The sequence below is a fragment of the Nycticebus coucang genome, chromosome 1 (assembly GCF_027406575.1).
Source record: "Nycticebus coucang isolate mNycCou1 chromosome 1, mNycCou1.pri, whole genome shotgun sequence".
Lineage (NCBI taxonomy): Eukaryota > Metazoa > Chordata > Mammalia > Primates > Lorisidae > Nycticebus > Nycticebus coucang.
In genome coordinates, this window is record NC_069780.1 from 80,176,285 (window position 1) to 80,248,373 (window position 72,089).

The window sequence follows — 72,089 nt, forward strand, 5'->3', positions numbered from 1 at the left end:
GCGTCTCTGTGTGCGCATGTAAGGAGAGTGTAATAAGAGGGGCATGAAAGGAGAGTGATTCTTTCCACTTTAGTGCAGCCCTTGGTCATGCTGAGTGTGTTTGGCAGCTCCAGGAAACCCAAAGGAGCTGGGGCCCCGTGAGAAGATGTGGCACCTGGTGTGGCGCCCAGGCTGCCACCTTAATAAGCCCCTAGAGCAGAAAAGACAGTATCTTCTTCCACCCACAGGTGACTCAACAGCTCTATCTACCTCTCTCTCTCTTTTATTTTGAGACAGAGTCTTATTATGTCACCCTCATTAGAGTGCTGTGGTGTCACAGCTCACAGCAACCTCAAATTCTTGGGCTTAGGTGATTCTCTTGCCTCAGCCTCCTAAGTAGCTGGGACTACAGGCACCCACCAGAACGCCCAGCTTTTTTTTTGTTGTTGTTGTTGCAGTTGTCATTGTTTTTTGGCAGGCCTGGGCCGGGTTTGAACCCACCAGCCCCAGTGCATGTGGCCGGCACCCCAACCACTGAGCTATGAGCGCCAAGCCTCTACCTACCTCTTTAAAGATGTTGAACTGATGAGAAGATATTATTTATGACTAAGTGTCGCATGTGAGAAGTCCTTTACAAACCTCAGAAACACTTACAGATGAGATCATTATCAGACTGGAGGGGACTGTCCATACATAGTGGGGTCTAACAAATGTGTGCATGGGTTAGAAAACGATTGCAATGGGAAAGATGAGAAATGTACTTTTTTTATACCGTTGCTCAGTTTCTTCAAATTCTTTTCACATAGGCAAATTGCTTTAAGTATGACACCAAATTTTATTTAGTTTTATAAACTCTTGGGATCATCTCTAAAATTAAAAAAAAAATCAATGTTAAATAGAGGACCAAGGATTTAATAATATTTCAGCCTTGCATTATATCACTTCTGGGGTAAGTCTGCCATACTATTCCAGCCCTAGTGAATAGTTAATGCCTTGAACTATTCCTATCACCACAGGTTGCCAGGCCACCAAATATTGGAGCCAGTCCAGGATCTGTCCGTACAAAATATGTGTGTGCTCCCAGCTAAATCTCAGTTAAGGAGATTGTTCTTTATACAGCCAGAGAAGTAGCATAAATATTCATAAATATCATTTGCGGGTGGCGCCTGTGGCTCAAGGAGTAGGGCACCAGTCCCATATGCCGGAGGTGGTGGGTTCAAACCCAGCCCCAGCCAAAAAAAACAAAACAAAAAAAACAAACATAAATATCATTTGCAAATATAGTAAACAATGTAATGAGTGGTGATTTCCTTTCTTGTTAACTCTACGTGCTCAATTGAAAGCCCTTTCCATGATTTTTTTTCTTTCCATGATTTTTATAGCATTATGGTTATCATTGTTATTTAAATCACAGTCAATTTCCAAAAATAATTTGAAACTGCTTTACAATAAAATCCCAAACTGTAACACAAGAATAAAAATCAAGGGCATATGCTCACAGAAGGAGGAAGAGAAGAATTGGTATATGAGAAAACTAAGGATAGGAGAAGCCGCTTTACCTAAGGAAGAGCTTAGAACTCCGTTTCCTGGTAGTTAGCGCATCAGAGGGAACCCATGGTATGTTGAAAGGAACAACACTAAATCATCAGGTAAGACAGACCTTTTGTTGATATCCTTGATAAATTCTGCTGAGGGAGCCTAATTAACGCATAGCATGTCTGATAGCAATATTACAAACAAAATAGCAGCTTTTTCACATGTAGCTTTTTCTTATACTGAGTCTCAATAAAAAGAGTACATCTGACGTTCAGCAGTTTATTTTCTCAAGACTATATGAAAAAAGATGCCTTTTATCAATTAAACTATTTGAAGTGACGTTTATGAACATAATATTTTTTATTTTATTACTCTAACAAAGATTACTCTAACAAAGATTCATGTACTGCAGTCTTACAAGTTATTAACCAAAATGACTGGGTCTCCCCCCATTAGAAGGGGATGGGGGTGGGGGTGGTGATGAACGGGGGGAGGGAGCAGCATTGCACACCTTCAGCCCGGAGCCTGTGTGAGTGGTGGGTGTCTCTGTTGCCATGGCCTGTCCCTGAGACTCCATGGCCTGCTGGCACTGCCTCCTTCTCTAATGCCCTCCTTGAAAGTCCCTTCCTGATTTGCAGTGCCCAGAGACAGGGCATTGCTGTAGCAGCTGTAAACCAATCGTGAAGAGCAGGGGAACAGGGATTAAGGAAGGTGTTTCCTTTAACACTGTAAAAATGTAAGTGTTACTCAGCAAGTCTGCAAAGGCCATCTCTCATGTGAAGAGAGGATACTAGGCATGTTGATGCCAATCTTTCAGTGTCCTTCTGCTCCCAGGTAGGATAGGTTTTCATCTCATTCCCACAACCCTTCCTGGAAGAGATGCCTTAAGGTCTTGGGACAGTGAGGCTGAGGACTAAGTAATTCTAGTCAGCTCTTGATGGGGGTCTTTACCTTCCCATGACCTTACTGAGACTTGCATTTATTCTGCTGGGCATCCTGATGTCTATGAAAATCCTAATTGCTATCAGAACCTGATCAACTCTTAAGGTCTTTGTTTCTTTTCAATATTGTTACCACTAGAAGAAGATGTGAGGCATAGCAAGGAATTTAGAAAGCCAAAATCCAAGGAGGGAAAAGCCTACTTATTTCTGGGACTGATAACATTTGGCACACCCTGAAAATACTTTTTTTTTTTTTTTTTCCCGGTTCACATTTGGAGCTTTTACAATTTCAATTCCAATTTTTCTATTTATCCACTTACCCCCATCCAGTTCACCCACTTATCTGTGCGTCCATCCGTCTCAATTGTTCTCTCATAGCTATGTCGTTTGCAACGTCCCATCACATTTCCATTAAAGCCCTTAACGTGGAAAATATGGAGCATGAAGAGTGGAATGTTTTCAGGCACTTAACTTCCTAATCAGAATAGTAATATAGGCACAGAGGAGAAATGAGATCATGCGTCATTTTGAAATAGCTGGCTAGGGGAGACAAAGTTTTCTGCTGTAACCACACACAGATAAGGGAAGTTTAGATCGAAGAATACCTTCCTAGTAACCTTTAAAATAAAATTTGGTAACTTCTTTTTAAAGGATACGGATTACTGATCATCCTCTTCAAATCAACCTTCTCTTTGCAATAGGGACAAGTCTGCTTTTTACCAACAATACACCAACCTCGGATGCAGAATTCATGAAAGCTGAAGCGTCTTGTTAGGGAAGCTTCTAGATACAAAAGGGCGATGTCTGGTTCATGATGACATGGAAATGGAAATGATCCTGTCTTTAGGGTCTTGTAGCAGAGGGTGAGAAGGGCTGTCAGTCATGACCTGACTGGACACATCGCTTCTTTAGGGAGGTTCTGTAGGACAATAGAGCCTCCAGTGACCGTGAGCTTGGAGTCAGAACTGCATTAGCTCTGAGGCTCTGAGTCCCTTTGCCTGAGTTATTCTTGGCTCACTTGAATCTCTCTTTTTTCAGTAATGTCTTACATACATGCATCATGCTATTTCCCTACCTCATTTCTTGTGCATTTCTCGTGAACTTACCACAGCATTTCCTGATTCGACGTCTTGAGCACTATTCATTACCTTCTACGTAATCGGACCTGTCTTAGGCACTTCAACAAGTTTAAATTATTTGTGGTCATAAACTCACAAATATTTCTATTAACTTCATAAATTTTTTTCCTTGACATTTTTATGACTGATGAGGAGCCAATTATTTTTAATAGAATATAAACCTAATAAAGGTAACTTCTCAAACTCTAGGCAATTACAAATTCATTTGTATACATTTCCTCGTCCACAGAGCCTGACCCTTTGCCCCCAAGTTGAGAGCGAACCCTGCATTCTCTTACAGCACCAGGGACTCATGGTAAAGTATCCTGACTTTCTGCACACTGACTTATCTCTCCTGGGCCATGAATTATCTGTAGGACTATGTCTCGTTCATCTCTGTCTTCAGCACCTAAGGTGTGTCTAAGAAATACTTATTAAATGAGTGCTTGAATGAATCATTTCAAACTGATTATTTTTGGAAATATAGTAGGACCTCTTACCCATGGGTCTGCAACAAACTGGTCAACATACAGAAATCGTCAACATGAACTAGGCCTACCATACTGATACATACATGTGGTGCATGTCCAGTCTATGAAAATTAGGTCAACTCAAGGGGATGGTCAATGTAGGGAGGTGGCCAACTAGGGAGGTTCTACTGTGCATATCTCCAGGTTGCCCAATATTGTAGATTTGGGCAAAATGATTGACTATAATGAGACCCATCCTATTTATTTACTTATTTCTATAATCACAACTCCCAGTGTGGTTTTCTGGGCCAAGCTCACATGCACTTCTGACTGGCCTGCTCCACACCCACCCACAGGAACAGCCGTGATGCAGAAGTTCCCTCCCTGACAAGTAGAGAACCGTGGAGATGTGGCCAAGACGAGGCTACTGACATAATTCCTCGGTATTAGATCTCCGTGCAGCTAAGAGTTTCCACTGTTTTATGTTCTTGGAATTGGGGTCATTTTTGCAATATGCTTGGATTAACATGTAGCGGTGTTGTTATAACAAAGATTTTGAACCAAAACCCATAGAGCCCTTCATTTGAAAGGGCTGGAATACAGCCTTGCCTTCCCCATAGGTAGAGAATTCAGGGTCATTGAGCCAGCACTGAAGTGTCCGTATTCTCTTTAATGTTCTCTTTAATCTTCAAAATCTCAGTGCTAAAGAACTTGCACGCCGGCAGAACTACTGCTGAGAAATACCCTGATAACCGCTTCCTGTTAGTGTGCCTCACGTCTGCCCACTCCTCGCTAATATGACTCATGCTAAAATGGGCCATTAATAATACTTGCTGCAAAGCAAATTTAAAGGTGACTACATTTTGGATTACATAAGCACACATGTACGACAACCCCTAAGGGCTTTTAAAGGTGGGGAGAGAAAATATTTCCACTTGCAAATGGCAGAAGGGGCTTTGTTCCAACATTTGAAAAGTAAATCATACTTAAAACCAGGGCTAGACTTGGAACATTTCTATGAAGAATGATAGTTTTTTGGGAGAGGTATCACATTAAAAAAAACCCCTATAGAATCCCATATGGTCTATCTTTGTGTTGTGTTTCTTCCCTTAAAATTTTAAGGCTTAAATGTTGGAGTAAAGGCTCCTATTACTTTTGAGATAGATTTGGTCCAGGTTTTCCTCTTGGGATTGAATGCATGGAAACTGTCCAGATAAAACAGAATTGAATCACAGGCGTTACACGTGGAGGGATGACTGACTAAGTGGGCTTCAGAGGCAAAAGACAGATGGTTTAACCATCCATGCTGCCAGAGCTTTGAACTTACTGGGTACGTAGCGATAATATTAAGTTGATACAGTACTATAAAACAAAGATAAATGATGCCTCTTTTTTGTACTTAGGAAAGAATTAAAATACTGATTCTTGGCCAACCCAAACATAACTTTGGTTTCTGCAGTTACGTGCTCAGGCAGCACAGGCTGCTTTGTTCAGGAGTCTCGAGGCCAGGGGTTTTCAGCACATTGAGGCTTTCCTTAATGGTCCCTGGAGTGACTAGAGAATGGTGGCTTCTAGGCTCATGTCATCGGGTACCTGCCACCTGAAGACCCCTCAGCCAACAGGCAGCTATGTGGGATGGAGCCCACTGGCAGAGGAACCGTGTGTTCCCAGGACTAGATGCTCACATTTTGATCACTCCTTTTGATGGGGCTTTAAGATGTCCCACTGTCTGTGGTCTTATCCTCTTCTCAATAGCTAAACTAGGAAGGTGGCTTGGTTTTCTCCTGTGGCTGTCCCCAATACTACTGTTGCCACCTAGAATTATTTCTAAGTAACACACACTTTGTATTTCTCTGTCCACTGAGATTCAGACCCCGGTACCTCCCTGCACTTGGGATATCACTCATTTTCTCAATCCCAACCCCCCTCTCCTCCTTGACCTTCTGGGCTATCTGCTCACTTAAGACTTCAGTCAACATCCCCAGCAAGTGCCCCACTCAGATGCTGCTGCCTTAAGTCCTCCTTAAAGAGGAAATTACATTGCTTCTCAGCCTTTTGGCTAAGATCGTGTGTAAAGAGGAAATTACTGGAGGAAGAGGTTCACCTTAATTAGCAGGTGATTGTTCTGCAGTGATTATTAGAAAGTCTCAAAGAGAAACACGGAGCTGGAGGATAAAGGTTTGGGGTTTGGGGACAGGTACTAGGCAAGACAGAGGAAATGGGGACAGAGGAGAGGAAGGGAAGGAAGCTTGAGGAAGACGAGACGGCTTCCTGTGAGAAGGATACACATGGTCACAGGAAAGCTGGTAGGTGTCCTCGATGAGACCTTCTTCATCGAGCTCCACGATGATCTTCTGGCCACAGATGGCACAGATATCACCTGACAAGCTCCTTGTGGGCATTCCAGTGATGCTGTAGAACTGTCGGAGGAAACGAACAGAGCGCTGTCGGAGAGGAGAGCACAAGCCTTTCTCTGAATGCAGGGAAGCCACTGCCAGGCACTGAGGCAGGCAGCGAGACTCTTCCCTGCTTCTGAGTTGGTTTAGAGCTCCAGATACCTTTCCCTCTAGGAACAATGCTAACCTCTCCGCCCCTCAACCAAACTACAACAACAACAAAAAACTACTGAAGCCCAAATGGACTCAAAGCACATGGCCAACTCTAACCTCCCACCTCACGGCCACATCCAGGAATTCTTTTATCCAGGGCTGTAGTTAGAATCACATCAGAATCTTTTATGCTTATCCATAGACTGGCCCTTCCCTTTATTCTCTTGGAGATTCTGATTAAGAGATCTAGAGAAAATCCAGTCATCTCTATTTTGTTTCAGTTCACCCACTTTGTTTTTTTTTTTTTTTGAGAGACAGGGTCCCCACTCTGTTGCCTGGACAAGTATAGTGGTATCATCGCAGCTCACAGCAACCTCCAATTCCTGGGCTCAAGTAACCCTCCTGCCTCAGTCTCCCAAGTAGCTGGGACCTGGCCAGTGCCTGGCTAATTTTTTTATTTTTTGAGACAGAGTCTCATTACATCACCCTCAGTAGAGTGCTATGGCATCACAGCTGACAGCAACCTCAAACTCTTGGGCTTAAGCAATTCTCTTGTCTCAGCCTCCCAAGTAACTGGGACTACAGGTGCCTGCTACAACGCCTGGCTATTTTGTTGTTGTTGTTGTTGTTGTAGTTGTCATTGTTTGGCAGGTCCAGGCCAGGTTCGAACCTGTCAGCCTCGGTGTATGTGGCTGGCACCCTAACTACTAAGCTATGGGCGCCGAGCCACCACTCATTTATTTATTCCATTTATTTGTATCACTGTAGATTCATGGATATTTATTTTATAATTCCATCTATAACCCATTATTAACACTACTATTACTATTTTGTTGTTCAAATTGCAGCTTTGACCTCTGGGAACTCTTTCAGTTGCCTCCTGTGTCTCTTTGTCTTGTATGATGGCAGCTCTAATGGCCACTCCAGAAAGACTTCCACAATTGCTGTGAAGGGTGAACTAGGCGCTGGTGTCAGTGCGTATCTTCCCAAGGGGAGTCCTTCGAAGATGACCGTAGCGATAGTCAGCAATGAGGTATGTAGCACTTGTTCTAGGATGAGTTTGTGAACTTAATTGTCAGACCTTGTATTCCCATCATTGTGGGATTCTTTTGTTTTGATTTTAGCACTTTCTTACTTTCTGGCACTTCAAGATGTGCCAGGCTTATACTGTATATTCAGTATATTTATTGTAGAAACCAAGACCTGGGCACTAGGCATGCTCATTGCTACTGGGCCTCACTGCCTTTAGCTGACAGAGCAAGTTAATATAGCTGGATACTCTAACCCATATGTATGTATATATACACACATAGATCTACAAATGTGTCTATAGTATCCATGCATATCTATATTAAGCTAAACATGAGTTTATACTGAGTCTGCAAGTATTACTACAGGGATCATTCTAGCCTTTTCCCCTTAATTATCTGTAATCCCCTACTCCAGGAGCAGAAACCCAGTTTTCGTAATCATCCATTTACTTAGTTGTTCAATTCCAGCATACGTGCATAGTGGTATTGGAATTATTAACCCACAGCCCTGAGGGCAACATTTTCAGCTAGAGTCCAGTGATTATGTACAGTTCCTATTGATGATAATTCTATACTCCTCATTCATTTAAAAGCTACTTAATTTCCTCCCTTCCCTTTCAGTGAGGTTATTTCATACACCTGTATTACAGTTAGATTCTTTTCTCACAGTCTGCATTCTGTACTATTCATCATTTAAGGGTTATCTGTCCCTTAAATGATTTTTAAAATTTACATACATTAAAGTTCACCCTTTCTGCTACAAAGTTCTATGCATTTTGATAAATGCACAGTGTCACGTATCCACCAGTATAGTACCATGCAGAATAGTTTCACCGCTCCAAGAAATTCCCTGTGCTTCACCCATTAACCCACGCTCCTCCCCTAAACGGATCTATTAAGCACTGCTGTCGTTGTGCCTTTTCAAAAACATATCATATAAATGGAATCATACAGGACGTAGCGTTTTCAGACTTAGCCACATGCATTTAAGATTCATCCATGTTGTTGGATGGCTTAATAGTTCATTCCTTTTCCTGAAGTACTTTTTTAAAACCAAGGAGATGCAATGGCCCCACTCCCAGAGCTTCTGACTTAATTGGTCTGGTGTGGGGCTTAGACACCACACCAGACCAATTACGGGGAATGGAAATTGCAGCTCCTCTGCTTCCTCCGCATCTCAGCCACAAGCACACGCACAAGTGTGTCTGTGCACACACCTGCACACACACCATCAGTGCAAGCCACTGGGTGCTGTGCCAATGGCTTGAGGCAGTGCTTTTTAAAGATTCCATCTTTAGGTGGAATAAAGATGACAGGACGGCAAGATGTTAAGGACCAGTGGGGTGGAACCGGTGGGAAACCTCCAGAAAGCTGGTGCTTAAAGACTTGGTTGTCTTGCCAGGTGAAATCTCCTCTTCCTGGTGCCCTGGAGAATCTGGACACATACAATTCTCCTTTTCCTCTTCTATTCATAAACAAACATAAGAGTCTCTGAGAATTTTCTAAGGGGATACGACTTGTGGTTTTTGTTGGATGAACTGGGAGTGAAAATATTTCTTGTGCTCACCTAAACTCTAAGAAGGGCAGTTGTCCCACAGATAATATGTGACAGAGGAATTCCAAAGGTATGTTGTTCCAATATTTCACCAGAGAAAAATGGTTTGTAGGCTCTAGGAGAAGAGTAAGATAGAGCCTATTGTGGAGGGGAAGGACACAGGTCCACTTAGGTCCTGCCTCATAAATGGATAGAGAAGAACCATCCAGAAGGTCACCCTTCTCTTATTACTTATACTAGTTTTTCCACTTAATATCTAGCTGTGCACCAAGAAGTAGGTAGAGGGACAGAGGTTCGGAATTCCTGAAACTATGGGGGGGATCCCTGAAGTTTTAAAGAAATGTGCATATGTCAGACACAGATAAATGTTCCTGATAGCAGAATTGGGAATCCACTTAACCAGAAAGTATGTCCATTGTGAATTTTAATTTTAAGAGAATTTTTAAAAAAGCAGTTATTAGGTATTTAAAAAAATGATAGGCAACAATGCACAGTCAGTGTATCTCCTACTTCTTCAGATCTTATATAATGATAACTGGTCTTTATGATAAGTAATACCTTGAAGCACTGTTGATTCTAAAGTGGTTTTATTTATTTATTTATTTATTTATTTATTTATTTTGAGACAGAGTCTCACTATGTCACCCTCAATAGAGTGCTGTGGGGTCACAGCTCACAGAAAACTCAAACTCCTGGGCTTAAGCGATTCTCTTGCCTCAGCCTCCCAAGTAGCTGGGACTACAGGCACCTGCCACAATACCCAGCTATTTTTTGTTGTTGTTGTTGTTGCAGTTGTCATTGTTGTTTAGCAGGCCCGGGCTGGGTATGAACCTGCCTGCCTCAGTGTATGTGGCCGGCACCCTAACTACTGTGCTACGGGCACTGAGCCTTATTCTAAAGTGTTTTATGTAGCAATGGATATGATTTTTATTTGTATTAGGCAGAGTTTTAGGCAGAGGTAAATGGTTTTAGTTATTGCTGATCTTTTACTAATCCTTAAAGGTTGGCAATTAGGGTATGCTGGATAGGATAACACAAATATATGCCTCATTCCCAGATTATTCTTTACAAATAAGAAATGTATTTCTAATTAATTAACAAAGAAAAATTTTTGATGCAAGGAGAATCCAGGGAGCAACTGGGCTGGGTGAACCAAAATAGCACCATAGGAAATGATAATCAGTACAGTGGGGAGACTTACCTATGTCTGAAAATGGATGCGAATATGTAAAATGAGAACATTTTTCTATGTGTCATAAGTGGTTTTAAAGATGGAAAGCAAGTCTTAACCCTATGGTAGAAGCCATGTAATCTGAGCAGATCTCTGCGAAGTCTCTCCCCATCACTCCGTAGTAGAGGCCATAGAACAGGGATACGATGCCAAAGTCCATGGAGTCTCTGGCTTTGATTCTGTAGGAAACAGCAGCATAAGAACACAAGAATGGAGCATTTGGGTGGCAGGGAAGCATTGGGGCTTAGAAAAGATTTCCTGTCACTAAGAGAACTTTATATAAATATATTTTTTCATTTGTTTACTTTTTCTTTTCTTAAATGAAAGAAGGAAAAATTCTCAGAATTTCCCTCAAATTTTACCACTCAGTTCCAAGTGGACAAAGGAATTAAGATGGTCTTCACAGTTTCCTAGGACTGCACAGTGCGCAGACAAGCTGACTCACACAGCTGTTTTCAAGTGAGGCTGCTGCGTAGAAAAAGACCTCAGCAGCTTGTAAAACCCGCCCTCTCCCGGCCACACCCCAGGCCCATTGCATCAGAATCTCTGGGGATGGGGCCTGTGTAGCAATATTTTATTTTTTACAATGAAATATTTTTTTTATTAAATCATAGCTGTATACATTAATATATTTATGGGGTACAATGTGCTGGTTTTATATACAAGTTGGAATGCTTACATCAAACTGGTTAACATAGCTTTCAACTCACTTTCTTAATTATTGTGTTAAGACATTTATACTCTATACATAATAGATTTGCCATGTACCCTTGCAAAATGCACTATAGGTGTGGTCCCGCTGATTGTCCTCCCTCTACCATCCTCTCCCTCCCCTTTCCCTCTTCTTCCCCCATTCATTTTGGGCTGTAGTTGTGTTATATCTTTTATATGGAAGTGTGGGTGATTATATATTGATTTCATAGTAGAACTGAGTACACTGGGTACTTTTTCTTTCATTCTTGAGATACTTTTCTAAGAAGAATATGTTCTAGCTCCATCCATGTAAACATGAAAGAGGTAAAGTCTCCATCTTTCTTTAAGGCTGCATAATATTCCATGGCATACGTATGCCACAATTTATTAATCCATTCATGGGTAGATGGCTACTTGGGCTGCTTCCATGACTTGGCAATTATGAATTGGGCTGTAATAAACAGTCTGGTGCAAATATCTTTGTTAAAAAGTAATTTTTGGTCTTCTGGATATATAACTAGTAGAGGAATTGTAGGATCGAATGGCAGGTCTATTTTGAGATCCCTAAGTAATCTCCAAACTTCTTTCCAAAAGGAACATATTAATTTGCATTCCCACCAGTAGTGTAGAAGTGTTCCCTTTTCTCCACATCCACGCCAACATCGATAGTTTTGGGATTTTGTTATGTGGGCTACTCTTACTGGAATTAGATGATATCTTAAAGTGGTTTTGCTTTGCATTTCTCTGATGATTAAAGATGATGAGCATTTTTTCATGTGTCTATAGGCCGTGCACCTGTCTTCTTCAGAGAAGCTTCTATTCAAATCTCTTGCCCACAATGAGATGGGATCACTTGTTCTTTTCTTGTTGCTCTAAGAAAGTACTTGGAGTCTTAATTGGAGATACTTACTTGAAAAATAAGTTGAATCCACACACTGTAAACATGATAGCCAAATAACCCACAACACCAAATGTGTAGCTGAGTTTGTAGATGAGAAGAAACCATTTGTAGACCAATCTGTGGAGTGAAAAATGGGGGAAAACACAGAACATGGTAATAGTACGTATTCTGTCTTTTTCAAACATTGTTATAAACCAGTTTTTAATTCCTAAAATCCATTTATTATGTAATGTACAGAACATAAACATATATATCTATTAAACTTAATAGTAATCCACAGTTTTAATGTAATAGCAGGAGTCTATAAACAGTATTATCACGTGTTTCTGTGCATGCCCATATGTCCCTTCATTTTATCTACATCCCTCACTCCCTGGGATCCCTCCCTCCCTCCCTCCCTCCCAGCCTCCCCTCACTCCACTGCCCCCTTTTCATTTGGCCTTAGGGGTCAGCCCGGAGTGGCTGGCAGGAGAGCCTTGTAGGAAGGCCGTACATGGGGACAGAGGTCAAGCAGCAGACCAGCCCTCCCCGCAGTTCTTCTTCCCTCCTGCTGCACTGCCCCTCTCCCCAGCCCCAGTGCAGATATCACGAGGGGTGCCCAGCCCTCACCGCATGTCCTCTCCACCCAGAGCCCTGCCCTAGCTCTGGGGGTGGAAGGACAAATGAACCTCAGCCTTGGTTTCTTCTGCTGCATGTCCTGTGTGTATCCTACTCCCTGGGACGGCTCCTGAGGCCCTTCCTCCTTCCCACAGGGTCTGAGTGGAGAACAGGACGAGGCTGGAGGGGAGTGGAAAGGATCTAGAAGGAAGCCTACGGGAAAGATCAGAACCCTGACAGGAGCGCAGCCATTCTGGGAGACAGCTGCTGGAAGGAGCAGGCCAAAACCAAACTGCGTGATCACAGCAGCCCCCTGCCCACCCCTGGAAGGCTTCAGACCAGTGTTCTGGGAAACAACAGACTAGTCACTGTTAGTCTGGCCCCTGCTGGCAGCCAATTAAGGGAGTAACTCCTAGATTTTCCCTGAGTGCAAAAATTAGACTCTCTGCAGAAGGGATACCTCCATCCGGAGCCCCTCCCACATTCAGCCCTCTGGAGAAGGGATAAGAAAAGCCTCTTGAAACTGTGTGAAAGCTGAGCTGGTCGGACTCCACTCAGATCTTTTTCTCTCCTTTCTCTGCTAATAAAGCCTTTCCAATCTCTGGACTGGCCTCCTCTTCCTTCCCTACCTCTACTCAACCTCTGGTCCCTCTCTATCCCACTGGTTTCCTTCTTCCCTGGCAGTCAGGGTCTTGGAAAAACAACCACAAGGGCCACGTGACTGCTTCAGGCCTGGGAGCAGGAAGAGGCTGGGAGCCCAGCTTTTCTCTGTGGGTGTCTGGCTGGAACAAGAGGTGGTGGGAAGAGAGGCAGCTGGGGGCTTAACCCTGGTGCCCAAAGCAAACGGAGGGTGGCAGGAATGTTGCTCAGGAGGACATGCAGTGGCGAGAGGCCCTGTTTGCCTCTCAGCCCTTTCCCTCCACATCCTCTTGAAGCCTTTTTTCAGCCTTGCACCCCAAAGTTCAGAGTCTCAATCCAGAAATTTGGCCCCACCTCTCACCCCTAACCCCTGAGCCGGTCCCCAACTTTCCCCTGCTGGCTCCTTGTCGCTGCAGCCTTGGCACCAATCTTACTGATGTAGGGTTTTTTTTTGTTTTTTTTTTTGTAGAGCCAGAGTCTCACTTTATGGCCCTCGGTAGAGTGCTGTGGCCTCACACAGCTCACAGCAACTTTCAACTCCTGGGCTTAAGCGATTCTCTTGCCTCAGCCTCCCAAGTAGCTGGGACTACAGGCGCCCGCCACAACGCCCCGCTATTTTTTGTTGCACTTTGGCCGGGGCCGGGTTTGAACCCACCACCCTCGGTATATGGGGCCGGCGCCTTACCGACTGAGCTACAGGCGCCGCCCCTGATGTAAGGTTTTAATATCACTTTACAACATGCTCTGTTTCACTGAATTCCAGTCTGAAGGGACCTTCTGAAACATGATGGTTTAAATGTGGTTGTGGGCCAGCCTAAGAAGTGAGTGGTGGTTCACATCACTTTTATGGTGGCACGCTTTCTCCACTGCAAGCTGTTGACATCAAGGGCCATCTGCCCCAGCCCCGCCTGCACGTAGGTTTAATCCTGCCCGAGGCTGCTGTGTGCAGGACTCACATGTGCTGCAGTCGTGCCACCTCTGAAGGGGTCGGGGAAGGCTATAGGGTCTTTCTGCCATGGCTCCCCTTTTATCATTGGTTCTTCTGATTTGCCAGTGCTGAGCAGGTGGGATCAATGTAGGCAGGTCAAGGTGGAAGTTTATTTTGCTAAAAGGGTAATACGGGGCACTAGGCAAGCTCTGGAGGGCATACCAGGGAGCCCCAGAGTGTGGGTTCCTTGAGCTGCACACATGCTGGGCATACTATCCCCCTGCCTTAAAGGGACTCTCTCAGTTTCGTGCCAGCATTAGCTATGTACTAGGCCCAATGACATTTTAAACTGCATAGTTTCTCTGTGCAAAATGGTTTGTTGATTTAATTAAGCCACAGCATGCTGTTGGGAGCAAGGGCTTTGCAGTCTGATGGCCTTTGGTCTGACTCAGCCATTTGCGGTGTATTGCCTATGGGACCTTGGCGTTTCTTCCTGTGATTGGCTCATTTATAACACAAAGGTGGTAACGTTAGTTTCTAAAGTTGCTCTGAAGATTATGTGAGCTAGTGTATTCGTGTTTAAAAGACTTGACACATTAAATGCTCAAGATGTCACATTATTTAAATGGATGTATTAGATTTTCCACATCTCAACACCCTCCACCCAGATTTTCTTGCTGATTGGGGGCACAAGTTTCTGGAGGCAGTAGAGTTCAGAACTTCCTTGCTACTCAGACTCACTGTAAGGCAGATAGACCAGATAAGAGACTGTTTTAGAGCAGCATCCAAAAGGAAAGCTTTGGCCTTGGGTTGGAGGTGATGTGGGCAAGCCCAGCTCTTGGGAATAGCACGTGGCCTATTTTTGAGCCTAAACTTCAGCTGACTGACAGACAACCTAACTGTAGCACAGAGGAAGTTCACTTCCCCTTTTCTGGGAGTGAGTCCCTTCCCCTTTTCTGGAAGTGGATCCCTTCCCCTTTTCTGGAAGTGGGTCCCTCCCCAGTGGGTTTTAAACTGTAGTTGGAGATGACTCCTCTGGAGCCTGCCTGCTGCCCCAGTGCAGCTGAGCTTTGTTAGCCCTCTTTCCTAGCCTGTAGTGAATGAAATTCTCTGCTTCCAAATGGAAGACAGCTAAGATGTGATTCACCTATGACACAAGGATGAAGCACAGATCCATAAAGATCCTGGGGTCTATTCTACCTCTTATGTACAGGAACCCTTTTATCTTGACTGCTATCTAGAAGAGGCCCTACTTAGTCTCTCCCATTGTGGTCTCTTCAAATGGCAGCTGGATTTTGCTTTATGAGGTCAATGGAGGGCTGAGCGCGGTGACTCACGCTTGTAATCCCAGAATTTGGGAGGGCAAGGAGAGTGGATTGCAAGACCTCGTCTCTAAAACTAGCCAGGAGTTGTGGCTGGCACCTGTAGTCCTAGCCACTTGGGAGGCTGAGGCAAGAAAATTGCTTGAGCCCAGGAGTTTGAATTTGCTGTGAGCTGTGATGCCACAGCACTCTACCAAGGGTGACAAAGTGAGACTCTGTCTCAAAAAAAAAAAAAAAAAAAGGTCAGTGGAGCCTCCTGGCTCTCAGAATGGACTCCAGGGCTCAGAGCTGGACAGGCAGGAACATGCAGTGGGCATGAGAAAGAGAGGGCGTGGAACCCTGGCCAGCTGACTTCTATGAGCCACAAAAGGCAATGAGGCAGCATTTAGGTATTTCTTATAATAACATTTCTCTGCATTGAGCAAGCAGGTATGCATAGAAACATTGCCTTTAGCTAGGGTAATTCATTATACCGTGGGAAAGTGAAACATTCTTACTGAAATACAATACAGATTATGTATACATATATATATATCATGTATATGAAAACAATACATTTTGATTCATTCAAAACTCAGAGAACTTTTACTAATCCTAAATAACTTGGAATATTTTGTAAGAAGGAGAAAGGGTCTGTAATCTAAGAATAGGGGGAAGGGGGAAAGGGAGGGAGGGGGGAGGTGGGCATAGGGAGGGTGATTGGTGGGATTACACCTGTGGTGCATCTTATAAGGGTATATATGAAACTTAGTAAATGTAGAATGTAAATGTCTTAACACAATAACTAAGAAAATGCCAGGAAGGCTATGTTAACCAGTATGATGAAAATGTATCAAACAGTCTATAAAACCAGTGTATGGTGCCCCATGATCACATTAATGTACACAGCTATGATTTAATAATAAAAAAAAGGAGAAAGGGTCCATTTTCCTGAGGGACAAATTCAGACTCTACAAAGACTATCCAAGACCCCAAATCAGCCAGCTTAGAAGGTCTCTTAAAACCATTCCAAAGATCTTCCCATAGTGGAATCAAATTAAAATACTCATAAACCTGAATTCATTTATTTGTATTTCAATTTTCATTATCCCATTTATTTATATTTCTCTCCTCATATATTTTTTCCTTCTCCAAACTAGAAGAAAAAGTTGATATTTTTCTCTCCTGCTTTTTTAGAGGATAAAAACAAAAATTTTAATGGCTAAATAATCATAAAAATATTTTTACAGGGGTTTATGATTTATTCTCCAAAAATGTCAAAATTCAAGACTGTCTTAATTGCTATTTAACACTTTATTTACTTTCTCTTTATCTCATTTCAGTTTTATCTTGATGAAGATTCAGATTTTGCCCACAGATTTTGCCTTTTCAGAGGGCAAAAGCAAGCTTGCAGGCACATTGTGTGATTTTAAGACTTTAGATTTCTTTTTTTTTTTTTTTTTTTTTTTTTTTTTTGGTTTGAAAACTTTTTTTTTATTATTATTAAATCATAGTTGTGTACATTAATGTGATCATGGGCACCATACACTGGTTTTATAGACCGTTTGAGACATTTTCATCATACTGGTTAACATAGCCTTCCTGGCATTTTCTTAGTTATTGTGTTAAGACATTTACGTTCTACATTTACTAAGTTTCACATATACCCTTGTAAGATGCACCGCAGGTGTAATCCCACCAATCACCCTCCCTCCACCCATCCTCCCAAGACTTTAGATTTCTAAATGATACAATGGATGATATAAATCTCTAGAGGTTGCAATGGTAATTAAAATGATCATCACAATAGTAAAGCCTCATTTGTTATGAGAATAATGAGTTGTTGAATTCTTATGATTTATTAGATATTTTCAGGTTGAAATACAGCTTTCAACTCTTGCTTTATTTTAAAACATGTGTTGCACAATTTACCAGTGGAATAAAGCAAAATATTAAGCTAAAAATAAACATGCAAATAGTGCTCTAGAAATTTTTAATGACACTTTCACTTCTTTTTTTGCTGGTCTTCACTAGCTAATAGTTAAAGAAACATATATGTATATATACAAATGTATTTTTCTTTCTGAAAAAGGACCTTGCCTTGTTTCCTAGGCTAGAGCGCAGTGGTGTCATCATAACTCCCTGCAATCTCAAATTCCTGGCTCAAGTTATCCTCCCCTTCTGTGTAGTGGGGACTACAGGTGCCTACTACCACTCCTGGCTAATTTTTCTATTTTTTGTAGAGCCCATGTCTCACTCTTACTCTAACTGCTGGCCTCAAGCAATTCTCCTACCTTCCAAAGTGCTAGGATTACAGGTGTGAGCCACTGTGCCCAGCCCTGAAGACATACATTTTACAGGTGTGTCTGAATCACGATTAAATACTGAGGTGAACCAACAGCAGCATAGCTAATGTCCAAATAGTTTTGCCACCAAAAAGAAAAGAGGTGTCAAAAAAGTATAACATCCCTCCCTTCTCCAACCAGGAAAATGGAACTCAAATATACCCATTAATGTCTAAAATAAACGAGATGGTGAGGAAGCATGAGTGGAATACATACCGTGGTGTCCTCCCTGAGAGAAGCTTCCGGGTGGCTCTGAAGAGGACATAACTGGTGATAACTGAGAACAGTCCCCACATAGACAGAAACCGCCACCAGTACAGTTTTATCGTGAAATACAAAGGGACAACCCACATCTGCAGCAAGGTCACCAGCTGTCAGAGAAATGAACAGAAAGTCTCTCTCAATGACCGAGGGCCTGAATTATTAAATAACCCAGAAGTTTCTTTAGGGGAAACCACCTTCACCATCTTGTTTATACCACATGGCTTGTTCACTATGAAAGTGTAGCCTAGTCATGCCAGGTTATAGAGAGAATTTGCACAATTATCTGGAAAATAATTCAAAAGACCCATTTTTTGTCGCTTCCTATCACCTGACTTCTTCAGACTTGGCCATTCTTGGCCTCAATGGCTTTGTGATTCTGGACATGTGAACTTCATGTTAGTAGTAAAATTGGGGATATCAAGGGCTGCACTGCTTCCCTGTGCAGATGGAGGTGGGGATTAAATGAGACCACGGATGGAAAGCACTCTATGGAGACCAGGGCTGTTGTCACTATCGTGTGCCCATGTGAAAGTGGCAGTGATGTCAAAGGAGGAAGTGGAAGTCAGTGTTGCAGAGCTGTCCCAGTAAACTCTGCAGGGTTCTTGTTCCCCTTGGGTAACCCCTTTGTGGCCTGTACCATTGATCTGAGTCCAGCAGTCTTCAGAGGGTCATATGTCAGGGAGCAGGACAGGACAAGCTGATAGGCTGGGGTCACTGACCTGATATGGTTACCAGAGCCCTACTATTTTTCAGAGCAGGCCTGCTACCAGCGGGTCACCTCTCGTTGAAAAGCAGACAGAATTCAACAATGGCAATAAACACCAGTCTTTTAAGTTTTATCTCATCCAGACTAACTACCAATTATTTGCTCAGAATTAATATAAGGGGAATAGCAAAGAGGTTTTGTCTCAAATGTGAACATGAATTAACACCTTGTGCTGTTTTGAGGATTCTGAGCCTGGATCCTGGTTAGGTGGTAGAGAGTCTCATGTCTAGTTAATAACATCTGTCAGCAATGTGGGAAGAGTTATTAGACCTTGCATATCATATATGTAACATCCTGAATATAAAAAAGGCTAATGCCATTTGTTTTATCTTAATCTTTGTGATAAAAAGGGGAAGCTTAGAAAAAAAGAGTCTACGGATACATGGTTGGGTCCTTTAATAAGGTCTTTGTTTTTTAGTCTAAGATCAATAACCAAAACTATTTGACAGTCTTCAAGATGTCAGCGAAAAAGGCAAGGCTATAGCCATTTTTTCAATGTCAAATAAGACATTTCCCAGGCTCATCTTTCTCCTTTTATTGCTCTATCTCTATAAACAATCTGAAGTCCTCTTAGAATTGCTCTGAATCTTCTTTCAGGGAAACCCAGAGTTGTTATTATGCATACGCATTTGAACAAAAATATACACAAGATAAGTGTGAGGTTAGTATCTAAGAGAGTTTTCTACAGGAAACAAATTCTTTAACCTACTATTTTTTTTAATTTCAGAGAATATATTCAGGGAAAAGTAAATATTCTTTAACTCTTGCCTGAATTAGTCGAATACTTACTTTAATTTTTCATCCAATTTTCTGAGTTTGGTCAACATTAATGAATCAGTTGGCACCTCTATTTGTAAAAGCGAGACAAATATATATATGCAGATAGGAAAACCAGGCTTTACTTAAGGAAGTAGGATAGTTTTCATGAGGACCCCAAACCACATGATAAGTAACCAAGATTCAAGATATGCTTACTTTGGCTCAGTGCCCATAGCACAGTGATTACAGTGCCAGCCACATACACAGAGGGTGGTGGGTTGGCCTGGGCCTGCTAAACAACAATGACAACTGCAACAAAAAATAGCCGGGTGTTGTGGCAGGCGCCTGTATTCCCAGCTACTTGGGAGGCTGAGACAAGAGAATTGCTTAAGTCCAAGAGTTTGAGATTGCTGTGAGCTGTGATGTCACGGCACTCTACCGAGGATGACATACTGAGGCTCTGCCTCAAAAAAAAAAAAGGATATGCTTACTTTCAGCACTCGTTAGCAACTTTGATCCTGTGCAAGCTTTTTATTTCAAAATATTAAGGGGGTACAAATGTTTTAGGTTATATGGATTGTTTTTATAATGCTTGAGTTCCATTAGCCATACAGTGTTCCTAGGTTGGTGTATGCCCCTCGCTTCCCCTCCCCACCCTGCTGCTTTCCACTGAGTTTACTTCCCTCTGTGCACATGTGCTCAGGGGTTAGTTCCCGTTTAACAGTGAGTATGATGCTCTGCTGTTGATAATAAAAGAAGTGCACAGTCCCTTACAAACATCTTAGCAGTATTTTGGAAGCTGATGGTGGAGATACTTCTCTATCACAAACTGTATATTTTCTGACTTTTTAAAGTTCGTTGGTTCTGACACTAAAGAAGGAAATGGACAGGAACTCCATCTTTCAAGGTCTGGTCATCTGTCATTTGGATTTTTCATCTCTATGTTTTAAGAATGTGATTCATTTTTACATCTCCCCATAACAAAACTGAAATTTTTGAATAAGAAGTTGAGTTTTTTGAATAGAATGTTGAGTCAGTTCTTTGAATTCAGTGGAACTACGACCCTGTTATATTTTATACTTTAGATCTAAGCCAACATTTCTAAGATGAATCCATTTCCTCCAATTCAAGGAGTTACAATCTATGATAGTTTGGAGCTACAGTTGGACTACATTTTTATAAAACTAGTTCTCTCCCTGGGGACCCATTAATATGAATCATTACTAGCAGATCCCAAATTTCTCTTCCTTGATGCCTGGATTTAATTAATAATAGTGAATAAAACAATATTCAATGTTTGGACACACTATGTTTAAAAATAGGCTTTGGAGATCAGAAATGAAAACAGCATAAAAATCATTATAATGTATCATGTATGCAAATATTTAATTTCTTAAGTATCTTTAAAGTGTATACCCAGGACCATATTTTCTCAACATGCAAGAAGAAAGATCAGAAATTTGCTTTGTGAATTCAGTAATTGTACGGGCAGTCAATTCCCTACAAGAGCCACATTTCATAGCAATTTAAAAGATTCTTTATCAATTTCTAGAGCAGTTAAAACTTCTCATTTTTAATAGTAACTGCCATATATGAAATGTAGGAATGTTGTGCCTCATAAATAAACACATGAAATACGTGAAATCGAGGTGCATACATGCAAAGGAGGAAGCCGAGCATCTGAAACACATTATTAATGCCAGAGAGGTCACCATCTGGGCATGTGCTTATAAAACACATCTGCATTACTGGTGAAGGGCGGCCCAGGCATCTGGATCACATCACCCACGTTCTCCCCACCCACACATCATAGCAGGAGATATTTCCTGACAAATCAGATGTTGCCCAAAGGTACTATTTTTTTTTTCTTGTTGCCATGCACATAATGAATCTGAAAAGAATTGTAGATCAAGTAGAAACAAAGATGCCTTTCATTTGTCTAATTGTATAGAGTGATGAATGAGCAAGCTAGGCAATACTAATGAAAGAATGAAAGAAGTTATGTTAATGTCCTGTGCTGCCAATCTCTATTTGTAACCATTTGTTTAGGGTGCTATTAGAGGGAGACTAGGGCTAACAGGTAAACAGGAAATTTTCATAAAAGTAAATGACTGTAGGAAACAGGGTTGCTGTCAGTACAAAGACCTTGAAGGAAAGTGTGGACATAAACCAAACAAGAAAAAAGTATGGAATCTTGGCATATGAAGGGCCTTTAGAAATTCAGTTGGTCCATTTTTCTGTCTCCAGATCAATCCAGGTAGTTGATTTTGTTATTTAAACCTTAAAGGAGATTCTACAATGTTATGTATGTATGTAAATAAGTATGTAGGTGAGTACTTATGCCTTGACTCATTTTAAAAGGGGTTGAGCAGATCCAATGCTTTATTGGCACAGTATGTTTTCTTGTGTTTCACAGTTACTAATTGGAAGGAGTTTGATTTAAATAGAGCAATGCTTCAATCTGTCACATTATTTGCTGTGTATTGAGGCAAGTTAATAGTGTGCCTGAAACTCAAATTCTGTGCATACAGTCATCTGTTGATCTGAAGCATAGAAGGATTCTTTTCTGGCACCTTCCTCCGTACTTCAGGCAGATATGGAAAGTTAAGTGGCACATAAAAGAAGGTGGAGTGGGTGATGTTAAATGAAATTTTATTTTTAATTAAATGCTGCTCAAAACATTTGGAAATAATTTTACTTTGAGGCTCTGCCCATGTCTACACCATGTCAAGATTACCAGCTGGAAAGACAAAAATTGAAATATCCAGATGCTTGGTCTGTACTGTGCTAACAAGGTGACTCTTTGGAAACATGCAGATATTTAGTAGTATCTCATACAAAATAAGAATTTCCTACCTGCTACCAATTTCTATCTGTAGTTTCTGGCATTGCATAGGGGACAGTTAGTGTTCTATTTCTAAACCACTTCCTTTGCTTTAGGTATTTATAATAAGATGCTGGGATGTACATAGCTTCTATAAATCACAGAACATTATCTATCTAGACATATTAAATGACCACTTCAGAAGATGAACAATATAATTGTTAAAAATTATATCTGAAAATGTCCCGAGCTTTTTGAATTAGTTTCTCTCCTCTTAGTACATGAATTGTGCATAAATGAATGTGAAAACAACACTTTATGTATAATAAAGAATACCTTCAGGGTGTAAATAATATGTATAATTAATAATACCTTCCATGCACAAGGCTGTTCATACATATTACTGTCTGTGCACTTCCTACTTTAAAATCTTCCACCCCTGGCTCATTTGTAAACTCCCACTCCAACAGTAGAGATCTGGCTCCTACTAGCTGCCATGTACTTACTGAATTGTTCCATTCTAGTAAACGTATGTAGTAGTGGCAGAATCGTTAACCCCTAACCCCATGGGAAACAATTTCATCAACTAGAGCACAGTGCTTAGGTGCATTCCCTACTGCCCCAAAGACCTGCAGACTCTGCTCATTTCCAGAGCTACTTAGGACAGCTCCTTTGGCCCCATTCCCCTTCAGTGAGGCTGTTTCATGCAGCTGTAATGTAGTTAGATCCTCTTGTCACAGGCAGCATTTTTCCCCAGGATCCTCCAACTTCCTAAAGCGTTTTTTTTTTTCATTTGCATACTTAAGGCCGGTTTTTTGGTGCTGTACAGTTCTATGGGTTTTGACAATTGCAAAATGTCTTCTATCCGCCATTACAGTATCATACAACTTGACTTTACTACCGTAAAATTCCCGTTTCACCTATATATCCTCAGTTCTTTCCCCTGAACTGCTGGCAACCACTGATAATGTTAGTGCCTCTACAGTTTTATTTTCTTCAGAATATCTTATAATTAGAACCATAGAGTATGTAGCTTTGTCATCATGCCTTGTTTTGCCAAGGTTCCTCCAGGTCTTTTCACTGCTTGATAGCTTATTTCCTTTTACTGTTGAATAGTATGCCACTGTAGGAATGTACCACAGTTTATCTATCCAGCTTTTTTTTTTATTTTTTTTGCAGTTTTGGCTGGGGCCGGGTTTGAACCCTCCACTCCCAGTATGTGGGGCTGGTGCCCTACTCCTTGAGCCACAGGCACCATCCATATCTATCTAGCTTTTAAGGACATCTTGGTTGCTTCCAGGTTTAGGTGATTATGAAGAAAGGTGCTATAAATATTTGCATGCAGGTTTTTGGGTGAATGAAGATTTTCATTTTAACTGGGTAAATGCCTAGTAGCATGACTGCTGCATCATACAGTAAGACTATTTGGGGGTTCATAAGGAGACTGCTAAAGGGCTTTCAAAGGTAGCTTTGCCATTTTACACTCTCAACTACAACAAGTGTTCCTGCTGCTCCCCATCTTCATCAGCATTTGGCATTGTCAGGTTTTTGGATTTTAGCAGTTATAATAGGTGCATAGTAGTATCTCATTATTGTTTTGATGTGCAAGTCCCTCATGATATGATAAGCTTCTTTTCATATGCATGTTTTCCATCTGTATATTTTCCTTGGTGAGGTGCCTTTTCCCATCTTTTGCCATTTTTTTTTAAATGAACTGTTTTCTTATGGTTGAGTTTTAAGTATATTTTGTGTACAAGTCCTTTATCAGATACATGCTTTTGCAAGTATTTTCTTTCAGTCTGTGGCCTGAATTTTCATTCTCTTAACAGTATTTTTCCTCAGAGCAGTTTTTAATTGCATAAAATCCAGCTTTTTAATATTTTCTTTTATAGATCATGCTTTTGGTGTCATGTCTAAAAACTCATCATCAAAGCCACGTTCACCTAGAGTTTTTGCTATGTTATCTTCTAAAAGTTTTATGGTTTTTTATTTTACATTTAGGTCTAAGATTCATTTCGAAAGAATTCTTTGTGAAAGGTGTTCTATGTCTATGTTAATTTTTTTGCATAAAAAGTCCAATTGTTCCATCACCATGTGTTGGAAGGATTATCTTTTCTCCACTGAATTGTCTTTGCTCCTTTCTCATGGATCAGTTGACAGTATTGAGGGAGGAAATCCTGAATATTATGTCTTAACCTGAAATGTCAGAAGTTTTTTTTTTTTTTTTTTTGCCTTTTGCTGATATCTCCAGAAGGTTGCTCATGATGACTCAACCTTCCTCATGGCTTCTTTGTAAAAGATTGTCTTCCTGAAGCGTTGCTGCAAATCCCACTCAGGCTTTGGAACCTCCAATGGGGGACAATATGATAATTCCTTTATCTGCTTTTCTGTAAACCCTATGAAAGGACAAGGACAAATCAGGCTGGCTGCTTGGGCGTTTTGGACTCTAATCTGCCATGACTCCACTGGCTGAAATAAAGCCCTTCCTCTTTCAAACACAGGTGTTTGGGTGCTTCTTTCTCTCCATTGGGCCTTGTTTTCATGCGATAGTATGTATGGGTCTATTTGTGAGGTTTCTATTCTGGTCCGTTGATCTCTGTGTCTATTCTTCCAACAGTATCACACTATATTTATTATAAAAGCTTTACAGTAAATCTCGAAGTTGGATAGTATCAGTCCTATAACTTTGTTACTGAATGTTGTGTTGTCTATTCTGGATCTTTTACCTTTCTACATAAACTGCAGAATCAGTTTGTTAATGTACACAAAATAGCTTGCTGAGATTTTGATTAGGATCGTGCTGAATCTATATATCAAATTGGAAAGAATTGGCATCTTAATACTGAATCTTCCAATCCATGAATATGGAATATCTTTCCATTAATTTTAGATCTCAGTTTTCTGGGGATAGATCTTGTACATACTTTGTTAGATTTTTGCCCAAGTATGTGTGGGTGTTTTTTTGGTGTTATTGTAAATTTTGTTTTAAATTTCAAATTCCAATTGTTCTTTCTCCATTGAATTGTCTTTGCTCCTTTGTCATGGATCGGTTGACTAGTATTGAGGGAGGAAACCCTAAATATTATGGTATTCAGGTATTAAGGTATCAATACCCTGAATATTATGCTATTCAGGTATTAGGGATAAGGTATGTAAGAAAGCAAATTACTTTGTATACTGACCTTTTATCTTGCAATCTTGGTATAATCACTTATTTCCAAGAGTTTCTGTTGATTCTTTGGGTTTTTTTTCATATAGACAATAATGTCATCTGCAAAGTTTTATTTCTTCCTTTCCAATCTGTGTATCTTTTATTTCTATGGCTTTTCTTATTGGATTAGCTGGGACTTCCCATACAATGTTTAATAGTAGTGGCAAGAGGGACATTCTTGCCTTCTTCATTATCTTAGGGAAAAAATATCCAGTTTCTCACCATTAAGTATGTTATGCAGCAAAAGCAGAGCTTAGAATGAAATTTATAGCATTGAATGAATATATTAGAAAAGAAGAAAGATCTAAAGTCAATAGTCAAGTAATTTACCTTAGAAAGCTAGAGCAAGACGAGTAATTCAAACCCATACCAAGCAGAAAAGAAATAATAGAAATAATGGCAGGTTTTCTGTAGATGCTCTTTATCAATTAGAGGATATTTTCTTCTAACTGAGGAATGCCTAGTTTGCTGAGAGTTTTTATATGAATGGCTGTTGGACTTTGTCAGATGCTTTCTCTACATCTATTGACATGATCATGTGACTTTCTTCTTTACCTTCTTGATGGGATGGAATATATAAACTGACTTTTAATGCCTTTCATACCTGGAATAAATCCCACTTGCTTGTGGTGTATAATTCTTTGTGTACACTGTTGGATTTGATTAGCTAATAATTTGCTGAGGATTTTTGCATTCATGTTTATGAGATATATTGGTCTATAGTTTCCTTTTCTTATAATGTCTTCATCTGATTTTGATATAAGGATAATGCTGGCCTCAATAGATGAGTCTGGAAATGTTACCTCTATTTCTTTTTTTTCTGAGAGAGTATAGGGAGTCGGTATCTAAACGTTTGTTAGAATTTACCAGTGAAACCATCTGGGCTTGGTGCTTTTTTTTTTTTTTTTTTTTGTAGAGACAGAGTTTCACTTTATGGCCCTCGGTAGAGTGCCATGGCATCACACAGCTCGCAGGGCTTAAGTGATTCTCTTGCCTCAGCCTCCCGAGTAGCTGGGACTACAGGCACCCGCCACAATGCCCAGCTATTTTTTGGTTGCAGTTCAGCCGGGGCCTGGTTTGAACCCACCACCCTCGGTATATGGGGCCGGCGCCTTACTGACTGAGCCACAGGTGCCGCCCCAGGGCTTGATGCTTTTATATTTTTTTGAAGGTTATTAATTATTGATTCAATTTAAGAAAAATATAGGCTGGCCAGCTGTGGTGGTTTGTGTCTGTAATCCTAACACTTTGGATGGCTGAGGCATGAGGATTGCTTGTGGCCATGAGTTTGAGACCAGCCTGAGCAGAAGTGAGGCCCCCACCTCTATAAAAATTAGAAAAACTAGCTGAGTATAGTGGTGCGCACCTGTAGTCCCAGCTATTCAGAAGACTGAGGCAGGAAAATTGCTTGATCCCAGGAGTTTGAAGTTGCAATGAGCTATGATGATATGGCACTCTGGCTAAGGTACAGACCTATTCAGGTCATCTGTGTCTCCTTGTGTGAGTTTTGGTATAGTTTGTGTCTTTCAGGGAATTACTCTATTTCACCTAAGTTATCAAAATTTGTTGGCATAGAATTGTTCATAATAGTCCTTTATTTTCTTTTTATGTCCATGGTATCAGTAATGATAGCCCATTTTCTTTTCTAATATTAGTAATTTATATTTTCTCTTTCTTTTCTTGGTTAGTCTGGCTAGAGGTTTATTAAATTTATTGATTTTTTTTTTTTTTTTTTGTAGAGACAGAGTCTCACTTTATGGCCCTTGGTAGAGTGCCGTGGCCTCACACAGCTCACAGCAACCTCCAACTCCTGGGCTTAAGCGATTCTCTTGCCTCAGCCTCCCAAGTAGCTGGGACTATAGGTGCCTGCCACAACGCCTGGCTATTTTCTTGGTTGCAGTTTGGCCAGGGCTGGGTTTGAACCCGCCACCCTTGGTATATGGGGCTGGCGCCTTACTGACTGAGCCACAGGCGCCGCCCCAATTTATCGATCTTTTTAAAGAACCAGCTTCTAGTTTCCTCTATTGATTTCCCATTTTCAATTTCATTGATTTCTGCCTTTGTTTCTATTTTTTCTTTTTTTCTTTTTTTTTTTTTTTTTTTTTTTTGTAGAGACAGAGTCTCACTTTATTGCCCTCGGTAGAGTGCCGTGGCCTCACACAGCTCACAGCAACCTCCAACTCATGGGCTTAAGCGATTCTCTTGCCTCAGCCTCCCGAGTAGCTGGGACTACAGGCGCCTGCCATAACGCCCGGCTATTTTTTGGTTTTTTTTTTGCAGTTTGGCCGGGGCTGGGTTTGAACCCGCCACCCTCGGTATATGGGGCCGGCGCCTTACCGACTGAGCCACAGGCGCCGCCCTCTATTTTTTCTTTTCTGCTTGCTGTATGCTTAAATTACTCCTCTAGCTCTAGCTTCTTAGGGTGAATTCTTAGATTATTAAGAATCTTTCTTCTTTCTTCTTTCAAAATACATGCATTCAGTGATATAAATTTCCTTCTAAGCTCTGCTTTTGCTGTATCCCACAAATTTTGATGACTTGTATTTCCCTTTTAATTTCATTCAAATTGTTTTTAAATTTCTCAAGCCCTCTTACTGACCCATGTGTTATTTAGTATTGTTATTTACTCTCCAAATAATTTGGGATTTTCCAAATTTTCCCAAACAACAGAAAGCTATCTTTCTGTTGTTTATTTCAGGTTTAATTTCACTGTGGTCTTACAGAATAGTTTGTATGATTTATATTCTTTTGAATTTGTTTTGATGTGGTTTATGGCTCAAAACATGGTCTATTTTGTGAATGTTCCATGTGATCACAAGGAACATACGTACTCTGGTGTTGCTGGGTGAAGTATTCTATAAGTGTCAATTAGAACAAGTGGATGGATGGAGCCATCCAGATGACCTATATCCTTGCTAATTTTCTGTCTGCCTGATACATCAGCTACTAAAAGAAGGGTGTTAAAATCTCCGACCATAATGGTTGATTTGTCTATTTTTCTTTGTAGTTCTATCAGTTTTTGCCCCATATATTTTGATACCCTTTTGTTAGGTACAAAATATTACCTTTGCATTAGAAGAAACTGTTCATGCACAAAAGGAAAATTGGTTTACTTAAAGGTAACATTTTGTATCTAACAAAAGGGCATCAAAAGGACAACTGGTTTACTTAAAAGTAACATTTTGTTACCTAATGTTATTAATGCTATGTTAATAATATTACTAATCTTTATATCTTCATGAATAATTGACCACCAATAATTATGTAATACCCCTTCTAACCCTGATAATTTTCCTTGATCAGAAATTGGCTTCATCTGAAAATGAACATAGCCAGCCCAGCATCCTTTTGTTTAGCTTTAGCATTTCATGTCTTCCTGAAAACCTTTACTTTTAACATATCTGTATCTTTACAAATGAGTTTCTTGTAGACAACATATGAACATATGATTAGGTCTTGTGTTTTAATTGACCCACTCTGGCAATATCTTTTAATTAGTATATTTAGACCATTCGCATTTGAGGTGATTATTGATATAGTTGGACTAATATGTACCATGTTTATAATTGTTTATGATTTGTTGCATTTGTTCCTTCTCTCCTTCTTTTGCTTTCTCTGGGTTTTTTTTTTTTTTTTGTAGAGACAGAGTCTCACTGTACCGCCCTCTGGTAGAGTGCCGTGGCGTCACACGGCTCACAGCAACCTCTAACTCTTGGGCTTACGCGATTCTCTTGCCTCAGCCTCCCGAGCAGCTGAGACTACAGGCGCCCGCCACAACGCCCGGCTATTTTTTTGTTGCAGTTTGGCCGGGGCTGGGTTTGAACCCGCCACCCTCGGCATATGGGGCCGGCGCCCTACTCACTGAGCCACAGGCGCCGCCCTGCTTTCTCTGGTTTTAATTGAATACTTATATGATTCAATGTTCAATTCTCTATTAATATATTGATTGTACTTCCTTAAATTTTTTTTGGTGGTTTGTCTAGAATTTGCAATATACATGTAGAACTAATCCAAGTCCATTCCCAAACAAAACTATACCAGTTCACTGGTAATACAGGTATCTTATAACAGAGAAATCCCAATTCCTCCCTCCCTCCCATTTCTTCTAACACTGTTATCATTCATTTCATTTATCCATACAGTATAACCTCCCAACACACGATTCCTATTATTACCTCAAACAAAGTTATCTATTAAATCAATTAAGAAAAAAAGAAATAAAAGATTTTTATTTCTTCATTTATTCCTTCTCTGACATGGTTCCTTCTTTAAATGTAGACCTAGGAGATCTATGTGGCTGACCTGTATCATTTTATTTCTTTCTAAAGTACTTCTTTTTAACATTTTGTATAGTTCAGATCTATTTATTTATTTAAATTTTCATTTCCACTTTTTTTTCACATTTAGACTCATTTCTTAATAGTTTTGAAATGTACCATTGCATCGTGCACATTAGGTGAGGTCCCCACCAAATACCTCCCTCCTCCCATATCCTCCCTCCCCTCCCCTCTCTTTCCTTTTCCCTTCTACTTTCTAGACTATAGTTATGTTTTGCCATTCATATGAATGTATAGGTGATTATGTATTGATTTCACAGTAGTATTGAGTACATTGGATACTTTTTTCCATTCTTGAGATACTTTACTAAGAAGAATATGTTCCAGCTCCATCCAGGTAAACATAAAAGATGTGAAGTCTCCATCCTTTTTATGGCTGCATAGTATTCCATGGTGTATATATATACCACAATTTGTTAATCCATGGGTTGATGGGCACTTGGGCTGTTTCCATGTCTTGGCTATTATGAATTGGGCTGCAATAACCATTCTGGTGCAAATGTCTCTGTTGTACAATAATTTTCGATCATCTGGGTATATACCTAGTAGAGGAATTGCAGGATCGAACAGTAGGTCTACTTTTAGTTACTTGAGATGTTCTACAAACTACTTTCCAAAAAGGTCATATTAGCTTGCATTCCCACCAGCAGTGTAGAGGTGTTCCCTTTTCACTGCATCCACACCAACATTCATAGTTTTGGGATTTTGTGATGTGGGCTAATCTTATTGGAGTTAGATGATATCTCAAAGTGGTTTTGATTTGCTTTTCTCTGATGATTAAGGATGATGAGAATTTTTTCATGTGTTTGTAGGCCATGCGCCTGTCTTCATCAGAGAAGTTTCTTTTCAAGTCTCTTGCCCACAAAGAAATGGGTTTAGTTGTTCTTTTCTTTTTCTTTCTCTTTTTTTTTTTTGTAGAGACAGAGTCTCACTTTATGGCTGTCGGTAGAGTGCTGTGGCATCACACAGCTCACAGCAACCTCCAACTCCTGGGCTTAAGCGATTCTCTTGCCTTAGCCTCCCAAGTAGCTGGGACTACAGGTGCCCGCCACAACGCCCGGCTATTTTTTGGTTGCAGTTTGGCCGGGGCTGGGTTTGAACCCGTCACCCTCGGTATATGGGGCCGGCGCCTTACCGACTGAGCCACAGGCACCACCCAGTTGTTCTTTTCTTATTGATTAGTTTGAGTTCTCTGTGGATTCTAGTTATCAGACCTTTGTTGAAAGCACAACCTGCAAAAATCTTCTCCCATTCTAAAGGTTGTCTGTTTGCTTCACTTACAGTGCTGTTGGCTGTGCAAAAGCTTTTTAGTTTGATCAGATCCCAGTAATGTATTTTTTGGTGTTCCTTCAGTTGCCTGGGGTGTGTGTGTGGGGGGTCCTCTTCATAAAATATTCTCCCAGGCCAATTTCTTCAAGTGTTTTCCCTGCACTCTCTTCTAGTATTTTTATACTTTCATGTCTTAAGTTAAACCTTTTATCCAGTGAGAATCAATTTTTGTTAATGGTGAAAGGTGGGGGTCCAGTTTCAGTCTTCTACAGGTTGCCAGCAGCATTTGTTAAATAGGGAGTTTTTCCTCCAGTGAATTTTTGATAGGTTTGTCAAAGGTCAAATGATGATAAGTGGCTGGGTTCATCTCTTGGTTCTCTATTCTGTTCCATAAATCTACCTCCCTGTTTTTGGGCCAGTACCATGCTGTTTTGATCACTATAGATTTATAATATAGCCTGAAGTCTGGTAACGTGATACCTCCTGATTTGTTCTTATTTCTGAGTAATATATTTGCTATTTGAGGTTTTTTTCTGATTCCATATAAAACAAAGTACTATTTTTTCAAGTTCTTTAAAGTATGACAATGGTGCTTTAATAGGGATTGCATTAAATCTGTAGATTGCTTTGGGTAGTATGGATGTTTTAACAATGTTTATTCTTCCAGCCATGAGCATGGTATGTTTTTCCATTTGTTAACATCTTCAGCTATTTCTTTTCTCAGAGTTTCATAGTTCTCTTTATGAAATCTTTCACGTCCTTTGTTAGGTAAATTCCTAGATATTTCATCTTCCTTGGCACTACTGTAAAAGGAATAGAGTCCTTGACTATATTTTCAGCTTCACTATTGTTGGCATATATAAAAGCTACTGACTTGTAAGTATTGATTTTGTATCCTAGATGCTGCTATATTCCTTGATCACTTCTAAGAGTTTTGAAGTTGGGTCCCTGGGATTTTCCAGGTATAGGATCATATCATCAATGAAGAGTGAGAGTTTCATCTTCTCTGACCCTATTTGGATACCCTTGATTGCCTTCTCTTGCCTGATTGCTATGGCTAAGACTTCCATTACTACGGAGGGTGATTAAAGTGAGACTCTGTTTCTACCAAAAAAAAAAAAAAAAGAAAGAAAAAAGAACAAAGAAAGGTTTGATAGAATTTGGATGTGAAGCCATCTGGTCCTGGACTTTTCTTTTTTGGGAGATTTTGTATTGTTGATTATATTTCAGTGATTGATATAGGTCTATTCAAGATTTCTAATTCTTTCTGGTTGAGTCTAGGAAGATGGCATACTTCTAGCCATTGGTCCATTTCCTTCAGATTTTCATATTTCTGGGAATAAAGATTTTTGTAGTAATCACTGAGGATTTTTTGAATTTCTGAGGTGTCTTGTTATTTCTCCTTTATCATTTCTGATATATGATATTAGAGATTTTACTTTTCTGTTTCTGGTTAGGTTGGCCAAACATTTATCAATTTTATTAATCTTTTCAAAAAAATAACTTTTTGTTTTGTTGATCTTCTGAATGATTCTTTTGTTTTCAATTTCATTTAATTCTGCCCTAATTTTGGTTATTTATTTTCTTCTGTGGGTTTGGGGTTGCAATGTTCTTCCTTTTCCAGTTGCTTGAGATGATCCATTAAGTTCTTGGCTTCCTTAGAAAAGGTACAATAAAAAAAAAAGTTGTTGGCTTCTTCTCTTTCTGTTTCCTTGATAAAGGATTCCAATGCTATAAATTTCCCTCTGAGGACTGCCTTTGCAGTATCCCACAGGTTTTGATAATCTGTGTCTTCATTATCATTTTGTTCAAAAAATTTGGTGATTTCCTTCTTAATCTGGTCTTTAACCCAGCTATCATTCAGCCTAAGATTATTTATTTAGTTTCCATGACTTTGTTTGAGTATGAAGATTCCCGTTGCTGTTCAACTTTTACTCAACGATGGTCCGAAAAGATACAAAGAATAATTTCTATTCTTTTAAATTTTCTGGGGTTAGACTTGTGTCCTAGGACATGATCTATTTTGGAGGATGATCCATGGGCTGATGAGAAGAATGTATATTCAGTTTTATTAGGATGACATGTTCTGTAGAGTAGAGGTCTATAAAGTCTATTTGTTCTAGGGTCAGGTTTAAGTCTAATATTTCTTTGTTTGTTTGGAGGATCTATCCAAAACTGTCAAAGGGGTGTTAAAATCTCCAACTATTATAGTGCAGGAAGATATCAAATTGTTCATATCCATTAGGGTTTGCTTTATAAATTCAGGAGCATTCTGGTAGGGTGCATAAATGTTAATTATCAAAATCTGTTCATGTTGTTGGGTGTTTCTCTTGACAAATATGTAGTGATCATCCTTATCTTTCTTTATCTTTGTTGGTTTAAAGCCAATTGTAACTGCAAATAAAATTGCAACCCTTTTAAAATTTTCAGATGGGCAAAGATCAAGAAATTTGTTAGAACTCTTAGTTGGCAAGCATTGGGAAATAGGCACTCTCGTAATAGTTGATGGGTGTATAAATTGGTACAGCCTCTGAAGAGGACAATATGGCAATGTCTTTCAAAATTATAAAAGCACTTTTTCTGGTTTCCATTTGCCTGTACTATAGAAGTCCATCCCTTCACCCTGAGTCTATTTTTATCCTTTAAGGTAATATGAGATTCTTGTATACAGCAGATATCTGGTCTGAGTCAGTCAGCCTGTGCCTCTTTAGAGGACAATTTAAACCATTCACATTAATTGAGAGAATTGATAAGCCTGGTTGTGTTTGGGGTGTCATGATTTTTGGATGTCCAGTGGACACTTTTAATCTTTTCACCACTATGGAAGTTGGTTTTTGCTCAAAAATTTCTGGGTGAGTTTACTTTGAAGGTAGAGCATTGTGCTGGTCATTGTGGAGGATGAGTCTGAGAATATCTGGAGAACTGGTTTAGTTATGGAAAATTTCTTCAACATTTGTATGTCATTAAAATATTTGATTTCTCCATCACAAATGAAACTCAGTTTAGCTGGATACAGGATCCTGGGCTGGAAGTTGTTTTGTATTAGGAGATTGAAGGTCCATGACCATCCTCTTCTGGCTTGAAACATTTTGGCTGAGAGATCTGCAGTCATTCTAATATTTCTGCCTTTGGAGGTGATGCTTTTCTTATGTCTGGCTGCTTGCAGAATTTTCTCCTTCGTCTTAACTTTGGCAACGTTAATCACAATGTGTCTAGGCGATGCTTTATTTGGATTGAGTCTTGCTGGGATTCTGAAACTGTCTACTATCTGAAGTTCTGTATCTCTTGCAATGTTTGGGAAATTCTCCAAGATCTCTTGGAGTAGAGCATCTGTACCTTCCAGACCATCCTCTTCTTTGGGAATTCCTATAAGATGAATGTTTGATCCTTTGGATTGATCCCACAACTCTCTGAGGGAATGATCAGTTTTTGCTCTCCATTTGTCTGCCTCTTTGAGCATTAGGGAATGTTCAAAAGCTTTGTCTTCAGTTTCAGAGAGCCTTTCTTCTGCTTGGTCAACTCTATTACTGAGGGATTCTACAATCTCTTTTCTCACTATGTCTATATCTTTGGTGACTTTGTCTTTGAATTCATTAATTTCTTGAGACAATCTTTGGAATTCAATTTCTGTCTCTTCTTCCATTCTATTTATCTTATTTGCCATCCATATTCTGAATTCAATTTCTGACATTGCTGCCATTTGTCTATGCATGGCTTCAGTTGTATCTTCTTTGCCATTTCCTGGGGGGAGGGGGTTGATCTACTCCAGTTATTCGTGTTGCCTAAGTGCTTCTGTTGGGTCTATACCATGTTTATTTCCCACTGTTTCATTACTAGAACTGGTAGGGTGAGATTGAATAGGGGTAGTAGAGATAGCCCCTTACCAAAGATTTTGTAATTGTGGTTTATCTCCCACAACCTTACAAAGGCCCCTTTCAGAGTTTTGGCCGGAGACTCTGAGAACCTACTTGGTGAGATAGCACAAGCTAGCTCTATTTTTATATCAGCCAACCTCTACTCTATCCTAAGAAGCCCCGGTATTAGGTTTAAATCTCAGCTGTGAAGAGATACAAACAGCTGCAATGCCCAACCCCCACCCTTTAGTTCTTTTCTTCTATAGAACTTTGAAGGTCAACCTCAGAATGTCCCTGAGTGGACAGCCCCCCCCCCCCCAAGTTCCAATTAAATTGTCTTAGGCAGTGCAAACTCTGCTCAACAGAGAGGGATTCAAAGGTCTACAATAGCATAATTGGAGCCAGAGATCGATACCCCCACCTGCCAGACTCATTCCACACTGTTGTCTGCTTCTCTGCTCACAGGCCCAGCTGGAGCCAGGGGCCACGCCCCCGCCCACCAGTCTCAGTCCACACCCAGCTAGTCTCTGCTTGCCAGACCAGTTGGAGTCAGGGGACCACACTACCACCTGCCAGTCCCAGTCCACTGCCTGGCAAGCCTCTGTTCACAGGCTCCCTTGGAGTGAGGGCACCACACCCTGCCTGCAGGTCTCAGTCCTCTCCTGGTAAGCCTCTGCTCACTGCCCTGTTGGAGACAGGGGACCATGCCCTTGCCCTCAGGTCTTGGTTCATACCCAGGAAGCCTCTGCTCAAGGGTTCTCTTGGAGTCAGGGGGCCACACCCTTGCCCTCAGGTTTCAGTACATGTCTGCTGTATTCAGTCCACACCAGGTAACCACTCTCCTGCTGTGGGTGCCATCAGAGCCAGGAGTTCTGCCCCCCATCCCACCAGACACAGCCCGAACCAAGGGTCAGCACCACCACTGGCTGGGTAAAGTCATAACCAGGGGACTTCTCCTCCTCCCACTAAGCATCCCTTTCTTTCCACATCCCCTTTCTTCCCCATTAGTCACAGATTCCATCCTGATGGTTGGTGATCCACACTATGCCCAGATCTCTCAGGAAAAGACCAAAAACTCTGCGCTCTACAGAGGGCAGAATTTCAGACCACCATGCAAGGGGGGAAGGGTGGAATGGGAGTTTGGACTTGTGGGAGAAAATATCTGTTCAATTTTATGTCTGGCAGGCTGGTGTCTAGGTTCATTAAGTGGGACCTTAGAGAAAGAGACCTGGTGTTTAGTGGCTCTCTCCAGTAAGGTAAAATAAGAGGTCTTTCATTCCCTGCTCACTCACAGCCTGTGGCAGGCCTCCTGCTTGGGGGAGGGGTCTCTTGTCCTCTAGTTGATAGGCTTTGTACCTATAATTTGTTTTCTTGAATGCTCTTCCTTGGGGTTAGAGCCTGATGAACTTTTTTCTTGGCTCAGCTCCCACCTTTGGCTTCATAGAGTCTGATTCCATCCAGTTTTTCTTCCTCTAGTCAGGAGCCTCTGCTGAGGGCTGTTACTACCAGTCGGCCATCTTCTCAGAATTCCCTCTATAGTTCAGATCTATTTGATGATGGATTCCTCATTTTTTGTTTGCCCCAGAACATCTTTATTTGTCTTCCACATTTGAAGGATAATTTATCTGAATATATATAGAATTCTAGATTGGTTTGGCTCTTCCAAACTTGTCCAGCCTCTGTCTGTTACCTAGTTTCACATTTTTTGGAATTTGTTATAGTAGCAGCTCCACTTTTCAGTACTAATTTTCTGTTTTAGTCCATTTTGTGCTGCTGTAACAGACTAGACTGGGAAATTTATTTCTCATAATTATGGAGACTGATAGGTCTGAGATAGAAGGGCTGGGATCTGGCCAGGTCTACTTTCTGTATCAACTCATGGCAGAAGGTGAGAGGACAAGAGAGAAGAGGATAAAGAGAAGGGGGCTGAACTCATCCTTTTATAAACCCACTCACACAATCATGGCATTCTTCCATTCAGAAGGGCAGAGCCCTCAGGGCCTACCACTTCTCATTAGGTTTCACCACTGCACTACTGCATTGGGGATCAAGTCTCAAACACATGAACTTTGGGGGCCACATACAAATCACAGCAGACAGTCTCAACCTTTGATTCCTAATCCTCCATTTCCAGGGCATTAGAAGAAATTGGTCATGCACAAAAGGAAAGTTGGTTTACTTAAACCATGATTCTCAACCTTGGCACTACTGACATTTTGGGACAGATAATTTTTGTGGGGAGCTATCCTGCCCTGTAGGATATATACTAGCATTCCTAGCCTCCACCCAGTAGGTTCCAGTAGCAACTTCCTGACCTCTCCAAGTACTGACAATTGAAAATGTTTCCAGACAAAGCCAATGTCTCTAAGGGCAAAAATGGCACCTGGTGAAAACCACTGACTTAAACCAAAGCAGTTACTTCAACGTGGTAACAAAGGAAGAATATGGCATGGAAAAGACAGTCAAGTGGACAGGCTGGAGCAGGCTCCCAGCAGACCCAGGGGTGACTCACGTTGTAGGACCGGCCATGCCTCTGTCTCCACTGCACCAGCACTATCTGGGCAATGACCAGAGCGCAGAGGAAGATCAAGATCATCTCCACATGCATGGACTCATGGCCATGGTGCATCTTGTACATCCTCTCCTGCTGTAGGCTAAAACCAGCAAACAAAGTCATCTAAAAAACTCTCAACCCTTGCACATTTAGCAATAAAATAGCAGGCCTGGCTCACAGGAAACAATTGGGGATTTCAAACGTAGGAGTTGGTAAGGTTTGATTATAAAGTTTTTCAAAGTTTTTCTTGCTTCCTTCTCTTCCCCCAGATTTGGGGAAGGGGCAGCTGAAAGGAGGGGCCAGATTCTATCAGCAAACCCAATTGCTCTTAGCCCTTTGCGTTCCCAACTGATTTTGGCCTCAGTCTTGTCTTTTAAAGTTAAGTGATAGGGCTAAAAAATACTGATGGGCTCTGGGAAGACCTGGGTTCCAGGCCCTGATCTACCACTTCATCATCTCAAAACCTTGGGGAAGTCATTTATCCTCTCTGAGCCTTAATTTCCTCATTTACAAATTTAAGATAATGATCCCTCTGTAACTCAAGGGGTTGTTGTAAGATTTTAAAGCACATACATTATCTTATATATACCTATAATTACTATTAGGCTGAATCATGAAACTTCCGGTTTTGAACATCAAAAACAGTAGAACATTGATGATCTCAAGTAGTTTATATTATTTTCAAGTGAAAGGATATCCTCTAGATGGTGCCTACACCAAGACAGTATGTCATCCATGGGGTAATGGAAAGAAAGCTCTGGAGTGAGTTGTATAAACTGTACAATTATTATAGAATAGGAAGAAAGAATAGGCCTAAGTATTAACTTGGACATATACCAACATTCAAATAATGGATGACTGTTTCGGTTTTTAGTTAGAAGCTTGGTTTTGAAAAATGACAGAGAAAACCATCAAAATAGTAAGTAATTTTGTTTAACGGACTAGAGCAGCAGTGCCTTGAAGAAAACCTTAGAGCAGTGGTTCTCGACCTTGGCTGAAAGTTAGAAATTAATGGAGAGCTTTTAAAAATACCAATGTCCAAACTGTACCCAAGATCAATTAAACTGCTGCTGCTGGGTGTTAGGGGCTGAATTATGTCCTCACAAAATTCATATCGTATAAGTCCTAACCCCCAGTACTTCAACCTGCCAACCCCAACCTGCCGGCACCTTGATTTTGGACGCTTAGCTTCCAGAAGTATAAGAAAATAAATTTCTGCTGCTTAAGTCACCAAGTCTGTGGTATTTTGTTATGGCATTCCTAGCAAACAGACACAGATTTCCTAAATGGGAACTAAGCATCAGTAATTTTTAAAGTTTCCCCAGTGATTTTAAGGAACAACCTAGATAGAGAACCACTGGCCTAGAGAAAAAGAGAAAGGCCCGGGGTTAATATCAGGCAAAGGGGGAAATTATGAATGAGTTTACTTTCTAAATATTGGTTAGCATCATCTTTCATGCTTGTTCCATCTGTCACAAAATCTCTGACTGGTTACAGTATGCATTAGAGTACCAGTAAGAAAACACTGCAGAGTGATGGTCGGTGCCACACGACTGCGACCTTTTAAAGACACCTTCAGCCAGTTGGGTTCTCCCCCTCCACCAGTGTTTCCACAGCAGGGAAGTATGTAGTGCCTCAGCAGAGGCCCCATCCAAATCCCAGGGGTGCCCCCTGCTGGAGAAGGTGTGAAAATGAGCCTACAGAGGCTAGTAAATATTCCTGCTTGAGTTCAACTTCTTTGAGATGGATTCTTAGAAAGTTAGTGCTGTAAGTTACCCCAGATTCAATGAAAGCCCTGTATTTATCAAATGATAAAGCTGAAGTTCATATCAAATAAGTAACTTGAAGAAAATGACATGAGTTATTGGCCTCTGTGTTGAAAGCTGAACTCAAGGTATAAGAACAATTTCTAGAAGTTCATTATAAAAAAAAATCAACACTAGGGCGGGACCTGTGGCTCAGTTGGTAAGGCACCAGCCCCATATACCGAGGGTGGCGGGTTCAAACCTGGCCCCGGCCGAACTGCAACAAAAAAATAACTGGGTGTTGTGGTGGGCACCTGTAGTCCCAGCTACTAGGGAGGCTGAGGCAGGAGAATCGCTTAAGCCCAGGAGTTGGAGGTTGCTGTGAGCTGTGTGATGCCATGGCACTCTACCGAAGGCCATAAAGTGAAACTCTGTCTCTACAAAAAAAAAACAAACACTCATTTCTCTGAAGAAGTGCGCAGTGAAGAAAAAGGAAAAGAGTATAAGAGGTATGGTTTTTATAGCCCCAAGTCCAAAAAGCTAATTAATATTCTATGTCATTAAGAGACTTTGAACTTAGGCCATGTAGATAAAAGAATGAATGCATCATTAGTCTAAAATAAGACTTTTATAAAGCATAAGCAAACTATGCTTTATGATATTAATCTATTTAATATATACACATAGCAATATCTATGTAAAATATATTTCACATGGGTTAATCTATGGAAGTACTTTGAAAAGCGTAAATTGGAATACGAATGCAGGAAGTATTTCCTATTGTGAGTGGAAATACAGTCATAATTGATTCTCATAATGCAAAGCAGGAAGAACTTTCCATTTATATTTTATTTCATGTAGTGCTCACAGGGCTCAAAGGCCCCACAGTAGGTACTGGAACCCAGGGGAAACAGCATGTAAAGAAAACCAGATGTACTGTGGGCCTAAAATAAATAGTAACCTAACACAGCCATATTTTGAAGGTTGTGTTAATCCAGCCTTGTGGGACTATGTGGATCACAATGTAGAAAACAGATGAAATTGGGCGGTGCCTGTGGCTCAAAGGAGTAGGCTACTGGCCCCATATGCTGGAGATAGCAGGTTCAAACCCAGCCCCGACCAAAAACTGCAAAAAAAAAAAGCAAAAAAGAAAACAGATGAAATTCATGCAGTTTTGGTTATAGTATCTTTGTGCACACATCACCAGGCTACCCTACCTTCTCTATCCTGGAAAATTTACAAATAAAATGACTACATTCAGTATCTCATCTGTTAAGGTAAAAACCTATTTTTAAGTAAAACAATTGCAAAAAACACTAATCACTTACTTCCATGCATCATCTGCAGAAATCTTTGTCTGAGAGATCTGAAAGACATAAAAAGGACGCTTATCAAAATTTCCTTATTTTGTTGGCTTGTATTTTAAAGGATTACATGAAAACCCCAAACAATGAAAAGTAACAATGTTTTCTAGTACTAGAATAATTTAGGATGGAAGTCCTAAAGAAATAATTTGCTTACAGAACTAAAATGACACAAAGAAAACCAGTCATCAGGTCACTATTAATAAATATTTGATTCATTTCCTAGGCCACAGACGCCGATGTAGTGCCATTCCTGCAGTTTTGTTGAGGAAAATCAGTCATGGTTATTCAGAGTGGCTTCCTTGCCACTCTGGCTTTTGGAATATGATGTATGAATCTGAGCACCCCTACAAAATATCCATTTTTCTGGTGTATAAATAATGCCAGTGAGTAAATATCATGTCCAGATTCAAGGTTTTGGAGATAGAGCTGGATAGAAGCTCTGTTTGTTTGGAGCACCGTCATGCCCTCCTATAAAGGCGTCATCATTACTGACCCCAGGGAAGGGGGTGATCTGGGCTTGTGTCCTTGCACATAGAGCTGGAAAGCACAGAGCCATCACTGGGAGAGGGCTTTTTGGACAACCTGCAGGGCCCACCCTTCTGCTGGCTTCTCCTGTTTACTGCTAATCCACTGTAGTAATTTGGCCATTTGAAACCTTTAAGGCCAATCGTTGGAGAGATATAATCTTAGAACTTAATCCCTAGTTCAGTAGTATTACAAGATACTGTTTGAAAGCTAAAATCCCCAATGGCAGCAGAGAATAAAAGGCAAATAAAGCCTTTCTTACACAAATCAGCTATTAACCATATCTTCTCCCTTGTTTTCTTTAAATGGTGTAAGCAGTTCTAACGTATATAAAAAAACAAATACAGGGTGGTGTCTGTGGCTCAAAGGAGTAGGGCCCCGGCTCCCTATGCCGGAGGTGGCAGGTTCAAACCCAGCCCTGGCCAAAAACAAAAACAAAACAACAACAAAAAAACAAATACCATTTATGGTTCAGTCTAGGATTTCTCTGACTTAAGGCAAACAGGCTCCTTAATAAAATTTATGCTCTGTCAGAGGCTTGAGGGATTCCCTTACAAGAGGGACAGATGACACATGTAGGTATAGGTTTAGGCATTATTTGCACAATTCTAGGGTGTTCTGATGATGCCAGCAAAGAGGAAGTGGGCAGTGTAGCAGGTGATGCTGGCAGCTTCTCCATGGCTCTGTGCCCCCAGGTGACCTTACCGTAGGTGGGTCCCTAATACTCAAATGGAGGTCACCAGTAGCTGCACTCAAGTGCTGAGTTCCAAGAGCAAAACAACTATTAGGTAACAGAGGTTCCTGAGTCTCCTTTGTTTGATAGAAACCTCTCTGGTGACTTCTGCTTTGGGGGAGAAAACATTACGTGGATTTGGAGCCTTGAGCCATGCAGCCAGCAAACACTAAGCTGACTAGTTCTTTGGGTGATCATCACTAACTTGTGTTTGTCTCCATTCCTTATTAGAAACTGGAGATTGATGTAATAGTTGTTTTGTCTACTTCATTGGAATATTGTGAGGATAAAGAAGACAGTACCTGAGAGTTTTGTAAGACGGTGCTTAATCCAAGGGCTAATTCTCTTAATAAAAACTCCCTTCTTTTTGCTGTTTGAGATCTCCAGGTTCAGAGTGTTCAATGTTAAAATTAGCTTAAAATAGGGAATTGGTATTTTAGTTACATTGACAGAAAACTTCCATTTGCCTTTTACTAGGGATATAGCCCTTGGCAAAACTGTCTCTAACTATCCACCATATTCTAAGTCATTTTTAATGAAATAGGATAACTTATTTTTCTGAAGACTAGGAAAGTTTGGGGGATAGAAATCATACTGGAAAGATTTCTGTTAAATACAAGTAAGAACTTCTTTAGGTCAAATGATATTGAAACACTCATTTACTGGAGAAAAAGTGAATTAGGATGATGGTGGTGATGATGATGATGATGATGACGATACTTTTTTTTTTGGAGTGTGGATATTGTATATTTAACCCTTTTTTAAAAAAATTAAATCATAGCTGTGTACATTAATGCAATCATGGGCTACAATGTGCTGGTCTTATATACAATTTGAAATGTTTTCATCAAACTGGTTAACGTAGCCTTCCCAGCATTTTGATGATGATACTTTTAAAGACATTTCTTTTCTAGTAATTGTTCCAAATAGCACAATTTTTTTTTTTAAATCTAGAATAGGGCTTACTTTTTGGCATTCTTTTTTAAATATATATTATTTTACAAGTCCATTCAAAATACTAAGAGGATTTACTCTAGAAATTAAAATGACACAAAAATTTACCTGGAAGGATAAGCATATAAGAATAGTCAGAAAAGGGCGGCGCCTGTGGCTCAGCGGGTAGGGCACTGGTCCCATATGCTGGAGGTGGCGGGTTCAAACCCAGCCCCAGCCAAAAAAAAAAAAAGAATAGTCAGAAAAATTCAGAAGAAAAGACTAGGGTCTTGGCCTACTAGATTGTGAAATCCATGATAAAACCACAGAAATTAATTGAAAATAGTATTGGCTCAGGAACAGGAAGACAGATAAGTGAACAGGACAAAGACTAGGAACAGATCCAACTGCATATGATAAATGAGTCACTTCAAATCAGTGAGGAGAAATGGTTTGTTCAATAAATGGTGCTGGGAGCAGTGGCTAGGCATTTGGGAACAAAATAAAACTGGATCCACACCTAATACCCAGCTTCATAATAAATTCCAGATGGAGCAAATATTTGAACGTAAGAAAGAAAATCTTATCTTTTGAAAGAATCAACTTTTTGTTTCATTGGTCTTTTTTTTTTTTTGCAATTTTTGGCTGGGGCTGGGCTTGAACCTGCCACCTCAGGTGTATGGGGCCAGCACCCTACTCCTTTGAGCCACAGGCACCGCCCTGTTTCATTGATCATTTTAAAAATTTTAATTAAATTTCAAATTAATGAGGGTGCACACAATTAGGTTACATTGTTTGCATTTGTAAGATAAAGTCTGAGTTGTAGTTGTTTCCTTCACCTAGGAAGTATACTGTATACCTGTTCTTTGTTCGCTTTGGGTAAGAACTTGCTGAACCCTCTCCCCCTTTGTTGAATTTAATTGAGTTTTTCTCTCAAGTAGGAGCATAGTTGTTATTTGACTAGTTTCAACTTAGTATTGAGCACATGTGATGCTTGCTTTTTTTGTTTCCCATTTCATTTGGTTCTGCACTGACCTTTGTTATTTCTTTTTTTTTTTTTATTGTTGGGGATTCATTGAGGGTACAATAAGCCAGGTTACACTGATTGCATTTGTTAGGTAACCTCCCTCTTGCATTCATGTCTTGCCCCGAGAAGGTGTGGCACACACCAAGGCCCCACCCCTCTCCCCCCTTCCCTCTCTCTGCTTTTTCTTCCTGTTATTTCTTTTCTTTTTTCACTTTTGGTTTGGTTTGATCTTCCCTTTCTAGTTCCTTGAGATGTGACATTAAGTTGTTAATTTGTGACCTTTCCGTCTTTTTGATGTCAGCATTTAAGGCTATGAATTTTCCCTTGAGGAACGTTTTTTGATGAGACCAAAGATTTTGATAGTTTGTGTCGCCTTGTTGTTCAGTTCAAAGAATCTTTTGATTTCTATCTTTATTTTACTCTTGACACAATAATTGTTCAGCATCAGATTGTTTAATTTTGATGAGTTGTGTAGGTTCAAGTGTTTCTCTTGTGATTGATTTCTAGTTTTAGTCCATCATGTTCCGAGAAGGTACATGGCATGATTTAAACTGTTTGAATTTCTTGAGTCCTGTTTTATGGCCTAAGGTATGACCAATATTGGAGAATGTTTCATCCACTGCTGAGAAGAATGTACATTCAATAGTGTTTTTTTTGGTAGAATGTTCTATAAATGTCTGTTAGGTCCATTTGATCTAGAGTCTGCTTTAGGTCCAGTGTTTCTTTATTTTCTGCTTTGATGACTTGTCCAACTCTGACAGTGGGGTGTTGAAGTCCCTAGATATTCTGCTGCTGCTATTTATTTTTATGCTTATGCTCTAATAAAATTTGCTTTATGAAGCTGGAAGCTGCTGTGTTCAGTGCATATATATTTAGGATTGTTAATCTTAGACTTATAGTTAGATTTAGAATTAAGTCTTCTTATTGAATCACTCCCTTTACCATGATATAATGATTGTCTTTGTCTTTCTTTATCTTTGTTGACTTAAAGAAAATTTTGTCTGAGAATGGCTATGCATGCTCTCTTTTGGTTTCCATTTGTGTGGAATATTTTTTTCTATCCTTTCACATTTGAGTCTGAGGGTGTCCTTGTGGTCTAGATGAGTTTCCTGGAGACAGCAGGTATTTGGGTTGTGTTTTTTCATCCATTTAGTCATCCTATGTCTTTTGAGTGGTTCATTTAAACCAGTCATCCTCAAACTTTTTAAAAAGGGGGCCAATTCACTGTTCCTCAGACCGTTGGAGGGCTGGACTATAGTTTAAAACAAAAAACTATGAACAAATTCCTATGCACACTGCACATATGTTATTTTGAAGTAAAAAACAAAATGGGAACAAATACAATTCACACCGCTTCATGTGGCCCATGGGCCGCAGTTTGAGGACGCCTGATTTAAACCATTAATGCTAAGTAGTAGAATTGATATGTGGGATACTGTTCTGTTCATCATGTTGAGTAGTGCCTTATTGCTTTGTTTTTGCTCTTGGGCTATTGTTTTGTAAGAGTTGTGAGCTTTAGCTTCTGTGGGTGGTTTTACACTGGTGGGTACCTATTGTGCTGACTTGTGTATAACACTGTTCTGAGTATTTCCTGCAGGGCAAGTCTACTCATGACAAATTCTCTCAGTGTTTGCTTGTCTGGAAAATAATTTCTCCATCATATGTGAAACTTAGTTTTGCATGATACAAGATTCTAGGCTGGGAGTTGTTCTGTTTCATAAGATGGAAGATGAAGCCCCATACCCTTCTGGTTTATGAAGTTTCCACTGAGAAATCTGCTGTTAGCCTGATGGGTTTTCCTTTGTAGGTCAGTTGTTGCTTATATCTAGCTGGTGGTAGATTTTTCTCCTTCATTTTGACTTTGGCCAGTCCTATGTGCCTTGGGGATATCTTATTTGTTATGAATTTTTCTGGTGTTCATGTCCACCTTATTTCTATATTTCTGAATCTCTGACAATACCAGGGAAGTTTTCCTCAATAATTCCCACAAACTGGTTTTCCATGCTTTTAGCTCTCTTTCCTTCTCTTTCAGGGATACCTATAATTCAAATGTTAGTGTTATGTAGTCCCATATTTAGTGATTGGTTGACTTTTTACACTCTTTTCTGACTCTTTGCATGACTGGGTTAGCTCAAGAGCCTTGTCTTCAAACTCTGAGATTCTTTCTTCTCCTTGGTTTAGTCTGTTGATGATGCTTTCTGTTGTGTTTTGAAGTTTCCTAAATCTCTTTAAGTTCTATTATATCCTGTCTTATGTTGTCTGGCTCTTAAGTGACTTCTTCATTAATTTTCTGAAATACTTTTTGGCTTCTTTTCTATTGGTTTCAACATTCCCTTCAATTCCATCCATCTTATTTGCCATCTGTATTCTGAATTCCATTTCTGTCATTTTGACAATTTCCTTGTGAACGGAGTCCACTACCATAGCTCCATTGTAATCTCTTGGGAGTATTCAGCTATTTTGTTTCTTCACGTTGTGAGGATTCTTTTGCTGATTTCTTCTCATATGACTTATCTTCTGTCTGCTCAGCTCTTAGTTAATAGGCTTGCAAGGCACTTGTTCTCCTTTTCTCAGAGCTCTCCTGTTTCGTTAGGGGAAAGAGTGGGCCCTAGATGGAGCTTTTGTGATCTATACTTTGGAAGGTTGATCCATCAGGGAAGGGGTGGGTGCAGTGAGAACATGTAGACCAGCTGTTCTGTTTTGACCTGTTCCCCTGTGACTGACTCAGTTTGTGCCATTGGTGGATAGACTTTGGATGGAGTGGAGGGTTGTTCCCCAGTTTGTTGCTGGAAGTTTGCAAGAGGGCTGAACGCAACCCTTTCCACCATAACTGCTGTTGTGAGGGGTTGCTTGGGCCAGGATCATCCAGTGGAGGTGACAACGGCAGCTGGGTGAGTCTATTTAGACAGTGGTCATGGATGACTGGGCTGTGGGCTTTTGCATGACCCAGATCCAGAAGTAATGTCAGCTCAGAGCTGGGGGATCCCAGGGAAGCTCTGAACCTTAGGGAAGTTCTCTGGCATAGCAGCAGTGGTGGAGACTCAGTGATAGTGTCTTGGGGCTTAGGCTCAATTCTAGGGTCTCAGGGGTAATATCACAGGTCCTGTGAGGGCTCTGAAGCTACAGGGGCAAAGGTTTGGGGAAGTGAGAGCTTCAGAGCTAGTTCTGGGGATTACAAAGGCAGACATGAACCTATGGACTGCTATTCTGCCAGTGTGGAGAATACTAATGCCCAGTCATGCAGATGGGGGTTTGTCTAAGCAGCCCAGGGACTGTGCAGGCCAGCCAGAGCTGCTGGTTGGCCACAATTCTCCTTCAACACTTGGGACTTGCTAAGGCTGTTCCCTAAGCTTCCTATGTGGTGCCTGTGGTGTCTGTGGCTCTTCCTCTGCTCATTTCTTATGCAGGGGAAGAGGGGTGTTTAGCCCCCAGTTACAGAGCACAACATGGGGGAGCTTCTCTTCTGTCTGCTCTCTCCCCAGCCTGGTGGGGATGATACAAAGTCTACTGCTAGACGGCCTGGCTCCATGCACCAGGGAGATCAGAATGGGGTTGGTTGCAGAAACAAGGGATTGCCAGTCACCAGGTCTCTGCTGCAAATAGACTGAGAGCAGCACCCTGGTCACCCCAGAAGTCTGCAGTGGAGAAGGGAGATCCCTTACAGAGTTGCCTGCAACTTTTATTCTTCTCCTAAAAAGCAGGGCTCCCTTGGGTTGCTTCTATCCTGCTGTCCCCACCTCCACTTCCTAGCAGTGTGGATTATATTAGGACCTCCACCTTAATCTTTGAGTTGGTGGGTGGGCTTCTTTTAAGAATTGGCTGCATCCTATTTGATCGAGTCAGTAGGTACTGTAAAGAGCCACACAGATTTTCACCTTGTCAGTGGTTGATGCAGGAAAGAACCAATGACTGACATGTTCTTTTGTATCTGTAATGGGAGAGATGTTCTCTTGTATCTGTAATGGGATTTAGCCACTTAGAAAAAGCACCAGGCAGTGGGAGGGACCTGTAGCTCACAGGGGTTTGCTGTTCTCCACCCAAGCAGAGGTGGGTGGAGGAGTGAGACTGGGTGGGGTTAGGGTGGTTGCCCAGAGGGCTCTGCAAAGTCTCAGCAGGGCTCAAAGGTCTTATCCCAGGCTGTAGGAAAAGACAATGGCAGAGAGGCCAAAGTGGTCTCTTGAAACTGGAAAGACTCTTAGTGGAGAGAGGCCATCTGTAATTCAATGAGTAGCTCTTGGTGTGAGCTCTGCTTTCTTGCTACCCCTCCCCCACAAGCTCTGTCCAGCATCTGTTTGCAAATGGTGTGCCTGAATACATCTTGCTCAGTAGGGATGGTGCCAAAGGCTGGGAAACGGGGACCCACCATAGCCTGAGAGTGTGACTTTCCAGGGTGGGGGATGGGTACTCCACTAGATCGCTGTGCTTTGGCTCTCCATAGTACTCTACCATCAGCTCTGCCTGTGTGGGCTCCCTTGCCTCCTGCGTCAAGGTCTCAAATTTCTCCCTGGTGCCCCTAGTATCCCGCTGGAGTCCTGGGGGCATGAGATCTGGTCTGTGTGTCTGCCTCACTTGCATGTGTTTTCTGGGAGGGCCAGCAGCCAGGGAACTCCCAGACTGGTCACCCTTGGTCCCAACACAGGTCCCTGAGGGGAAAGGTGCAGGCACTATTGTCTGTAGAGACCCCAGAGGCCACAGTTGGTGAGAGGCAGCCTCTCCCACAAGTTTCAAAGTGCCCTTCCAGCTGCAGTGGGGGATTGGAGGGGGGTTGGAAAAGAGTCTGAGTAGAAGAGAAAGGAGCTGGGAGCCCAGTATCTCAGTTCCCTTCCCTAAAAGAAAGCCTGCATTGAATGACTGAGCTCAGGGATCACACCAGTTCTTCAAATAGTTCAGTGGTTACAGCAATGCCTGGGCTCTCAAGGGCAAAAAAGCTTCTAAACATCTCAGTAGCCAGCTGATTACCAAAGGTGTGTGAGAAGGAGAAATGAGTTCCCCTTAACTTCTTCACCAGGCTCTGAGCCTCTCTGGGTTTGAGCCTCACTGATCTCTTCTTCTTTCTTCTGTTCTGCTTCACAATTTCCCTCTGTGAAGCCTCTGGCAGGCTCTGGCACCTCCTTCTTTGAACTACACCTAAGCTGTGCCCATTTCCCCCTCTTTTATCTCAGGCTCATAGGAAAAGACAATGGCAGAGAGTTTTGTCCTAGCTTCCTTCTGGGACATTCCAGCAAGCAATGTCTCTAGTCAGCCGTCTTGCTGAAATCCAGAAAGAAAATCTTAAAAGTGCTAAACGAAAATATAGGCAAATATTTTTATAATTGTGCAGTGGGAGAAGGCCTTTCTAAGCATGATGTGGAGCCAGAAATTGTAAAGTAAAAAAATTGACAGATTTTGAGGGCATAAAAATCAAATACATTATAGTCATCTATATTCGAAAGAGAAATTAAACTGGGGAAAACATCATATGTGAGGGGCAAAAGGTTAATAACCCAAATATAAAAAGAGCTTTTAGAACTTAATCAAAAAAAGTCAAACATTCCTAAAGGCTAAAGAACATGAATAAGAAATTTACAAAACAAGAGCTATAAATGACCAATAAATTTATGGGAAGATGTTTAAATTCACCAGTAATAACCATGTTAAAACATACAAATAAACAAAAAATAAAAACAAGGTCTTCCAGTGAAACACGTGCAATAAATCAAATATACTAGAACCTCTGTAAGTTGACCACCCAAGGGACTGCAGCTGGTCAACATATAGAAGTGGTCCAGATAAGGAACGAGGCTTACTGCACTGACATGTACACGTACTTTCTTGCACAGCATTTATTAGAGAGTATCATATGAAATCATACATTATCAAAATATAATAAGATTGGACAAATTAAGTTTTTGAATTCATCCTAGAAAAAGTGCTACATGCCTCACTGCTGAATATCACTATGGTCACCTTTGAAATATGCCCTGTGGGAAGCTATGCACCGACACCAGAGCCTAGTCCACCCTTCAAAGCACTTTTTCTAGAATGAGTTTGTGAACTTAACTGTCTGACATATGATGATAGCTCTAATAGCTATTCCAGAAAGTGTTCCAGATTGTTTTGAATGGTGGACTAAATGCTTGTGTTGGCACATAGCTTCCCAAGGGGAGTACTTTGAAGGTGACCATAGTGATATTCAGTTACGAAGCTGGTAGCACTCATTTTAGGATGAGTTTGTGAATTTAATTGTCCAACCTCATACAGTATCATACAAAATCAATACATTTACTATTTTCTCATGGTTTAAACACTCTTTCTGAGAAAAAAAAAAAGAGTCTTGGCCTGTTTTTATTCTTATTACAAATGTAAGTGGAGAATGCATTCTTAACTCTGGCTATACCACTAAGCACTCCTGGGCATTTTTCTGTAACAAATGACTTCAACCGCATTATCAGATGCCTGATATCCTCTTCATTTGAAGTCTCTGCTATTTTTGTGTCATCCTCATTTTTTTCTTTCATTTCATCAGCTGCTTCCTGCTCTTTTACACTGGCTTGGACTTTGGCCAATATCACTTGGAAAACTGCTTCTGGGTCAGGTTCATTATAGGTTGCCACCTCATCAGCCATTGTAACAAAACCTTCAAAATCTACTCCTTCAAATTCTTCCATTGGAGATAGACTTTCTGATGGTGCCAAAACATTGTGTTTTTGGGTTGTGACAAATCCAACTTTCTTGAAACACTTCTGTATCATTTCTGGCTGAACTTTATTCCAAGCAGAACTGATCCAGAGGACAGCATCCAGAGCGTTAACTGATGCAGTGGATGAAGCTGCTTCCACAGGGGGACCGCAGCTTTGTGTTTTAGTAATGAGCCACTGCAGGAGCTGGGCTCAGTAGTCAATTTGAAATGTTTTGTTAGTGTCTTGGGCGACATGTTGGATATTTGAGATCATATTTAAAGGCAGAAACTTCAGTGTCATGTTTGTGAAATGATTCACTTGCTGGTGGCCAGGACAATTGTCTACTGTCAGTAGAATAGATCATTTCTTCATTTTCATTTCTTGGTCTACACGCCTTACCTACTCATCAAATACAGCACAAATCATCCATGAACATTTGTTTGATCTCCAGGTAATGGGGAGGTCTTTAGGCTTTGCGTTCTCAAATGCATGTGGCTTTGCTGACTTACCAGTCACCAAGGGCTTCAGTTTCTCTCCAGTTGAACTAGTGCAAAGAACTGTGAAACGTTCTTTGAAAAGTTTTTCACTCTTACATTTCTCACCCTTCATAATGAGGCTCTTGTCAGGCATCACCTTGACAAAGAGTCTGTACTCCTCAGCATTAAAGATAATCTTCATCTTTGAAGCCTCTGGTGAAATCTGGGAACTTTTTGGTGGAACCCTCCACAACTTCTACACAAACTTCATTGGATCCACCACAAAAGTTCCTGAAGATCTCATGTCATGGTTTAAATTTCTTAAGCCAGTCACCTGATGCTGGTGGCTTGGAATCTGCCACTGAATTCCTATGTGAAATTTTTAGCAACTTTGTGAATCATTGGCCTGGAGATTCAGCCATTAACTCCCCTCATTTGTTCTAACCAGTTTAATGTGGCTTCATTGACTTCATCAAGGGAAGGTTTCCTCCCTTTCCATTGTAGATCTCTGCTTTCTTTACCATATCTCTTCAAGTACTCATGTTTATGTTTTTGGATGTTGTTGTAATGTTTTTCAGTAATTGTAGGATGTACCTACAATTCATATCAGCTGAAAAAATGTTCTGCAACATGTGATGAACAATAGGACGTTAGGTCTAATCCAACCAATTTGGGGAGTCAGAAAGCAGATGGCAGCACTGCAGGGTGGAGGGCAATGAGGACCTCAGCACATGGGCAGCACAACAGCTGCTGCAGTGTCAAGACCCTCGGGGTAGGGGATTAGGGAGTTGTAAGGCTTCTAGAAGTGGGGTGCGACCTGGAGGTTCCCACACTGGTGGAACTCTAGTCGTTAAATCTGGGACCTGGGCTTGGGGGTGCCAGGTGCACAGAGGGAGGGCAGATAGCATGGACAGTGCTCATACAAACACATTAGATCAGGCTGCAGGGGCCCTGCCCTGCTTTAGAAGATCCTATGTAGCACAAACTCTGAAACACAGAAATTGCTTGTCTTTCCTGTCTCTTGAGAAAATACTTCAAATTAACTGAGTAGAAATTGGAGAGAGATGGTGTAGAGCTGACACCCCTAAGGGGACCAAGTGGTTGGCTTGGAGAAAAAGAGTAGCTTGTGCTCTGGGAAATGAGATAATATTTTTAATTTGTTCATCTCAAGCCATCTGAAATAGGTGTCTAGGCAGACTGGGTGTCCCCACTAATTGTTCCGCCTCTCTCACTGCTTGGAAATCTTGACTCTGAAAAGTGAGATGTGTGGCAGGGGGATCCTACCTATCGCAGCTCTCCAAGGAGTCAATGGGGTCAGTCCTCCTCCCTGGCTTGGGCACTGCAGTGGGTTAAATTGTGTCCCCCCAAAAATATGTCTGAGGCCTCCTCCCTGGTACCTGTGAATGTGACCTTATTTGGAAATGGGGTCTTTGCAGATGTAATTAAGGATCTCAGGAAGAGATCATCTGGATTTAGGGTGGGCCCTGACTCCAGTGGCTGGTGTCCTTACGAAGAAAGCAGAGGGAGACTTGACCCCCAGAGACACACAGGAGCAACACAGCAGAAAACCATTTGAAGACAGAGGCAGAGAGACTGCTCAGGTGATGCAGCCACAGGCCAAGAACACCTAGAGTTACGAAGCTGGACGAGGCAAGTAAGGGTTCTCATCTAGATTCTTTGGAGGGAGCATAGACCTGCCAACACCTAGATTTTGAACTTCTGCCTCCAAAACTGTGAAAAAATAATCTCTGTTTTTACGGCAGCCCTAAGAAACTAAATTGGCACCTTCAAACTTTTGCCCTTCCAGTTCCAAGCACACAAGCCTGCAGTCAGCAAGCTGGGAACATGGCCCTTTGGCCTCAGGGTCCAGCTGGCTGTGTGGGCTATGGGTGGGCTAGCAGGCAGTGCTGTGAGATATTGGCTTATAACATTAGACATGTGGCATGGGAGCTTCCATTTATGCCCTTGGCCTGGGCATGTTAGATGAAGGCCTGCACTTGACGTGGAATGCTAGTGGCCAGACACAGTCCTTATTACAGTCCTGAAATATTCTAAGCCAAAAGAAAAGACCTCAGGGGCGGTGCCTGTGGCTCAGTCAGTAGGGCGCCAGCCCCATATACTGAGGGTGGTGGGTTCAAACCTGGCCCTGGCTTAACTGCAACCAAAAAATAGCTGGGCGTTGTGGCGGGCGCGTGTAGTCCCACCTACTCGGGAGGCTGAGGCAAGAAAATCGCTTAAGCCCAGGAGTTGGAGGTTGCTGTGAGCTGTGTGATGCCATGGCACTCTACCGAGGGCCATAAAGTGAGACTCTGTCTCTACAAAAAAAAGAAAAGACCTCAGGAGGCTAAGGCAAGAAGACTGCTTGAGCCAAGAATTTAAGGCTGCCATGAACTATTACTGTGCCATGCCACTCCACTCCAGCCTGACCCGCAGAGTGAGACCCTGTCTCTAAAAAAAACCAAAATCAAAACCAAGACCCCCAAACAACCTATAGATATGGACAGTCCTTGTTTCCATCCAGTGTGGCCTACCTTTTCACAGCCTCTCCCACTACCAAGAGTCTGAACACTGCTGTGGGGCTCCCCTCAGATGTAAGTGAACAGTCAAAGATCTCTCCATGTTTAAGACAGGAAAGAGTTTTGCAGGTACCTATGATGACAAGAATTCCATGCTTTAGAGAATTTAGAGAAATAAACTAAACAAGCTCTTAGAAATTAAAAACAAGGACAGAAATAAAAAATTGAATGGAATGATTGAAGATATAAAGAATAAACATGAAGAGATGGAAAGTAGAGAAAATACAAGAATATTAGAGAACTGGGCCAAGAAATCTCACATCCAAAAAATAGAAAGTTCTAGAACCAGAGAATGAGATAGCAGATAGCAGGAAATTTAGAAGAAATTATACAAGAAAATTTCCAAGGACTGAAAGATACCTCTTTTCAAAATGAAATACACACCAAGTGCCCGTCACAACATATTAAAAAAAAATCTGTATCTTTGTATATTTACATAAAGGATATCTATATGCTTTTAGAAATGATAACACAGATTAATATTTACTGAGATAGAAATATTTCTATGATATAATGTTAAGAGAAAAAGCATGCTTCAAAACAGTTGTGTATAACATTACCTTCTTAATGTAAATATATAGTTATATAAAGAGGCATCCAGTAGAAAACAGTCTAGAAGAATGGCTACCGAAATGTTAACAGCAATGCTCCATGGGTGGTGATGTATCTTGAGATATTTACTTTTGTTTTTCTATTTTTCTATATTAAGTCTATTCTACATAAACATATGTTATCTAAAAAGAACAATCAATACAAAAGTAAGTTTTACTCTGCCCTCTCTCTCCTTGTCTGATTAGTTGACAAGTTTTCCCTTGCCCTGCACCATCATTTATATCTACCTTCCATCTCTTTCTTTTAGCTAGCAACAGGGATATTCTACACTCAGGTATCTCCCAGACATGAGAGCTAATCTGCCCCAAATTGAACACCATTGGTTCATTGGAGACCCCTTTTTGGTCTCCTCCACCTCACTTAGTATTGGCCCTGCTCCCACCCCCATACCTCATCCCATCTATCCAGCTGCTAAAAGCAGAAACATGAAGCACTGTGCTCACCCCAACCCTGTTCCTCCAGCCCACTGCTCTCTTACTGTCACGACCTCTAAACACCCCACAAACTTGTCCTCTTCTTCTCCTCCCTATGACCTCTATGCCATCCATTTTTTCATTCAGCAAATGAACTGTCTGCCTCCCATGTGCCAGGTACTGGGTTAAAAGCTGGTGTGCAGTGGTGATACAGACAGTGTTCTCATGAGTTGGGCTTTGTGTTTTAGAGGAAATGATGAATAATAAGCAAGCAAACAAAATAATTGCCTAATGTAGTAAATTCTATGAAGAAAATAGGATGTGTGATAAAGAGTAACCATGTCCGCTCTTCTGGGGCTTCCATGCTGAAGGCTCACACTGTAATCCCAGCACTCTGGGAGGCCAAAGAAGAGGATCCCTTGAGCTCAGGAATTCAAGACCAGTCTGAGCAAGAGTGAGACCCCTGTCTCTACAAAAGATAGAACTAGCCGGGCGCTGTGGCAGGTGCCTATAGTCCCAGCTATTTGGGAAGCTGAGGCAAGAGGCTCACTTGAGCCCAAGAGTTTGAGGTTGCTGTGAGTTATGATGATGCCATGGCATGCTACCTAGGGCAACAGAGTGAGACTCTGTCTTTAAATAAATAAATAAATAAAACCCCTCCCCAAACAAATACCCTTTATATGTGGTGGCTAAGGAGAGATGAGATGGGAGGCCGGTATGTAGGATATCCCTCTCTTCCCCCAGAGCCTTTGCCTTCACTCTCTTCCTCCTCTAAACAATGTGTGATCCTATTAAATGCAAACTGATCATATTATTATCTCCTGCTTGAAGTCCAAGCGGCTCTCCTCGTCCTTCCTTGGCTTCCAAGGCCCTTTGCCTCTTTTCAGCATCACCACTCTCCACTGCCCCTGCAAATCCTCTGCTCCAGCCAAGCAAAGCTTTCCTGCCCCATGAATGCTCTTTCACTGCCAGCCTCCATATTGGGTTGCCTCCTTTCTGCTTGCCTTTGGGTCCCACTTCCTCCAGGAAGCCCTTTGGGTTAGTACCAGACTGCACCATTGATGATGTGTTTACTTACCTGAATCTGCAGGAAGGCAGTGCTAGGTGCACACTGAAGCCCATGCCTGGCACAGGGCACACTCAATGTGCTGCAGAATGCCACCTCCAGCATTGGCACTCATCATCTCTTACTTCAACTGCTGCTTCCAAATTGATTTCCCCACTTTTAACTCTTTTCTCATAAAAAACTTCTAAAACAGGGCGGCGCCTGTGGCTCAAGGAGTAGGGCGCCGGTCCCATGTGCCAGAGGTGGTGGGTTCAAACCCAGCCCTGGCCAAAAAAAAAAAAAAAAAAACTTCTAAAATAAGTGATGAAAACCAGAACAACAAACTCATAAACTATCAATATCTCTGGGCCATAGTGAGCAGGAGGTAAAGATACTAGGTCTGGAGGGCTGTAGTCATTGATGAAGAATTCATGTCACAGGGCCGGCTCCAGCCCCTCGATGGAGGGGAGGCCTACATATGGCCTCCCCCAAAGCAGAGGGCAGTTTTATGGAAGAGGTGGGTACACACAGGAGAAATCAGAGACTTGCAAGCAGGCCCCAGACAAGGGGAAAAGAGAATTCCTAAACCCATGCTCTCTGCTCTCCTGTAATACAACTTTGAGGAGTCTCAAATGTACTTAGGATAAAGTTGGTGATGGGGGAGGAGAGTGAAAGGGAGATGGTGTCTGCCCAGGAAGGTATGTTGGGGCTGGTGCCCCAGATCATGACATTGTATGTTACTCTTCATTTATACATTCAGTAAATATTTATTGAGGCCTTGCCACTTGCTAGACTCTCTTTTAGGTACTAGAAATAATAGTAGCTAGAAAAACCATGTGCTTGCTCTCCTGGGGTTTCTAGAGTCTCCTGAGACACTCAAATCACAAACAGACATACTTTAGGTGGTGATAGGGGCAGTGGAGGAAAATAAAATAGGCTATGGTTTAAAAAGTTGGCTGGGTCCCCATAGCACCCTGGTTACAGTGTCAGCCACATACACCAAGGCTGGTGGTTCAAACCCAGAGCAGGCCAGCTAAAACAACAATGACAACTGCAACAAAAATAGCTGGGTGTTGTGGCGGACACCTGTAGTCCCAGCTGCTTGGGAGGCTGAGGCTGAGGCAAGAGAATCACTTAAGCCCAAGAGTTGGCGGTTGCTGTGAGCTGTGACGCCACAGCACTCTACTGAGGGTGACATAGTGAGACTGTCTTAAAAAAAAAAAAAGTGATGGGATGCTATCTGATACAGGCTGGCCAGTAACCAGTAAAATATCTATTTTCCTTATCTTATTCCCAGCTCTTATAAAGTCTGGTTGAAGCCAGTACTTCTTGAACCTTAATGTGCAAGTGCAGATTTTGATCTAGTAGATCTGGGGTGGGGGCTGGGACTCTGCATTTCTGACAGACTTCCAGGTGATGCAAGGCGGCTGGTATCTTGGACCACATTGTCTTGCTACAGGGGATTAAGGGAAAAGCTGTGAGTCTGTCTTGGGCAGAGTTAACTGAGGAGTCCTACCTCCACTGAAAAGCCAAGGTGTGATGCCAATCGTAAGAGCAAACATGAGCAGCAAAAGTGCACAGTACAAGGTTCTCTGCCCCGCCTGGCACACAGAGTTCTCAATTCAGAGCCCACTTTGGATGATTTGGGTCTGATCCCAGCAAGAAAGTCTAGTTTCCTTATAGGCTCTCCCATCTTAGGAAAGAAAACCCACAGTTTGGTACAGCAGGCCCCTATTTTTCACCACACGCCCTATGAACCCTGGGTTTCTGCAGTCATACTGCACAGTCCCCTCTCTCTGCCCTTTCCGATAGCCATCTCCCCGACATTTTTTTCCACCTCCACACAATATGGTACTGCTTTTCCCTCTACCTGGACTTCTAATTCCCTGTCATTACCATATGGCCAGATCCTGCCCACTTCCTAGGCCCGACCCTAAGGCCAGGTGCCTGCAACCTGCCCACCCCCAGGGAGGAGAAATCCCTCACTTCTTAGAAATCTTACAATCCAACCTATTTTGGGGCACTGATCTTTTCCTGCCCTCTATATTGAGTAATTTTTGTCCTTGTTTTAAGGATGTGAGTTCCTCCAGGAAAAGCCCACCTCTGAACTGTGTCCTCTTCCCAAACCCTCCTGGCACCTAGTCATAGCCTAATAACTGTCCTATGAATTAAAGATAAAGATTGGATTTGCAACTAATATCAACAGGAGGAGAAAAAGGGTAGAGTTAATGATCAGGTTCGGTTTAAACTTACAGAATTAGACGGGGAAGGGGGCGGGGAGGGGCGGAGCACTGCTGTCTGCGGGTGGTTCTGATGCGCTCCTGAGTTTGAGAACTGTGACAGTTTAGCCAAAAGCCTAAAGTCCAGCTCTTCTCTTCCCTCAGCCTTTACCCTGGGCCCTGGAGGCTCCTACGGAGGACAGAGGAGCAGAGATGGGGCCAGTGGGGACTGGATAAGGATGATTCCATTAAAGAAAGAGGATGGGGGAGAGGGATGGAGCGAAGGAAAAAGAATGGAAGGTTGGGGGTGGCTGGGGAGAGGTAGAGAAACAGGGAGGAAGAGCGGGAGGACCTGCATCCACCTACCCACCCACCCCAACCCCCCACCCCCGCCTAGCATCTTCCCGAAGGTCATCTCTCCCCACCTCCGCGGTCCAGGGCCTGCTCACACTGGCCGGGCTGGCGTCTTAAGAGACCCAGCAGGAGCCGGAGGACCCGGGCCACGTCCCCCCACTGCTTCCGTCCGTCCGGGTCCCCGTCCCTGTCCCCGTGCGGCTACCTGCTCCTGCCGGGGAGCCGCCTCCACCTCCCGCTGCTCCCTGCGCGCCTACCACCCGCACTGCGCGGGCCGGGTAGGGTCCCGCCGAGGCCGCGGGGCTGAGCCCGGGCGGGGCGGGGCGGGGCCGGCGAGAGGAGCCCCCAGCGCCCGCCCTGCGGCCCCCGCGCCCCGGCCGCCTCGGCGCGGAGCAGCTGGGGAGCCGCCGCGTCCGCCCCGCCGCTGCCTTCGGGCCTCAGCGCTCGCTGGACCAGGCCGGGCCATCCGCCGGCCTCGCTCCTGGGACGCCCCAAACGTGCCCAGGGCGCTTGGCGGGAAGCAGGTGACAGGGTTGGAGGAGGGGTCAGAGGGAGGTAGGAAGAGAGACGCGGAAATGAAGAGGGATGGAGAGGAGAGAAAGGTGAGGGGGGAGAGAGAAGTGATGAGGGCGGAGGAGAGAGCTTCCCCTCGGCTGTCCCCTCCACAGTGCTCGCTGGAGACAAGAGGTGGGGTGGCCGACCAGACGCTGACTGACCTGAAGCATTGCTAGTCTTGTTTGTTCCCAGGACTCAATGCTCCCTCTTTTCCTCAGTTGTCTGTGGTTCCTCCAAACACGAGGATGGAGAGAAACTCCTCTCTGGGGAGAGAACACAGCCCCTCTGTGCTGCTCTGGAGGGGCACGTCTCTGGGAAGCCCACGCACCTTGCCCTTGCTCCCTGTCCCTTCAAGGGCTCCCACCTCCCCCACTACATTTAGCCCTAAGCCTGGACTTACAGTTGGGAACACGCTGCAACATCCAGGCCAGACTTTATAAATATAATACTTGGGTGTTAATTTAGGGAAATAAACAAAGAGGGAACACATAATTAGATTATCTAGTGTGCAAAATATGGCTTAATGTATTCCAGTGTATGGTGGCTCATGTTTTCAAGACCTACAAGGAGCTACCAGCGGAGATTTAACTGACTAACAAAATGAACAGCCTCTGAGATTGTGGAATTTTCAGCCTAGCAGGGGGTAGAGACCATTAACCATGGTAAGTGCTTTGCTCTTCCAGATTTAGCTGGGCTTGGAACCCCCTCAAGGGCTTGTTGAAACTCAGATGGCCGGGCCCAACCCTAGAGTTTCTAACATGTAGTTCTGGGCTGGGCCTTAGAATTTGTCTTTTTAACAAGTTTTTGGGTGATGCCATTGCTGTTGCCTACATTTGAAGAGTACCTTGTAGCATGGTCAGAGCATTGGAAAGAGTGTCCCAGGTGGAGGGTTACAGGGAAGGCAAAAGCCTGGAGGTTAGAGAAAGCCTAATGAATTGGGGAAATAGCAGTTGACGCTGAGATAGGCTTACTGTGTGTCAACTGCTGTTCCAAGCAGTGCACATGTGTTAACTCATTCAGTCCTCCCAAGGTAGGCATTTGTTATTATCTTCATTTTGCACTGAGAACACTGGCTCATAGAGAGGTCTGAAAGTTTGTTCAAGTTCCAAAGCTACTAGGTGGTACAATGGGAGTTTGAACCCAGAAAAGACTGAGTCTGTGGCCTGGGCTCTTAGCCACCCAAGAAAGTGGCTGCAAGGGTCAGCTGGGGTGCCAGATGAGGTAGGTCTGTGTAAATCACATATATTTAAGTTTTAGAACTATAATAACTATGTAAATCATATCAACAATTTGGACTGTAGCTTCAGGAGACTCGTAAGCCATTACCAAATTTTAAGCAAGAAAATGACCTTTCCAGACTTGTCTTTTGGTTTTGGAGTCGGGGGAGGGTGTCAATGACAGGGACAGAAGGCTATTGCTGTAGTTCCAGCTCTAAGGATGACAGTGGCTGTGTTGATGAGAGTGAGTGTGTGCAGCAGTGGAGTGGAGGGGTGGGGGGAGGTGGAGAGCTGTGGATGGGGCTGGGAGATTTCAATGATAGAATCTACCGCTGATCTTCAAGGGTGGTGTTCAGGCATGTGGTTTGAGCAGCTTGGCATTTGGGAAGACAGTGCTGGTATCCTTGAGAATGGAAATGTTGAAAGAGCAACACATTTTTGGGAACAAAGGGAGCAAACATTTGAACATACTGCATCCCTGCCTGTCTCCTGGACTTCATGAGACACAAGCCATTTTTTCTTTCCAGCCTAGGGTATTTGCAGATTCATCTCAATTCTTCCAAGACAGCCAAATAAATAAAATAAAATAAAATAAAATAGAAGGATCCAGTTCGAAATAGAAGTTCCTTCCCTATAAAATTCTTGCCCATTATTATTAAATAGGTTCTAGCTGCCTGATTTGAAATTCTTTTCTCTGGTTAATAGACACCAAAAAGGTAAACTGGAGATCCATGTAAACATAAAGGTAATCATTTTTTCTCCTGTCTTCTACTCAATAATCGTGTCAGAATAAAACTTAAGAAGTCCATTTCTTGCCCCTCAGTATTCATGGATTTGTTCTAATCTATCCTCCTCTCATACCTGGTTCGTTTTGTGACCAAATTTCAGATAGCCAGCACAAAGATCTCATTTCCCAGTAAGTTAGGCCCTGCTATCTAGAATAGTTTCCTGACCCAAGGTTAATTAATTTGCAACTTTGTTTTACAAATGAAATAGTTGGCAGCTGACTCTGTCTTAAATCCTGGCATAGATGAACTGTTTTCTTGTTGCTAGCACTAGTCCCTTCAGCATTTTAGCTGTAGTCTGCATTCTCCTGTCATGTCCTGCAGTTTGGAGCCTGGAGGGGATTGTAATGATACAGTGGAAAGAATGAGCTAATATGAGGAAGGTGTTTGAAAAACAAAGTGGGGTCAAAAATGGTTAGCCAATTACATATGATGTTTGGTGCAGAAATAGATCCCAGGCAGCAGGATAGAAAGATCCTAAATGGGTACATACATTTACAGAAAAGTAGCTTAATGACTCAGCAGATAAAGAATGACTATTTAGTAATTAGCTTACCCATAAGAAAAAGAATTATGCCACTTAAAGACAAAAATAGGTGGTTAAAAGGCAAAAGTTGAAGAAGATGACTTAAAAGAATATCTTTATGATCACAAGAAAGGAAACGATACCTTAAGCAAGACTCAGAAAGAACAAACCATAAAGGAAAAAAAAGTGGTCTATATTACAATAGAAAATTTCTGTAAAACAAAAAGTTGCCATTAGAAAAGAGGCAAGGCATGGAACAAGAGAATGTATTTCCATGTATGTATATCTGACTGACACCAGATTAGTACTCAGGGACATGGGGCTTTACACCTGTAATCCCAGCACTTTGGGAACCCAAAGTGAGGATTACTTGAGGCCTGGAGTTCAGGACCAGCCTGGGCAACAAGGCAAGACCCCCATCTCTACTACAAACACACACACACACACACATATATATATTTTATTTCTAAAATATTTTTTAAAAAATACATTTTTATATATTTTTATAAAATATAAAAATATAATTTATAAAGGAGTAGGGTGCTGGCCCCATATACCGGAGGTGGCAGGTTCAAACATGGCCCTGGCCAAAAAAAATTAATAGTAATAATAAATAAAATATAACTGGACGTGTTGGCATGTGCTGGTAGTCTCAGCTCCTTGCAGGGCTGAGACAAGAGCACAACTTGAACCCAGGAGTTGGAGGCTGCAGTGAGCTATATCACACCACTATACTCTAGCCAGGGTGACAAAGTGTGACTCTGTCTAAAAAGAAAAAAGTTTAGTATTTAGGATAAATAGAACTGCTAGAAATTAATTTTTTTTTATTAAATCATAGCTGTGTACATTGATATGATCATGGGGCATCATTCCCTAGCTTCACAGACCATTTACCAAGTTTCACATATACCCTTGTAAGATGCACCGCTGGTGTAATCCCACCAATCCCCTTCCCTCTACCCACCTCCCACCTCCCTCCCCTCCCTTTCCCCCTTCCCCCTATTCTTAGGTTGTAACTGGGTTATAGCTTTCATGTGAAAACCCTAAATTAGTTTCATAGTAGGGCTGAGTATATTGGGTATTTTTTCTTCCATTCTTGAGATACTTTACTAAGAAGAATATGTTCCAGCTCCATCCATGTAAACATGAAAGAGGTAAAGTCTCCATCTTTCTTTAAGGCTGCATAATATTCCATGGTGTACATATACCATAATTTATTAATCCATTCGTGGATCGATGGGCACCTGGGCTTTTTCCATGATTTAGCAATTATGAATTGGGCTGCAATAAACATTCTGGTACAAATATCTTTGTTATGATGTGATTTTTGGTCTTCTGGGTATATGCCCAGTAGAGGGATTACAGGATTGAACAGCAGATCTATTTTTAGATCTCTAAGTGTTCTCCATATCTCTTTCCAAAAGGAATGTATTAATTTGCATTCCCACCAGCAGTGCAAAAGTGTTCCCTTTTCTCCACATCCACGCCAACATCTATGGTCTTGGGATTTTGTGATATAGGCTAGTCTCACTGGAGTTAGATGGTATCTCAAAGTAGTTTTGATTTTCATTTCTCTGATGTTTAAAGATGATGAGCATTTTTTCATATGTCTAAAGGCCGCACACCTGTCTTCTTCAGAGAAGTTTCTCTTCAAATCCCTTGCCCAGCCTGCAATGGGATCCCTTGTTCTATTCTTGCTAATGTGTTTGAGTTCTCTGTGGATTCTGGTTATTAAACCTTTGTCGGAGACATAACCTGCAAATATCTTCTCCCATTCTGAGGGCTGTTTGCTTGCTTTACTTACTGTGTTCTTGGCTGTGCAGAAGCTTTTTAGTTTGATCGAGTCCCAGTAGTGTATTTTTGAAGCTGCTTCAATTGCCTCGGGGGTCCTCCTCATAAAATACTCGCCCCGACCGATTTCTTCAAGGTTTTTCCTGCACTCTCCTCCAGTATTTTTATAGTTTCATGTCTTAAGTTTAAATCTTTGATCCAGTGAGAGTCTATCTTAGTTAATGGTGAAAGGTGTGGGTCCAGTTTCAGTCTTCTACAGGTTGCCAGCCAGTTCACCTAGCACCATTTGTTAAATAGGGAACCTTTTCCCCAGTGAATGTTTTTAATTGGCTTGTCAAAGATTAAATAATGGTAAGTAGCTGGATTCATCTCTTGGTTCTCTATTCTGTACCAGACATCTACTTCTCTGTTTTTGTGCCAATACCATGCTGTTTTGATCACTATTGATTTGTAGTATAGTCTGAGGTCTGGTAGCATAATTCCTCCTGCTTTGTTTTTATTTCTGAGTAATGTCTTGGCTATTTGAGGTTTTTTCTGATTCCATATAAAATGAAGTATTGTTTTTTCAAGATCTTTAAAGTATGACAGTGGAGCTTTAATAGGGATTGCATTGAAATTATGTATTGCTTTGGGTAGTATGGACATTTTAACAATGTTGATTCTTCCCAGCCATGAGCATGGTATGTTTTTCCATTTGTTAATATTTTCAGCTATTTTTTTTCTTAGAGTTTCATAGTTCTCTTTATAGAGATCTTTCACGTCCTTTGTTAGATAAATTCCCAAATATTTCATCTTCTTCGGCACTACTGTGAATGGGATAGAGTCCTTAACTGTTTTTTCAACTTGACTATTGTTGGTATATATAAAGGCTACCGATTTATGAATGTTGATTTTGTAACCTGAGACGCTGCTGTATTCCTTGATCACTTCTAAGAGTTTTGTAGTAGAGTCCCTAGTGTTTTCCAGATATACTATCATATCATCTGTGAAGAGTGAAAGTTTGATCTCTTCTGACCCTATATGGATACCCTTGATTGCCTTTTCTTCCCTAATTGCAGTGGCTAAAACTTCCATTACAATGTTAAAAAGCAATGGAGACAATGGGCAGCCTTGTCTGGTTCCTGATCTGAGTGGAAATGATTCCAATTTAACTCCATTCAATATGATATTGGCTGCGGGTTTGCTGTAGATGGTCTCTATCAGTTTAAGAAATGTCCCTTCTATACTGATTTTCTTAAGTGTTCTGATCATGAAGGGATGCTAGATATTATCAAAAGCTTTTTCTGCATCGATTGAGAGAATCATATGGTCTTTGTTTTTTAATTTGTTTATATGCTGAATTACATTTATAGATTTACGTATATTGAACCAGCCTTGAGACCCTGGGATAAAACCGACTTGGTCATGATGTATAATTTGTTTGATGTGTTGCTGGATTCTGTTTGTTAGGATCCTGTTGAATATTTTTGCATCTATATTCATTAGTGATATTGGTCTATAATTTTCTTTTCTTGTTGAGTCTTTTCCTGGTTTGGGGATCAGGGTGATGTTTGCTTCATAGAACGTGTTGGGTAGTCTTCCTTCTTTTTCTACCTTTTGGAACAGGTTGAGTAATATAGGTACTAATTCCTTTTTAAAGGTTTGGTAGAATTCTGACGTGAAACCATCTGATCCCGGGCTTTTCTTTTTAGGGAGGTTTTGTATGGTTGATGCTATTTCCGAACTTGATATGGGCCTGTTCAACATTTCCACTTGATTCTGGCTAAGTCTTGGAATGTGATGTGCTTCCAAGTATCAGTCAATTTCCTTCAGATTTTCATATTTCTGAGAATACAGTTTCTTGTAATATTTATTAAGGATTTTTTTGATTTCTGAGGAGTCTGTTGTTATTTTGTCTTTGTTGTTTCTGCTTGATGAGATTAGAGATTTTACTCTTTTTTTCCTGATTAGTTTGGCCAAAGGTTTATCTATTTTATTGACCTTTTCAAAAAACCAGGTTTTTGATTTATTGATCTGTTGTATAAACATTTTGTTTTCAATTTCATTTAATTCTGCTCTAATTTGGTTATTTCTTTTCTTCTACTGGGTTTGGGGTTGGAATGTTCTTCCTTTTCCAGTTGCTTGAGATGTCCCATTAAGTTGTTAACTTCCTCTCTTTCCGTTCTCTGGAGGAAGGTTTGCAGTGCTATAAATTTCCCTCTTAGAACTGTTTTTGCAGTGTCTCAGAGGTTCTGATAGTTCATGTCTTCATTGTTGTTTTGTTCCAAAAAATTGGCTCTAATCTCATCTCTGACCCAGCTATCATTCAGCATAAGGTTATTTAACTTCCATGTTTTTGTATGAGTATGCAGATTCCTGTTGTTACTCCGCTCAAGTTTTATTCCATGGTGGTCCAAGAAGATGCATGGAATAATTTCTATTCCTTTAAATTTACTGAGGTTAGACTTGTGACCTAGGATGTGATCGATTTTGGAGTAAGTTCCAGGGGCTGATAGGAAGTACGTGTATTCAGTTTTTTTGGGATGAAATGTTCTTTAGATGTCTGCTAAATCCAAATGTTGGATGGTTAGGTTTAAATCTAAGATTTCTTTGCTCAGCTTCTTGTTGGAGGATTGATCTAACACTGCCAAGGGAGTGTTGAAATCTCTGACTATTATGGAGCTGGAGGAAATCAAGTTGCTCATGTCTGTTAGAGTTTCTTTTATAAATTGAGGTGCATTCTGGTTGGGTGCATAGATATTAATAATTGAGATCTCATCATATTGAGTATTACCCTTAACAAATATGAAGTGACCATTCTTGTCCTTCCTTACTTTTGTCAGTTTAAAGCCTATTATATCTGCAAATAAAATTGCAACACTTGCTTTTTTCTGATTACCATTTGCCTGAAATATGGATGACCATCCTTTCACCCTGAGTCTGTATTTGTCTTTTAAGTTAAGATGTGACTCTTGTATGCAACAGATATCTGGCCTGAGTTTTTGTATCCAGTCAGCTAACCTATGCCTCTTTAGAGGACAGTTTAAGCCGTTCACGTTAATGGAGAATATTGATAAGTCTGGTGAAGTTTTGGGTATCGAGTTTTTCAAAAGTCCAGTGGGCATTTTTAATCCTTTCGCCAGTGTGGAAATTGGAGTTTGATCCGAAGTTTCTGAGTCAGTTTACTTTTGTGGTATAGGATTGGGTTGGTCATTATGGAGGATAGGTCTGAGAATATCCTGAAGAGCTGGTTTGGTTATGGCAAATTTCTTCAACATATGAATGTCATTAAAGTATTTAATTTCTCCATCATAAATGAAACTCAGTTTAGCTGGATACAAGATCCGGGGTTGAAAGTTATTTTGCTTTAGGAGATTAAAAGTTGGTGACCACCCTCTTCTGTCTTGAAAAGTTTCAGCAGAGAGATCTGCAGTCATTCTAATATTCTTCCCATTGAAGGTAATGGTTTTCTTTCTCCTGGCAGCTTTGAGGATTTTCTCCTTCATATTAACTTTAGTGAAGTTAATTATGATATGCCTGGGGGATGTCTTATTGGGGTTGAGTTGTGCTGGGGTTCTGAAGCTGTCCGCTATCTGAATTTCAGAATCTCTAGGCATGTCTGGAAAATTCTCTTTCATAATTTCATGCAGAAGGGCCTCTGTGCCCAGCGAGGCCACTTTATCAGTTTCTGGAACGCTAATGATTCGGATATTCACTTTCTTTGAATTATCCCAGAGCTCTCGGAGAGAATGATCTGTTTTTGCTCTCCATTTCTCTTCCTCTTTGAGAATTTGGGAGCATTCAAAGGCTTTGTCTTCAATGTCAGAAATCCTTTCTTCTGCTTGCTCCATTCTGTTGCTGAGGGATTCTACTGTATTCTTCATATCTTTGAGGGCTGCAAATTCTTGCTTCAGTATGTCTAAGTCTTTGGTGGTTTTGTCTTTAAATTTGTTAAATTCTTAAGACAACTTTTGAATTTCTCCTCGAATTCCTAATTCCACTTTGTTAATCTTGTCTGTAATCCAAATTCTGAATTCGATTTTTGACATCTCAGCCAGTTGTTTATGAATGGGATCTTCAATTATATCTGCCATATCTTTCCTCGGGGGGGTTGATCTATTCTGGTTATTCATGTTACCAGAGTTTTTCCGCTGATTCCGCCCCATGGTTGTTTTACTTCCTTTGATTTTTTTCCCCCTGGGGCTTTGTCGAGGGTCTGTAGAGTGTTGTGGCCTGAGATACTGGGGCCCTGTCTGGTGTGGTGGGGCTAAGTGGTTCTGTGTTGTTTTCAGCTGGTTTCTGTTCCACCGTAGTGAAACAGATACTCTGGATTGAAGTCTCAGCTGTGGAGAAATATCAGCAATTAAGTCACCCACCCCCCACTGGCAAACAATTGGAAAAGAAAAATCAAACCTTCCTACCACCGTGCACCCAGGGCACCACCTGATTTATCCTCAGGCAATTGGTTCAGTTCAAAAAGTCCAAATCAATCATCTCAGTCTGCACCTGTCTTGGGTGAGAGAGTTTAAGAGGTCTCCGGGAACTGGATCATAGGGGTCTGGTGACTACTCTGGTGTGGCTTGCTCCAGTGCTGCGTGGAGTCAGGAGGAGCCACCCAGCCAATAGATCAGTCTGGGAAGGTTGCAGCCTCCTTCCCCACCTTGCACCACTGTCACACCCAGTCCCTGATAGCCCTGCAGTTGGCTGACCCAGTTGCCTGTAGTGAATCGGTACTCCAAGAGTTTGCACCTGCCTGAATCACAAGGAAGTCTGCCAGGCCGCTGCGCTCTGCCTCTCTCTAGCAGGGGGAGGTGAGGCCTGACAACCTTGGGCGCTTGATGAAGGTTGGGGGGTTTTCACTCAGGTCCAGTCTCGCCCCTGATTAATGTTACTGACAGAACAGAACAGAACAACTTTGCGGTTCCCCTGCAGAAGAGAAGCTGAATTGAGTTCCATATCAGCTTGTCTTTGCTCTTGTATTGTCTATAGGCTGATGATCCCCTGAGGGCCAGGTGCGTCTTAGGTTCAGTAAAGTGGACCTCTGGGTCAGCCCCGCCCTGGGAATTTCCCCAGTTTGCAAGTTGGAGTTGCCTCAGGCAAATCCTATACTCAGAGTCTCTGGTTGCCCAGGGAGACAGGGGGTGTGGCTTCAGAATATTCGGTAGTGAGCCGTATTGCTAGCAAAAGAGGGCTGCTGTTTTATGCCTCAGGCAACCACTGCTCCAGTGCAGTTCCCTTCCAGCCAACCGTCCTCTCTCCGCTCCCATACCCCAGAGGCTACACTGACCGGCTGCAGTCCGGCACTGTCTATACCCCTCGAGCAATCGCCCAAGAGTCTGGACTCCTGGGGGACAGGCCTCCAGACCTTGGAGCGAGAGCAGAGGGGAGCTCGGGGAGTGCTGGGAGCCTGGAGTTGCAGGCAGAGAACACACACAGTTTTACACAGTTTTATGCCTGGCCGTATTGTCACCAAAAGACGGCTGTTGCACTGTGCCTCAGGGAACTGCCACTCTGGTGTGGTCCCCTCTTCGCTGACTGTCCTCTCCTCACTCCCGTGCCCCGGAGCCCCGACCAGCTGCAGTTGAGGCCCCGTCCACACCCCTCGAGAAATCACCCAAGACTCTGAACTCCTGGGGGACTGGCCTCCAGACCTCAGTGTGAGTGAAGGGGAGCTCTGGGAGCTCAGAATTCCAGGTAGAGACTATATACAGTTTATACAGTTTTATGCCTGGCAGGAGGATGCTGTGGCACCCTAGTAGGGGAGGTAGGTCCAGGTTTTAGAGGGTCTCTCCCGTGGATTGTAGTGGGAGGACCTTTGAACTCTGCCCGGTTGTGGGGCACTCTGAGCTTTTCTCATGGGGGAGGGGACTCCCGTCCACTTGGTGATGGATTTTGTACCTTTTGTTTGTATCCTTGTGGTCGCAGCTCGCCTCAGCGGAGTTGACATGCATTCTTCAACCTTCTCTCTTACTGCAGCTCAAATCCACCAGGATACTTGCTGAATTTTTGTCCTTTAACTCTCCTACTGGACGGGAGCCTCTGTGGAAAGCTGGCTTCAGCCAGCCATCTTGTCTCCACCCTCCTAGAAATTAATTTTTTAAAAAGCATAAATCATGGCTGGGCGTGGTAGCTCACACCTGTAATTCTAGCACTCTGAGAGGCTGAGGTGGGAGGATCACTTGAGCTCAGAAGTTGGAGACCAGCCTGAACAAGAGCAAATGAAAATGTCTCTACTTAAGACAGAAAAAAAAAATTGTCTGGTGGCAGTTGCCTGTAGTCCCAGTTACTTGGGAGGCTGAGGCAGGAGGATCACTGGGACTCAGAAGTTTGAGGTTGCTGTGAGCTAGGACACCACAGCACTCTACCAAGGCACAGAGTGAGACTGTCTCAAAAAAGAAAAGAAAAAGAAAAGTAAGAAAACAGGCCTCTGTGAACCCAAAATAGTCTTCAGTGAGCCCACTTACTAATTCTGGGGCACTGGAGTGATGCTCTGTCTCAAAGAAAAACAGGAAAAAGCATAAATCTGTAGAAGGTGGGCAAGAAATATAAACCAATTCAATGAAATAAAACTGTGAGGCCTTTTTATAATGTTAAGGGAATTAATGGCTGCATTTATGTACATGTGAGTTAAGCCAGACTATGCACTTCACAGACATACCTGTATATGTTAAGCTACTTGTTCCAAGATGGCTCCCCACAGCCCTCCTACCCACACCCTGACTGCTCATTAATTTTCCCCCTTTCTCCTTGGCCTTCTAGGGACAACTGAACTGTTCTGGTCCAGTGATGCCACTGACAGATCAGATCTTAAAGAACTTCCCTGTGTTGCTTTCCAAACGACCTTTTCTCAAGTAACTTCCTGTTTCAATTACTCTTTCTCTCTTTTCTTGTTGTCTTTTTCATATTAACAAAATGTGCATTTAATCCGTAGCATTAAGCTGAAATAAGTGATTCAGAATGTCTCCAGCCGGGTGCAGTGCTGGTTACCTGTGGTGGGGGATAGTGGAGGGTGAGTCCAGACCACTGGTGGGGCCTCTTCTCTGTGAAAGTGATGACAAGTGCAGATTTATCTAAAAGGGGGTGGAAGGGCAAATTCAAACCCATCCAGGCTGTGAGAGTATCTGTGAGAGTAGCTTGTCTGATCTCAGAGATAGTTAAGTACCAAAGTTTCTAGACTCCAGTGATCTTGAGGCCAGAGGTGGCCTTGTCACTAACAGAATAAGCATCTAAGAGGAGGGAAACTGAAGCCATGTCCCATCTTAGGTGGTGAAATGGCTGCATGGAAGTGGTCTGGTTAACTTGACAGGCCAACCCTCCACTCCCTGCCCTCCCCAAACTCCTCCCTAGGTTTTGTCTTCAGGTGGAGACATGACTGTCCCTTAGAACTGGCAGAAATCTTGCAAGTTGGTCTGATTCACAAGTGCCAGGATTCCTGACTATAGCCCCTGTTCCTGGCCCCTCTGCCTAACTGGATAGAACTTTTCATCCTCCTTTAAATCTGCCTTTGCTTAAGCACTGTTACTCAAGACAAATGAAAGAGACTCAGCTTTGTTTTATGTCTCATCTTTTAATTATTAATATTGTAACATTATCGATTTTTATTCTTTTTGGCTAAAACGTACAGTGTTTAGCTATACGTGTATTACGGTTACATGGCTTTTTGTGAGCTGGCTTGTGGCCCTAATCGCCATTTATAACATTTGTTCTATGGGAAAGTGCCTTCTGCCTTTAAAAACACTGCCTTCCAAATACACATTTGGAATACAACCCCTTTGTAAGCTGGGAACCCTCTGTATTAATGTCTCAGCCCAGGGCAGCCCCACAACCAAATGACATGTGGTTTAAGGTTCATGTAACAGCCAGTTCATTTAAATAATATTAGCTAGGGCTCAGGTTTCAGGTTCTCGGATTTCTGGTTAATTTAGAATAGAAGAGGCAGCAGAATTGCAGCAGTCAGACAACATATGCCTGTTGCTCGCTGCTCCCTATTGAGAAATGGCACATTCCTTCTTTTAATGGTTTACCCTGCAGGTTTTAGGACTGAGCTTCTTCCTAGGGCAAGCTTTTCAGTTCTGTCAGAACAATTGGTCTTGAAAAAGAAAAACTCCTTTTAAAAACCAACTATACTTGCAAGCCTGAAAGTTCAGCTAGGGTCATTCTAATTTATTGAGTGCAGGGGCCCTCTCAGCAGGAGGGAAAACCACATTTAAATCCTTTAAGGGGCTCCTTCCCCTGCCTTCTCCTTGTTTTCCTTTCCCCAGTGCCTCCTCTAAGAAGTCTCTTCTCTTAAGTTAGAAGCCAGACAGCTTGTCCCAAGCAAGCCAGTCTCCACTGTCCTAGCTATAAAAAGAGTTACTATTTATCAAACACCTACAGTGTCCCAAGGCATTGGGGTTAAGCACATTTTATGTCTGGTATCATTTAATTCTCAGAAGTACCCCCAGGGATATGTATCATATCACCATCCACCATTCACAGATGAGACATTTAAGTCAAGAGAGACTAATTGTTCTATCTAAGAATGGATAGCAGGGCCACTGCTGTCCCAGCTCCTGTGCCCTAGGTTGTGTTGGGAGGCCCATTGCTTCACTGGGGGTGTCCTCAGGAGACCCTATCCTGGTGTGGTGAGCTGTATTTTTCATTTTTAATTAAGGCCAAGGACTTGCCATCATAAGTCCTATACTTCAGGTTAATCGCCAAGATCATGTTGCACTGCAGTCCCACAGAAGTCACATTTTGTGAAAGAGAAATGCTGATGTTCATATTTTCTCTGGACTTTAAGATATTTGCTCTCTTTGGGGGCTAAAAGCAAGATCAGTCACAGAAGCAACAACAAGAAGACACAGTTATTTTTTGCCCTCCAGGGTGCCCTTATGGGTTTACCCCTTTTCCTGTGTTTC

General features: G+C 41.8%; 1 protein-coding gene across 1 annotated transcript; it reads right to left on the reverse strand.

The window, feature by feature from the left end:
- Nucleotides 1–942: 942 nt before the first annotated feature.
- On the reverse strand, nt 943–40,768 carry RNF175 (ring finger protein 175). Its single transcript, XM_053583263.1, has 8 exons — nt 40,726–40,768; nt 18,031–18,185; nt 12,014–12,121; nt 10,470–10,589; nt 10,040; nt 6,331–6,464; nt 3,113–3,214; nt 943–1,063 (listed from the first exon to the last, which is right to left on the reverse strand). The coding sequence occupies exons 1-8, from the start codon at nt 40,729–40,731 to the stop codon at nt 943–945; spliced, it is 747 nt and encodes a 248-aa protein (XP_053439238.1). The 5' UTR covers nt 40,732–40,768.
- Nucleotides 40,769–72,089: the final 31,321 nt, after the last annotated feature.

Excerpts from the sequence above, each read along its gene's own strand:
- RNF175 (XM_053583263.1), bottom strand. Across the intron at positions 10,590-12,013 it reads GGATTCAACTTATTTTTCAA|AATCAAAGCCAGAGACTCCA; the intron begins GTAAGTATCTCC and ends TGTTTCCTACAG. Across the intron at positions 1,064-3,112 it reads AAGAGGATGATCAGTAATCC|CTGGGAGCACACACATATTT; the intron begins GTATCCTTTAAA and ends ACTGAGATTTAG.